This window comes from Oryx dammah, unplaced genomic scaffold (assembly GCF_014754425.2).
Source record: "Oryx dammah isolate SB20612 unplaced genomic scaffold, SCBI_Odam_1.1 HiC_scaffold_25, whole genome shotgun sequence".
NCBI lineage: Eukaryota > Metazoa > Chordata > Mammalia > Artiodactyla > Bovidae > Oryx > Oryx dammah.
Window position 1 is genome coordinate 68,790,383 of NW_024070209.1, and position 71,631 is coordinate 68,862,013.

General features: G+C 46.8%; 1 protein-coding gene across 1 annotated transcript; it reads right to left on the bottom strand.

Moving 5' to 3' along the window:
* Positions 1 to 31,324: 31,324 nt before the first annotated feature.
* On the bottom strand, positions 31,325 to 57,421 carry LBH (LBH regulator of WNT signaling pathway). The gene is made up of 3 exons (XM_040224148.1): positions 57,207 to 57,421; positions 54,587 to 54,689; positions 31,325 to 33,936 (listed from the first exon to the last, which is right to left on the bottom strand). The coding sequence occupies exons 1-3, from the start codon at positions 57,230 to 57,232 to the stop codon at positions 33,748 to 33,750; spliced, it is 318 nt and encodes a 105-aa protein (XP_040080082.1). The 5' UTR covers positions 57,233 to 57,421; the 3' UTR covers positions 31,325 to 33,747.
* Between the last annotated feature and the right edge of the window lie 14,210 nt (positions 57,422 to 71,631).

The window sequence follows — 71,631 nt, forward strand, 5'->3', positions numbered from 1 at the left end:
CTTGACTATATAAGTCCCTTTAACATCTGTTGTAAAGCTGTTTTGGTGGTTCTGAGTTCTCTTAACTTTTGCTTGTCTGAAAAGCTCTTTATTTCTCCATCAATTTTGAATGAGATCGTTGCTGGGTACAATAATCTTGGTTATATTTTTCCCTTTCAGTACTTTAAATATATCCTGCCATTCCCTTCTGGCCTGCAGACTTTCTGCTGAAAGATCAGCTGTTAAACATATGGGGTTTCCCTCGTATGTTACTTGTTGCTTCTCCCTTGGTGCTTTTAATATTCTTTTTGTGTGTGTGTTTAGTATTTGTTAGTTTGATTAGTATGTGTCTTGGTGTTTCTCCTTGGGTTTATCCTGTATGGGACTCTTTGTGCCTCTTGGACTTGATTGACTATTTCCTTTTCCATGTTGGGGAAATTTTCAACTATAATTTCTTCAAAAATTTTCTCATACCCTTTCTTTTTCTCTTCTTCTTCTGGGACCCCTATAATTCAAATGTTGGTGCATTTGACATGGTCCCAGAGATCTCTGAGACTATCCTCAGTTCTTTTCATTCTTTTTACTTTATTCTGCTCTTCAGAAATTATTTCCACCATTTTATCTTCCAGCTCCCTGATTCGTTCTTCTGCTTCAGATATTCTTCTATTGATTCCTTCCAGAGCATTTTTGATTTCAGTAATCCTGTTGTTTGTCTCTGTATTTTTATTCTTTAATTCTTCTAGGTCTTTGTTAATTGATTCTTGCATTTTCTCCATTTTGTTTTCAAAGGTTTTGATTACCTTTACTATCATTATTCTGAATTCTTTTTCAGGTAGTTTGCCTATTTCCTCTTCATTTATTTGGAGTTCTGTGTTTCTAATTTGTCCCTTCATTTGTGTAGTATTTCTCTGCCTTTTCATTTTTAAAAAAACTTATTGTGTTTGATATCTCCTTTTCCCAGGCTTCAAGATTGAATTATTTCTTCCTTTTGGTTTCTGCCCTCCTGTGGCTGGTCCAGTGGTTTGTGTAAGCTTCGTACAGGGTGAGATTTGTGCTGAGTTGTTTGTTTGTTTTTCCTCTGATGGGCAAGGCTAAGTGAGGTGGTAATCTTCTCTGCTGATGATTGGGTCTATATTTGTTTTGTTAGTTGTTTATATGAGGCATCCTGCACAGGGTGCTACTGGTGGTTGGGTGGTGCCTGGTCTTGTATTCAAGTGGTTTCCTCTGTGTGAGTTCTCACTATTTGATACTCCCTAGGGTTAGTTCTCTGGTAGTCTAGGGTCTTGGAGTCAGTGCTCCCACTCCAAAGGTTCAGGGCTTGATCTCTGGTCAGGAGCAAAGAGTCCACAAGTGGTTTGTTATGGCATTAAGTGAGGTTAAAACAAATACCCCAAAACAAGAAACCAAAGATGAACCCTAGACAAAGAATCCAAAGATGAACCCCAGACAAATGTCAGTTACAAAATCAGACAAATAATAATTAAAATAATTGAATATACACATATATATATACCCCCATAAGCAAAGTCAAAACAGTCCAACAAAAAAATAGTATAGTAGATTGACCCAGCAAACAAAGGAAATCAAAAATTATATTTACTAGTTAAGAACAAAACTAACTAAGGCACAAACTGGAAAACAAACCTAAAGCAAGATGCCAAGTGGGGAATAAAGCAATGAAACCAAAACTAACAAATATGTTGAGAGGAAAGGAAGGAAAGAAAAGAAAGCAGGAATAGATATGCAAAGTAAATAGAGGTAGATGAAGAAGATTTATATACATTAAAGATTAATATAAGGGGAAAAGAACAGTAGGAAAGGCAACCAAAGGGATAAATGTAGAAAAACTAAAACAGGTTTAAAAAATTTTAAAAAAGAAAAAAAAAGAGGAAAGAAAAAAAAGAAACCCCACAGAACTGCAGAAGAGGCAGAGGTTTATGACAACAATAAAAAATGTGACTGAGGGGGGCGGAAAAGCTCGAAACTTAATCAGATTTCATTGTACCAATAAAATCAACAACTACAACGGGGGTGGGGAAGGGAAAAAAAGAAAAGAAAAATCCAAAAGAATCTATAGAACAAGGGAAAACACAAGAATTATAAATGTTTTTCTTGAGTCACTGCTGTCAGAGTCCTTTCCCTCGCTGGGAATCACAGTCCACCTCACCTCCTTAGGATGCCCTCCAACACTGTGCTGATCTCTGGACCTGTTGTGAGGGCAGCTCAGATTCTAATCTGGTCCTGTTCCTGTGTGTTCTTGCCTCCAATGTCCACAGCTATCAGAACTACTGCATTTTCTTTTGTGGGAGCTCTCAATGTCCTTCTATATATTCCATAGACACAGAGTCTGCCTAGTTGATTGTATGGATTTAACCTGCTGCTTGTACAGTTGGTGGAAAGGTTTTGGGTCTTCTTCCTTAGCCACACTGCCCCTGGGTTTCAATTGTGGTTTTATTTCCACCTTTGCATGTGGGTCATCCACTGGGGTTTCCTCCTGAGGCTACCTTGGAGGACTTGGGTTTGTCCCTGTGAGGGCCAGGTGTGGAGATGGTGCAGCTGCTTGGGTTGCAGGGGTTCTGGAAGCACCAGTACTCAGGAGAGTTGGCGGCTAGGGCAGCAGGAAATACAGTGCTCTAGAAGGGTATGGCAACCAGTATTGGCCAATATGCTCCAGTATTCTTGCCTGGAGAACCCCTCTGACAGAGAAGCCTGGCAGCCCGCAGTCTACAGGGTTGCAAAGAGATGAACATGACCAGTGACCCTGTGTGTATAGACACAAGATTTTTCTTTTTGCCTGTGGCAGCTCTGCCCCAGAGAGAGTTGAGCGTAAAGGTGGAACAGCTGCTTGGCTTGTGGGGACCCTGGTGGAGCAAAGTGTGCAGGGACACGGACTGCCTCCACTCCAGGAGTTATGACCCTATCTTTTTTTGAGCCTCTTGTAGCTGGCGATCAGATGGCCTCTTTAGCCAGTCTTTCTCCATAGCTCCGCCCATTCAGGCACATAGAAGGGGGCCCCCCCTGGCTGGGGTCCTACTGGGTAGATCGGTGCCTCAGGCACTTAAAGGAGCACTCTGGGTGGGGTCCTACTCTGAAGTTCAGTGTGTCAGGCATTTGATGGGCCAGCCTCTCTATTGTTCAGCTGCTGATGCTGGCATGTGGGGAGAGAGAGGCTATGTTGATGGCTCCATCTCCTACACGTGACTCAGCAGTATCACCTTGCTTCCATGGCTGCCCAGCTTTCCTCCACAAGCAGGCATTTCCCACCACAATCTCCTCCCTCACGTCCCCTTGATCCATCTCTCTGCAGTCAACAGCAGCCCTCACCCTGGGATTGCTCCACAATCCCTAAATTCCAGCTCCTAGCCTCTGCGCCTGTTCAGGGTATGTATGGCTGCGGTAAGGACTGTCTGATTCTCATTCTATTTAGGCTGCCACAGATCAGCTGTTTGACCTCCAGCCTTAAATGCTTCTTCTCTGACTCAGACAATTGCCCTGATGTGGGAATCAGACCCCTGCTTCAATTCCCCCACCCATGAAGGGCAGTTCCAATCCTACTAACACTCCTGTTTTTCCCCTAGTTCCTTCGTCCTACCTAGTTTTGCGTGGTCCTATATATTCTTTTCCACTGGTCAGGTACTCCTGTCCATCCTCAGCTGGTGTTCTGAATGCACTTCTGGGTCTGAGGGTGTATTCCTGATGTATCCGTGGAGAGAGATGTACTCCACGTCCTCCTCCACCATCATGTTCTCTGCATTATTTCTTATTAATCAAGCTATTTTCTTTATACCATTGGGTGAAGAGTGTAAGCAAGTTGGGAGTTCTGGGCCATCCAAAGGGTAGAGATTTTCCCCAGATCCTGATGTGAGCGCAGGCCCAGTTGCATGCAGTTCTGCCTACTTTGTTCAAACAGAATTAGCCCTTCCTCCACCAAAGCTTGGCCATGCACACAAAGTCAGAATCTAAGATTCTGGAACTTCCTGCTGCGGTTGTGGGTGATAAATTTTGTGTCAACAGGAACCATCATGTTGGTGAGGGAAGCTTCCGTGATGCCTGTTGGTGATCACTGAGTAGAGTCAGGATGGGGAAGCAGAACAGCCAAAGCGCTGAGGGATGAAGCCAAGGCCAACGGGTCAGGATTGAACCAAGGAAGCTCTATCAGGTGCAAGCTAACTGGCAGTCCTATCTGAAGTCCTTCTTTTGGGGTCTTGGGTAACATGAGGGCTAAGATTATCCTGTTCTGGGGGGTAAAAAGCTCAGAACTCAGAGAAGCACCTCTGAAATGTTTGGTCATTTTAGGCAATGTTTTACCAGAATTGGATTTCAGGGTATCATACCAGAGGTGCCCACCTATAACCCTCTACACTTGACAAAGCATAGGAATATCCATGTTGGTGAATGATAGTGGGGCCCCAGAGAATCAGGGGGGTGCTGTCAGATAGCAGGATATATGGGTTAAGGATATGTGAGACTCTACAGCTAGGGCCTCATTTCTTGCCCTCCCCCCCTGTTTTTTCCAGAAAGGAGCAGACCACAGACCACCAGACTAGAAAGTGCCCCAGAGTCACCTGAGAAGCCTCACTCTCCCCAGACTAGCAGCACGACCACCAAACTGACCTGCTGTCTGAGCAGCTGTTTTCTCACTTCTAACCTCCTCCCACCTGTGAGAGTTATCTTGCTGTACATCTCAGCTCCCTCTTAACACAGAACAAAACCCAGGTTCTTCAGCCTGGAATTCTCCAGCAATCTATACTTTTTCCTTTGCATAAGGGATGTGCATTCACATCTGTTTAACCACTAGCCTGCCTGAGCCTGGGTACCCCATAAAGCAGAGCCCAAGGCACATGCTGATATCCTACCACTTTGGTAGAGGGTATGGTTCTTGGGAAGCAAGAAAAAGTGGAAAGAGTGGGGAGGTGGGAAGCCAGGGTAGCCAACATGTGCTTGCTCCTGAACTGGCCCCACTTAGACTGAATAGATAGATTGATTGCTGATATTATAGGTCCATCTGCTAGAGTCTGTATGAACCTCTGAGTTTCAGGATAGCCCATTCGTGGGGGAAGAAGGGGGGAATGTATCCACTGTCTCCTGTCTCCATTGGTCTAGGGTCTTACAAGATTGTGTCCACTGCAAGCTGGCCCAGCTGCTGCTGGGCTGGTCACCTTGGAAGCAGCTGGAGCATGACCGATGGCCAAGGGCCCCAGAAGCGGAGAGGCTCAGAAGGTCAAGGTGGTCCAAAGAAATGCCTCATGTACATTTCGGCCCTGCATTCACCACAGGCAGAGGGTTTTCAGAAGGCATGTGAGGAGACATAGGTTCTTAAATAGGACAATTTTTATTAAGTACTTTAGTCTGAAACATTAGAAATGCCCAATAAAAGTTAGCTAATCCTGCTAATATCATCCCCAATGTCAACCTTGCGCCAACTCTCTGCCCTGGAAAAGGTGCTTCTTGCCCATCCCCAGGCAAGGACTGGCGAACATCCACAAGGACTGTTCTTAACACCTGACAGGTGGTAAGGCATTGCCTGCCTGCATGTCATCTCTGTAGTGCAGGGAGTGGACCTGGTCAAGGGAAGAGAAAGAGGGCCTGAGGGCAGCCAGGGTGGGGCTGTGCTGGGAGGGGCCTCAGCAGCCTTTCCCCAGATGGTTGCCCCAGCCCTGCCCTGCTTCTGCTTCTCTCCACTTGGTCAGCAGAGGTGAACCAACACAGCAGTCCTCTAGCCCAGCAGCCCAGGGCCAGGCCTCACATACATACATGAGGAGTTCTGAGGGTGCGGAGGCCCTTCCTCAGGCTGAGGGCCTTGGAATAGAGGAAGCAGCTGCTGGAAAATACCAGAAACTCCCATTCTAGGGCAATTAGAGCCTGGTCATGAAGCATCTCTTCCTCGTTTCTCATCCTTGGTCCAGGATGGACCCTCCTTCTCTCCATCCTGGCCTTGGTCTCTACCTACAGCCCTAATCGGTCTGCTGGCTGTGAACAATTCAGTGTTCCAAGTCAGAGCCTAAAGCAGAGTCAGGCTCCCCCAGGAATACAGATCACCAATAATGGGATGAGGGTGGGGAAATGGGGCTGAGACTCTGTCTCCCCTTCCCACCCCCAGAGGCGGAAAGTCCTATGGCCTTCCCTATGCCAGAAGCCCACCCAGCAGCTTTCATTAGAGAACTGCTCCAGACCTGGAGAAGCCCAAGAGAAGAAACCCAAAAGTTCTGGCCAGAGCAATGCAACACAAGAACTTTACATATGACCAGCACCTATGTTGTAGAGCAATTCATATATGTGTTTACTACCTTAAAGTTACAATTAGGTAAAGTGATACCATTACATCATTGATTTGTTCATTCATCCAGCAAATGAATTTTCAACACCAGAAGACAGAGATGTGATCATGAGGTCTAGCTACAACAGGAAGAAGGTCCATAAGCAAAAATACTGTAAGAATGAAAAGACTATCAGTTTACAGAAGAGGAGGAAACTAATTCCTGCCAGAGGGAATCAGAAAGGAATTGTGGAGAAGGACTTTTCTAACGGGATCCTGAAGGATAAGTAGGAGTTTTCCAGGGGAAAAAAAACTGAGGAGGCTGTGAACTCGGTTGGTACATTCCATGCAGATGGAAAATATCAGGTTCCTTCAGGGGGAACTGAAGGAACATGAAGTTCTTTATTACCATTTTGTAAAATTTTATTAAAAACCTACTAGGTTCCAGGTAATTGGGTTAAATGCCAACAGAGCGGAAAATAACAAGACAGACAAGATCTTTTTCTCTTTCTAGTGGAAAAAAACAGAAATTAAACAAACAAAAACCACATAGATAACTACCTTTACAATTGTGCCAGTTCTGTGAAGGGGAAGAGAAAGGAGCTGTGGGAGCATAAATGGGGTAAAAGAGGAGAGGGGCCCATGTGATCTGGGAATTAAGAAAGGCCTTTCTGAGAAAGAGACAGTTAAGCTGATTCCTGTAGGATGAGTGGGGATTTGTCAGGTAAGGCCTTCCAGGAGGATGGAATGGCCTGGGTTTCAGTCCTGAAGTAGAAAGAGCATATGGTGCAGACTATCTGAAAGCTTTCAGAGTGGATAGAGCATGCCGGCTATAGGAGGCAGGCAGAATGAGATGAAGCAGGACCAGGAGGCTTGCACCATTATTTTAAGAGCAAGGGGACTGGCATGATGAGATCTGATGATGGAAAAGACCCTTCTCTGGCTGCTGTGTGGAAAACAGAGTGGAGCCATTGTGGATGTGGGGAGACCAATTAGACCAGTGACTCAGTCCTAGCTATGAGTTAGATTTAACTGGGAAGTTTTCAGTAAGGATGATTAGAGCCCACACCCGGATTTTTTTTTTTAAACTTCTTTTGGGATGAGGCTTGGGGATTAGTGATTTTTTTAAGTTCTGCAGGTTACTTTAATGTATGTCTAGGGTTAAGAATCATCAAGTTTTTGCTTTTGAAAGCTTTTTGTTTTTAAAAGCAAGAAAGAAGGGAAAAGAAAGGACATCATTCTGCTTTAGGTGATAGAAAATGGTGGTTGGCCTGATGGTGATGGAGATGGAGAGCAAACAATGAATCCTTTTAGGAGGCAGAATAGATAGTAGTAACTAAGAAGGCCCTGGGCTGCCCCAGAAGCTCAGCTAATAAAGAATCCGCCAGCAGTGCAGGAGACACTGGTTCGATCCCTGGGTTGGGAAGATCCCCTGGAGCAGGGCATGGCAACCCACTCCGGTATTCTTGCCTGGAGAATCCCCATGAAGAGAGGAGCCTGGCAGGCTATAGTCCATGTGGTCACAAAGAGGTGGACACGACTGAGCAGCTAAGCACAAGAAGGAATGCAGGATTTTTGGCTTGGGCAATTTGCTGAGGAATAAAACACATGAAAGTACCAATTGTAAGGCTCTTGACAGGAATTCAAGTTTGGACATCTTGAATATCAGGTACCTATGAGCCATCTATGTCAGTGGCAGATGGTTGAGTACATAGGCCTGAAACTCAGAGAAATCTGGGTTGGGGTATGAACTTGATTGTCACTGATGGCGAGATAGTATCTGAGATGTGTCTGGGATTTCCTAGCAAAAGGAAAGCGTGTGGGATGCAGGGAAAGAAGAGGGCCCGGGACTGGGCCTGAGGTTCCCCCAGCTCTGTAGGTTGAGGAGAGGAGAGAATTTGGCAAAAGCATCTATACATGAGAGGCTGGGGGCAGCCTTGAAGCCTAGAGGAATCAACATTTCAGTGTTACTGAAGGTCAAAAGGATTGAGGTATTAAAAATGTTTATTGGATTTAGCAACTTCTAGGTCCTTGATGACTTTAGAGAGAGATGTTTTGGTGCAGCAAGTAGGGCAAAGGCCAGACTGAAGTGAATGAAGGGAAGCAAATGGAGGGACACACCAAGAGTTTGGCTGTAGAAAGAAGAGAGGCAGGGGGTGGTCGCTGGAGGGGGTTATGGGATCAAGGGAATGTTTTTTTCAGATGGGGGAGAACAGAGTGACTTGAAATGCTGGAGAGGAGAGGGAGGGCTTGCAGATACAGGATAAAGATGGGATCCAGAGCCCTGAAGGAGGAACAGAGGTCACTCCATATCAGAAGAGGAGAGAGGGATGAGTGGTGGGGTGCTGAAGTGAAAAACTCTCCCTTTAGAGTGGACGGATAAGAGACTTCTCCTCTGATAGCTTTCATAGTCTGATGAAGTCATCTGCTGGGAGTCAGGGATGGGTGCATAATTGGAGGGAGTCTTTGAGGGTGTGTGGTAAAGGAGTTGGAAATTTGAAGAGAGTTGGGATAATTAGTGAGACTTCTCAGGTGGCTCTGTGGTAAAGAATCTGCCTACCAAGTAGGAGATGCAAGTGACAAGAGTTCTACCCCTGGGTCAGGAAGAGCCCCTGAAGTAGGAAATGGCAGCCTACTCCAGTATTCTTGCCTGGAAAATTCCATAGACAGAGGAGCGTGGTGGACTGCAGTCCATGAGGTCACAAATAGTTGACACGACTGAGTAAGTGAGCACGTACGCAAGGGGTGGTCAACAGTATTTGTTGTGGAGAGATGGTGACCGAGGTGGCCAGAGAAAGAAGAGAATGTGAGGCTGTATGACAGACCTGTAGAAATTCTGATCAAGTATTTATAATAGTGGACTTCCCTGCTGGTCTGGTGGTTTAGAATCTGCCTGCCAATGCAGGGGACATGGGTTCAGTCCCTTGGGATGATTTGACGTGCGGTGGGGCAACTAAGCCTGTGAAAGTCTGTGCACCCTAGAGCCAATGTTTTGCAACAAAAGAAGCCTGAACACCATAACTAGAAGGTAGCCTCCACTCACCACAACTAGAGAAAGCCTGCACGCAGCAATGAAATTTCAGTGCAGTGAAAAATAAACAAATAAAAGAAAAAAGAATTTACAGTAGTATTAAATTCTAGAGTGACTTCCTGAGATGTAGTGAGACTTAGTGAGGCTGTGTTATATTGATTATTCCTTGCTCTATAACAAGTTATTCCCAAACTTGTCGAAACAACAAATATGTATTGTCTCAGCTTGGGGTCAGGAATTTGAACACAGCTCAGCTGAGTGCCTCTGCTTCGGAGTCTGTCACCAGACTGCACTCAAGGTGGTGGCCAGGGATGGGGTCTCATATGAAGGCTCAAGTAGGGGAAGATTTGCTTCTAAGCTCACTCAGTGGCTATTGGCAGGATTCGGATGCTCACAGGCTATTGGGCTGAGGGCCTCAGCTCCTCACTGGCTTTCGGCCTGTGGCCTCCTTCAGTTCCTTGCCATGAGGGCTTCGCCACAGACCAGCTCACAGCCTGGCAGCCGGCCTCCCTCAGAGCAAGTGAGAGCGAGCGAGGGTGTGCAAGACGAAGCCACAGTCTTTTTGTGAACTCATATCCCATCGTTTTTGCCTTACTCATAGGGTAGAAGCAAATCACCAGGCTTAGCAACACTCAAGAGGAGGGACTGATGCAAAGATGGGGATACCAGGACATGAGGATGTTTGGGGTCCTCTCAGAGGCTGCCTACCCTATTGTTTGGAGCATACAGTATAGGAGAGAAGGCTGGGGAAGGGCTTTGGGCATGGGTGCCAAACTAAGGGATTGTATCAACAGTTTCATCCTATAGCCTATTTTGAGTCACAGGTGATTTTGAGGCAGGGGGAGAGGTGGGTAGGTCAGTTTTTCAAAGGCTTATTCTGGGGACAGTGTTGATGATTGCTCGGCTTGGGAGAGAGAAGAGATTTGAATAGAAGAGCCAGGAGATTATGGCGGTAGTCTTGAGAGGAGATGGTGACTTAAATTGAAGACTGAGAATGGTTATGGGGAGAAAAAACATGGGTTCAAGAGACAGCTGAGCAATTTTACAGGGTTTTCAGTGTGCCCTCCTGCTGGTGGCCCATGAGTCGAGCTGGGGTTCAGGTCTCAGATGCTGGGAAGAAGTGCTTTCTCTTTGTAACATGAGCATGGGTGAGGCTCTGAGAGGGTGAGTAGGGTGGTAGACGGGCCCAGTCATTCAGGGAGGGTGGGGACTTTCACAGAGCAAAAGGAGCTTTAGGAAAAATGCAGATCTTTGAGAAGCCAAAGGAGGTTGGCCTGATTCAGAGTAACCAAGTCAATAGGGAAACTTCAAGGGTTAGAGAAGGCGGAAACAGGAAGGAGAGAGCTGCCAGGTGGAACCCAGACTTGAGGCGGAGGCTCAGCCGCAGAGCTGAATGACTGGGCCAGGGGAGCCGGCTAAGTCACAGCCGGGCCTGAGAGGGTGGGGGTGTGGATACCGGGTCTGGGACAGGGCCACAGCCGCTCACATCAGACACGTGGCAGAACCCTTCCACACAGGTTCCATTGTAATCTCACAACAGTGAGGAGTGGCAGGCAGGGCAGGGATTAAACCTCCAAGGTAGAGGTGAAGAGACACTCAAGGAATTCAGCTGACTTGTTCTAGTTTATGGACCTCATCTGAGGCCCAGCTCGAGGGTGAAACTGGAGCAACTGAGTCCAGTCAGGGCTCCCCACTTCACGGCCACCTAAATTTAGCTGGTTGCCTTCACAGAAGGTACCATTCCTCCAGGGACACATATGGCGAAGGGCAGGGCAGATTCCAGGTGTGAAAAAGGAGCAGCTAGAAGGGAAAAATCTCAGAAGGTAGGCTCTAAAGCTCACTTAGGAGAAACAAAGGCTGGGGAGGCGTCATTAGGAGGATGTAGGGGTATCTGCTGGGTGGAGCAGATCATCCAAAGGTGGGGGTCAGTGAGCTCTTCCAGAGAGGGATGGGAATCAGGAGCCCAAAGCTGTGGGAACCCCAAAGGCAACGCTCTCCCTCTCTCCTAGCACCCAACCTCCTTGTCTCTCTGTCAGTTTGTCTGTCTTTTTCTCATGTCTTTCCCCTCTCCCGTCTCTGCACATCTGCTGAACTATCTCTTCACCAACTGCTTCTCTGCTTCTGTAGGGATGTGTGTCCACATGTGAGTGTGCATGTACAAACAGTACAGCCCCATGGCTTTAGAAGCCCACCACAGCTGCACCTGAGAACAGACTACTGAAAGAATCTCCCGGAAGACAGAATTCAGTAGGCTGAGGGAAAGCAAGCATGACTGCAGCTGTGACTCTTGGAAGATGGGGTCCCTTTGAGCTGGCACCTGAGAACTGGAATCCTCAGCAAGGGTGTAAAAGACTGATGCTGAGCAGAGGTGTCCACCTGCAGGGACACAGCAGGAACTCCCCTAGGTCAAGCACCCTCCAGCCTCAGGGCCTTTGCACTTGAAGTTGTTCTTTCCCAGAACGTACCTCCCAGATACTCCTGTGGCTTGTTCCCTCCTGCTCTTCAGGTCTTTACTAAAATGTAACCTCCATGAGAACTTCCCCAACCTCCCAGTCTAAAACTTAAAACTGTACTCCCAGCCCTGTTCACATTTCTTACCACTGGTTTCATTTTCCCCTTTACATTTCACTGTCAGGCCTACCATATGTTTTTGTTAGTTATTTGTTATTTATTGTCAGTTTTCTCTCCTATCTTGTAAGTTCCCTGAAGTCAGGGCTTTTTTTGATTGTTTTATTCACTTGTGCATTGCCAGTGCTTAAGTATACAATAGGTGCTTGATGAAGATTTGCTGAATGAACTAATTAATAAGTAAAATATATATCTTCCCAAATGGCCTCTCCCTGCAGAAGTGAATGTGAAATGACTGTGTCTTACGAAGTGGGGGCCAGTGGGGTCCCTGAATGGGTGAAAAAATAAGAAGGATTATGAAGCCAGAACATAGTCCCTTAGAAAGGAAATTGTTCCTTTTCTGGTCCTTGTGAGTTGGCAGAGTTAGCTAATCATTTGGGAATGAAGACAAAGAGACTTTCTAGGTAAAGTAAGAATGATTATAGATATGACAAGCTCTCTGAAATGAAATAAGGGGCCAGGGCTTATTGTTATTATTAGTGAGGGCTGCTATACAGTAGGGTTCACTGTAGTCTCCCCAGTAACTTCCCCATAGGCAAACACTAGTCTTTTGTCCCTAAAGCCGGCTTCCCTTGGCCTGACTCCTTCCCTTGGGCACATAATCCTGGCCCAAGACGTTGTTGTCCTGCATACCAGGAGGAACCATCCAGCCTGGTCAAGACCCAGGCAGGGCCAGGCCCAAGAGAGGCAAGCCTAGGGCAAAAAATTCAAGGAGGTGCCCACTCTGGGGCTTGTGACAGAGAAGGGTTCTTTCTGATAGGAACCTGAAAATGAGAGGCTCCTTAAATCTTTAATAGGATGTTCACTGTCAGGGCAGGAACAGAAGAGCAGAACAGAAGAACCATGACTTCTGGGGCCCAGGGCCATAGAACCTTTTGTCAATCCCTTCCTCCATTAAGAAATATATATGAAAGATTATAGTTCAAACTGTGTTGATATGTAAAGACAAATATAATCCAAGCTGGATGATATTCATTTTTTTCTTCTAACTTTAAAATAAACTAAAACATTTTAATGGCCCTTGAAAAGGTCCTGGGGCTTCCTAGGTGGCTAAGTGGTAAGGAATCTGCCTGCTAATTGCAGGAGACACAGGTTCGATCCCTGGGTCAGAAAGATCCCCTGGAGGAGGGCATGGCAACCCACTCCAGTATTCTTGCCTGGGAAATCCCATGGACAGAGGAGCCTGGCGGGCTACAGTTCATGAGATTGCAAAGAGTCAGCAATGACTTAGTGAATAAACAACAACAAAAAGGATCCTGAGTCCTAGGCAGTGTTCCTACTGTGTCTAATGGCTAAGTTGGCCCTGGCGAAGGGGGTCATGCAAACCTGAGAGCATGAGAGTCCTCCTAAATTTTGTGTCCTAGATACCTCCCTAGCCTCACTCTCGTCCCAAGCCTGGGTACAGGAATATTTACAGTCCCTACGTTAGCAACCCACATTGAGGGATTTCATTTCCTTCACTTCTCTGAGCTTCAGTATCCTCATGTTTAAAATGGTTATAATCAAGAATCACATATCCAATCTCAATAGAGACTATAGTAAAATCACCATATGATCCACCAATTCCACACCTAGGTATATGCCCCAAAGAATTGAAAGCAGGACTCAGATACTTTATACAACCCTGTTCATAGCATCATTATTCACACTAGCCCAAAGATGGAAACAACCCGAATGCCCACTGACAGATGACTAGATAGACAAAGCACAGTGTGTACATACAACGGGGAATTATTCAGCCATAAAAAGGAATGAAATAGGGATGAATGTGAAAATATAACGCTCAGTGACCTAAACCATCTCAAAAGGACAAATACTGTATAATTCCATTTATATAAAGTACCTAGAACAGGCAAATTAATAGAGAGAGAAGTTCAGAGATTCTGTTAGGGATGATGAAAACCTTCTGAAAATAGATGATAGTGATGATTACACAATATTGTGAATATAATGTCACTGAATCAGACACTTAAAAATAGTTAAAATGGTACATTTTACCAAAATACAAAAAAGAATACACGCAGAAGCACTTTACATGGGATAAAATGTTGTACAATGGTAAGAAATCATTGTTTACTGTTATCGATCATCATTACTGTATTGCTGTAGAGGAGGAGTGTTCCAAAGTTCACAGACAGATAGGCGGGCATAAAACTGCTTTGTAAACACAACCTTCTCCAACTAGGACCTGCAGCTCCCCACCCACGCAGCCTGCAGATTTAATGACCAAGTTGAAGAATGAATGGCCGATGGCCAGGATTCCTGAAGCACCAGGGGTGATAGAGCCAACACTTCGCTCCTGGAGTCCTGTTATTCTGTGTTTTCTGACAGCTTTCCCTGCAGGGGGCGAGGGAACTAAGGTAGGCTTGAGAGAGCTAAGACAATGCTGGTGTTGGCACTAGAGGGGACCAGTGAGGAACTAGGTGACCCACCAGGCCCCGACAGTGGGCACTCTGTGCTGAGGTCAGCCTGACCAATTTCCTGGTTTGGGAGGAACATCCTAACGTCTGCATAAGCTGAAAGGCATCTCTGGGGTGTTACGACCTGGGACAGGGACCCACAGGCCTCAGCGACAGAGGTAGTTCTCTTTATGTGAGCAGATGCTACTTGCCAAGATATGTGTGTGTGTATGTGTGTGTGTATGTGTGCGTGTGTGCACGTGTGTGTGTGCACGTGTGTGTGTGTGTGTTATTCAGTCATGTCTGATTCTTTGTGACCCTATGGACTGTAGCCTGCCAGGTTCCTCCATCCATGGGATGCTCCAGGCAGGAATACTGGAGTGGCTCGCCATTCTCTTCTCCAGGGGATCTTCCCCACCCAGGGATTGAACTTGGGTCTTCTGTGTGGCAGGCAGATTCATCACCGTCTGAGCCGCCAGGGAATGAAGTCTTACAAAACACACCTAAGAAGTGAGGTAGGTTGAGGTTTTCCCAGGATAGAGAACATTTCACAAATGAATTCCCCACAGAAAAGTCTGTGCAGTGTCCTTTTGGTTCCAGAGACACCCTGCCTCTCAGGGGAGCCAATGTATTCCCTGGAATTTGTCAGTATTTGTGGGGAGAAAGTCTATAGCTTCTATCAGATTCTCAAAGGAGTTCATGACCCCCCAAAATGTTTTTAAAGCCACTGTTCCTATTAATTTAAAATGTGATCTTAAGGATCAGTACTGAACTGACACCCACTTTTCAGAAGGGGGCAGGCAGATTTCTTCAGATGATCTGTGGGCCTGCACATTCCTGGCGACAGAAGAGGGCAACGCCCCAGTGGGGTCACTGCTCAGTCCTTCCCACCCTCTCCTCCCGAGTGAAGCCATTTGTTTGTAAACAAGCTTTACATCCATGAGCAAACACCGGCGCCAAGTGGTGGCCCAGCTCCTGCTGACTGCGATTCCTCCTCATTCCTCCCGGTACGCGTGTGTGTAAGCAACATACCCATGTCGTGTGTGTGTGTGTGTGTGACACACCCACGTCACCAGCAAACCCAGAGCCCTGAGCTCATAAAAGAATGACCCGCCAAGCCCCACTGATCCCTTCAATAGTCTAGTTTAAGACCCCAGAGTCTTAGGTGTCCTGTGAGGACTTCTGGCCAGACTGGCACGTCAGGCAAATGCCAGCTTGCAGGGCCCTGCACCTCCCTGCATTGGGAGGGGAGGCGGCCAGGAGAAGGGTCATAATGACTGGGTAATTTAAAGGCTCTGAAGAGTGACTCAGACATTCCAATGGGGCTTTTATTTTTCCTTTTGGTTGATGTGTGAAATGTAATTGTAGTCATTTTTTCCAATGAGTTGATAAACAGTGATTATCCATGGCAGCTTTTGAGTTGAGCCATTGTGAACCAGTTCCCATGCCAGCATTTTTCTCTCTCCCACCCCCAACCCCTAAGGTAAGCACCCTCCAAGCCTAAGGTCAGAGGTTTCTTGGTCCCAGGAATTTTAGCAAAGCTGTAGGCTGCAAATGGTCAGAGGCTGTCTGGGAAGGGTGGCCACAGCTGTAGGCTAGAAGCCTGTGAGCTCAGGCCTGATCCTCGGCCCCACCCACCCCTCCTTTGTACTTAAGATGAAGGCAGAACAGAGAAATGGCTTGTTCTGCATCAGAGAGACCGTCATCAGGAAAGGCAGGAGTGACACATAATATTTGGGGAGCACCTTCTGTGGCAGGAGCTGAACTAACCAACCCCTTCCACGTGGATCACTTCAAGTAATCTTCCAAACAGTAGAGGATTGTTCAAACCTAATGTGTGCTAAACACCACATGCTGTAGTTACCTGATCTTTACGATCATTACTGATTGATATTCTCTCCGTTCAATTTATAGATGTAGAAACTGAGGCATGGAGGATGAAGTAACATGGCCAGTTAGGGAGCAGAATTTGGGGTTTGAACCCAGATCTAACTATTAGGAAAATCCATCTCTCACCAACACACAGGCTGCCTCCCGTCAGAGAGCAGGGCTTGATGGACCACAGTAACCCCTATGACAGTGCCTAGCTATGACAGTGTAGTAGAGCCTCTCTGATAATTCAGGAAGAGTAGCAGATCATGGTTTTCTCCCCACCAACCACAGAGACAGAGGCTTCCAAGGAAGACCCGTTTTATTCACTAACCGGTCACTGGTTACCAGCCTGCCAGGCAGTGACCATGGACACAACTTGCTAGGGAGTCCTTGTGACTGTCACTGATGTGGGCTATCATCCATCCTCCTTCATGCAAGAGGAGGAAATGGCAACCCACTCTAGCATTCTTGCCTGGGAAATTCCATGAACAGAGGAGCCTGGCTTACAGTCCATGGTTACAAAGAGTCAGGCACAGCTGATCACGCACGCTTCACATTTCATAAGGTCATTCTAGTTGGACTGCTCTGGGCACCTCTCTTGATGAGAAGCCCTGGGATGTGGCAGTGGGGCCAGGCTGGGGTGGATGAGAGATGCAAGGGGCATTTGGAAAGGAAGTTTGGTGAAGGCTTGGCCGGCCAGGGAATCAAAAGTAAACAAGAGATCTGAAACAGAGATTAGAAAAATGATAGGACCTTTTTCTAATTGTTTGCATTAAAGACTGGGTATGGTTTGGACTCCCAAGGTAGATTTTTATTTAGATATGAAAGTTTAATACTCACAATTTTTAAAAGGGGCAGATAGGAAGGAGCAGGTTGTTTACTCAAAAAGAGCCTATTGATGCCTTTGCATTTAAACTGCCATTAATATGGCTTCTGAGTTATAGTTTCTCATCATTAAAATTGAGGCTATCATTTTTCAAAGTTAGTATGTTGGGGGTGGCAAGGGTGCCGGGGAGAGTTGAGGAGTCACTTTGCCACTAATTCCACTGAAGTTAATCATCTTTTTATCCTGGCTGCTTTTAAGATTTCCTTTATATATTAGGTATTCTAAATTTTAATTTGTGGTGTCTAGGTGTATATTCCTCTTCATCTTTTGTAGGGGGATTCAACAGCCTTTTCAAATGTGTAGATTATTGTATTTGATGACTTATGACAAATTCTCATTGTTCTCATCCGTTTTCCTTTTTTTGTTTATTTAAAATTTGATTTAAAATTTTTTTCTTCAAGTTTTATTGAAATAATTGATAAATATAGCACTGTATAAGTTTTAGGTAGGAAGCATAATGATTCAACTTATATGCTCATGAAATGATTACCACAATAAGCTTAGAAAGCGTCATTTCATATAAATAAGAAATTAGAAACAGAAAAATGTTTTCCTTGTCATGAGAACTCAGGTTTTACTCTCAGTGACTTTCACATATAACCTAGAGCAGCATTAGTTATATTTATCCTGGTGTGCATTACATCATTTGTATTTATAAGTGGAAGTTTATTTATTTTGACATCTTCACCCAATTTCCCCTCCCCTTACCCTGTGCTTCTGGTAATCACAAATCTTATCTCTTCTTTCCTGAGTTTGTTTTTGAAGTATACCTGACCTACAACACTACAATAGTTCCTGGTGCACAACTTAGTGATTTGATATTTCTATACATTTCAAAATGATGACTACAGGTAGCCTGGTTACCATCTGTCACCACAAAGATCTGATGTTATTATTGAGTATATTCCCCACTATATCTTTCATACCTGTGACTCACTTACATTGTAACTGGAAATTTGTGCCTCTTAATCTCCCTCACCTGTTTCTCTCCTCCCCCAGGCCCCACCCCTCTGGCAATCACCTGGTCGTCCTCTGTATCTACGACTCTGCTTGTTTCTATGCTTGTTTTTTAGGTTGCAGATATAAGTGAACTTATTTGTCTTTCTCTGACTTATTTCATTTGGCAAAATGTCTTCTAGGCTCATCCGTGTTGTTGCAAATGCCAGGACCTCATTCTTTCTTATTACTGATTAATATTCCATTGTATATATTGCTGGATCATATATGGTAGTTCTATTTTTAATTTTGTGAAGAATCTCCATAGTGTTTTTCATAGTGGATGCACCAGTCTGCAATCCACCAACAATGAATGAGGGTTCCCTTTCCTCTACATCCTTGCCAGTACTCCCTATTTGTTGTCTTTTGGATACTAGCCATTCTGACAGTTCTGAAATGATATCTCATGGTGGTTCTGATCTGCATTTCCCTGATGATGAGTGAGGCTGAACATCTTTTCATGTGCCGCTTGACCTTCTGTTGTCTTCTTTGGAGAGATGCTTATTCAGGTTCTGTGCCCATTTTTTAAAATCTTTTTTTTAATGTGGGTTGTATGAGTTATTTGTATATCTTGGATATTAGCCCCTTTTCAGACATATCACTGGCAAATATCTTCTCCCATTCAGTAGGCTGCCCTTTTGTTTTGTTGATACTTTCCTTCACTGTGTAAAATCTTTTTAGTTTGATGAGGTCCCATTAGTTTATTTTGCTTTTGTTTCTTTTTTCTGAGGAGACAGATGCAAAAAAAAAAAAAATATTGCTAAAACCAGTATCAAAGAGTGTACTGCCTATGTCTTCTTCTAGGAGTTTTATGGTTTCAGGTCTTACATTTAAATCTTTAATCCATTTTGAGTTTGTTTTTGCATACAGTGTTTTACTGTGGTCCTCTTTGGGTTGATCTTGTTTGTAACTCTCTACTTCCTGAACCTGGATGTCTGTTTCCTTTTCTAGGTTAGGTAAGTTTTCAGCTATTGCATCTTCAAATAAGTTCTCTGTTCCCTTTTCTCTCTCTTCTCCTTCCGAAACAACTACCATGTGAATGTTAGCATGCTTAATATTGTCCCAGAGGTCTCTTAAACTATCCTCATTTTAAAAATTATTTTTTTCTGTTCAGTTTGGGTAATTTCCAATATTCTATCATCCAGTTTGTTGATTTATTCCTCTGTTACGTCTAATTCACTGTTGATTCCTTTGGGTGTGTTTATTTCAGTTGTTGTATTCTTCATCTTTGGCTCTTCTTTACATTTTCTGACGCTTTGTTAAACTTCTCACTGTGTTCATTCATTCTTCTGCTGAGTTTTTTGAGCATCTTCATGATCATTACCTTGAACTCTTTACTGGGTAGATTGCTTTTCTCCACTTTGCTTCTTCTGGGTTTTTATCATGTTTCTCAAAGATGTTTGGAACATATTTCTTCATCATCTCATGTTGCTTAATTTGCTGTTTCTATCTCTATATATTAGGTAAGCCAGTCATGTTTTCCAATCTTGGAGAAGTGATCTTATGAAGGAGACATCCTCTGGGACCCAGCAATACACTCTCCTCTGGTCACCAGACCCACACACTCTGGCAAGGCCCTCTGTGTGGGCCGCATGGGCCCTTCTGTTGTATTGGGCTGACTGCTGTGGGCGTGCTGTTAGGCGTGGCTGACCTCTGGTCTGGTTGGTTGCCAGGCCCTGCCTGGTGTGGAGGCTGCTAGCCAATGATGGCAGGTCCTGGCATAGCTGGCTGCACAGCCTGTGGAGTCACCAGTGGGTGACCAGGTCCTGGGTTAGCTGGCTGCGAGGCCCTGGCAGTCCTAGGGCTAGTCCTGGCCCACTGGTGGGTGAGGCTGAGTCCTTAGCCCTCTGGTGGGTGGTCCTATGACAGCAGGTCTGCTGGTGGGTGGGGCTATGCTTCTGCACATCTATCTGTTTGGCCTAGAGTTTCCCAGGACTGGGGATGACCAACTCGTGGCCAGGGCCACATCCCAGTGCTAATAATCTAGAAGAAGGATTCCACAATGGTGCCCACAGTAAAATGATGTCCCTCCAAATGGCTACCACCAGTGTCTCTGTCCTCAGGGTAAGTTCCAGGTTCCCCGTGCCTCTCTAGGAGGCTCTCTGAAATCAACCAATGGGTCTGACGCATGCTCCTTTCAAATTATTGCCTCTTCCCTGGGAGCCAGAGCACGTGAGATTTTGTGTGTGCTCTTGAAGAACGGAATGTATATTTCCCACAGCCCTCTGAGTCTCCTGAAAGTAAGCTCCCCTGGCTTTCAAAACAAATGTTCTGAAGTCTTGTCTTCCTTGTATAGGAGGCCTGGGCGGGGATCCCAGTATGGGACTTGGACCCCTTGCTCCTTGGAGGTAACTTCAAGGCAATTGTAATTATCCTCCCATTTGTGAGTCGTCTATCCAGGAGTGTGGGTCTTGACCATACCACATCTCCATCCTCCTACTCATCTTGTGGTTCCTTCTTCATATCTTTAATTTTAGAACATATTTTCTGCTAGTGCTCATCTATAGTTACTCTGTAAGTAGTTGAATTTTGGGAAGAGGAGGAGGTGAGCTCAGGGTCTTTGTACCCTACCATCTTGGCTACTCCCTTCTTATCCATTTTCTTGTTGAATATTGTGTCCCTTTTGTTTTCCTTCTCATCACCTTCATAAGCTCTAGTTGGATGTATATAAGATATTATGTCTCTGTTCTCTAGGCTTCTACTCCATGTTTTCATGTTATTAGCCTCTTTATTGCTCTATCCTCAGATTTATTGGGGGACAGTGTTTGGCACATGGAAAGCACGTGATAAATCATTGTACTCTTTCCTGGTCGAGGTGGATAAACATGTAATTATTAGGGTGTGGGCAGTAGGTGAGCCTTATATTTAAAAGGCAAACTGAAAAATGCACGACTGCAAAGTGTACTTGTATGAAGATAAAATGGGATACAGAATGGTCCTCTAAATCTTTGCTACTCAGGCATAGTTCCTGGACTGTAACATCAACCATACCCTGCATCTTGTTAGAAAGGCAGAATCTCAGGCCTTACCTCTAACAAAAGCCCCAGAAGACTCACATGCATTGTAAATTTTGAGAAGCTCAGTTGCTTTACAAACTTGCCTGAGTGTCAAAATTATAAACTACTAGCACCCAGGTCTCACTCCCAGAGACACTGATTTCATTGATCTGGGCACTGAGTCTTTTCTAACATGCAGCCAGCATTAGGAACCAGCACTCTGCATCCCTGGGGTTTCGGGTGCTTGGTGCATCTGGGCAGGGGCTGAAATGGAGGAAACAGGTTGCCTGCTCAGCTTTCTCAGACAAAATCCCCTTGCCACAGAAGGAGTTGCCCTGGCTTTTGCCCAAAGGAGGATGCAGGGTTTAAAGGAAGGAGATTTGGGTACTAATTTCAACTCTGCCTCCCCAATAGGCTGTATCCCTGAGTCCAGTCACTGCTGGCCAAAAGAAGGCCAAGTAAGTGACCTGTCCCTCTGAGTCCTGGTGTCATATCTGGAAAAGGAGGCTATTTATTCCCTCCAGCCAGATGGTGTAAAGTTTTCCCCTATATTTTCTGTCCTTCCTGCTTTATGGTCCTGCTGAAGAAGGCTTCTCCCAGCTGGTCTGGCAACACTGGGACCTGAAGCAGCTTCAGGCAGAGCAGGTGTGCTTCTGAGGGGTGCAGAGAGTGTGATTTCATTTATAGGAAGGTTGTGGGGGTCAGAAGAGTGGTTACCCTTTGGAGGAGTAACTGACAACAAATCGGCACTCGGAAGACTTCTGGGGAGGGATGGTATTCTATATCTAGATCTGGGTGGTGGTTTTATGGGTGTATAAACCTTCACTGAGCTATTCACCTGGGAACTGAAGACTTTATGTAAATTATATCTCAGTTGAAAACAAAGAGCCAGAAGTGCTCAGCAGGCTTGCAGGGAAATAAAAAGTTCAAATCACTTGATGGCTAGAGGCTGGGAAGACTGGCTTGGGAGCTAAAGCAGAGATTGGGTAGATGGGGTGAGGGTGAGTATGGACAGAGGAGATGCTTAGGAGAATAAGCTAACCCAAATTTCAGGCAGTTGAATTTGTTCTAGGTAAGAAGGGTGGGGTTTGGCTTCCAAGTAGGGTGAACAACAGTACTGGTTTGCCCCAAACTCCTGGTTTTGGCCCTGAAAGTTTTGTATTCCAGGAAACATCTCAGGCCAGGGCAGTAGGGACGCTACATCACCCTGCTTCTGGGCCCTGGGCTGAGCTGGCAGGGAAATGGAGCATGTCAAGGGTGCCCAGGAGGGTTAGGTAGATGGGTTCTCTCCTCTTGGGCCAGAGGTGGCCATCACTCCGGAGTCTGATGTGAGGTAGTGGCCACCTACTTCATGGCTGCCCTACACATGGCTTCTGTCCAATCGCTGCTGTCATGGTACCCATCAAGCTAGTCTGCAGTGACTTATTTGCTGTGAGTCTTTCTCTTGGCTTTGCACCCTTGTGGGTTATGGATGAGGCTCCCTTGCCTATCCAAGTTCAATTCTCTCTCTGCTCAGGGCTCTAGTACCAGCCCCTAAGGGGGTTCCTCGCTGGCTACCTGAAGAAATTTTAATCCTCTTTTCAGAATAATGCTATAAATGCATAAAATGCAAAGAGTTGCACATGAAATCAATTGTGCTGACATACAGATATGCACTTGTGACGAAGTCATAAATGTCCTTTATTAATGCTTTACTTACCAAAATGCAGCAGCAGGTTTGACTTTGAGGTAGCTATGACTACAAATGGTAAATCCTGATCCTTGCAACAAGTCTACCGTGAAAATGAAAATACCGGTGATTTCTGTTGGTGACAGTCAACAGTGCTGCTGACACTCCTGTGGTTTGTTGCCAACATCTCTAATAGCAGGACATGCTAAATTTTTACTTAATTGTTGTTGTTCAGTCGTAAACAGTGTCTGACTCCTTTGCAACCCAGTAGACTGTACCCCGCCATGTTCCTCTGTCCATGGAATTTTCCAGGCAAGAACACTAGAGTGGGTTGCCATTTCCTTCCCCAGGGGATCTTCCTGGACCAGGTATCAAACTCACATCTCCTGCATTAGCAGGCAGATTCTTTCCCATTGAACCATCAGGGAAGCCCTTCACTTAGTAGTCAATGAAAATATAGATGTTCTTTTTGTCCCCTCCAAATTCAGATGCCCCCCTGAATTCTACCATGTGCCCAGGTTCCAAAAGTGCTGTGTAAGCAAATGAAAGATCTGAAGTAAGTATGGTAAACTTATTGCAGAGTGCAGTGCCCGTATAACATTGTTATCCTTGGGGGATGTGGGTTCTTCTGGGATGGGCAGGAGAGGATGAGAAACAGACTAAAAGCAGATGATTAGCCAGCAAACAATGAGGCCAGAAGCCAACAGGGGTGCCCAGTCTCCGTGTTTCAGAGCTGGCTGCTGATCCTCACCAGGTTTTGATGCAGTAAAACAGCATTTGGCCTGACCCTCACCCCCCTCCTTCCATTTCCCAATGTGTAGGAAACTAACCACTGGCCAAGCGCAAGCACTGAGGGGAACAGGAAGCCTGTCTCTTCAGCCTAGAGAGAGGACTTTTGGGGCATAGGAGGAGGTGCGCCAGGGTCAGGCCCCACCTATAGCCAAGGGAGAGAGCTGCAGGGAAGGTCTCCGTCCTCACCCCCACCTGCATCCAGAGACAAACTTCAGGTAAGCCCTCCTGGGCTGGGGCCCTCTTGAAAGATGAAAGTCTCCCTGGGAGAGGTGGGGCATTGAGATATCAAGACCTCAGCATGAGTGATTTTTTATATCACCCTGCATAAGAGTGCAGGGGAGCAGAGACCCTGGGGGCAAGGGGCCCCATTCCTGGCACCAGCCCAAATGACCTCCAATTGGAAAACTGCCCTCTAATTAGCAATCAGGAAATGAAGGTATAGCACAGCGCCAAGGAGCACGACCCCGGCTGTAGCCTGGTGACATTCCAGCCCTTGAGACAGCATGCCCCTGCCCTCGTACCGCAGGGCTGCAGACTCTGTGGGTTATTTTTATCTAAGGGCGCTATTGTTGGTTGTGTGGTAGCTGCTGTGGTGGGTCCCAGCAGCGGTGAGCTTGCAGCCAGGATTTCCTGTGCAGCTTCCTTCTCCTCCTCCCTCATGCAAGGGGCCCTCCTTCCAGTGCTCAGGAGACAATCTGAGGGCTGCCTGGAGCCTAACCCTGGCCTTGGAGGAGGCCAAGGGCATCGTGGCCTTCTCTGGCTTCTCCCGGCAACACTGGGCCACCCCGGCCCTTCCCTTGGGTGCCTCAGCCCCATTTCCTCTGCAGAGAAGGGTATAAAAGGCACTGTTTCTAGCTGCCTCTCTTCTACCCCACAACTCTAAAAGGTAAAAGCACTGCTTTCTAGAAAGCCAGATTCACTCAATGACTCTAACTATTTTAATGGCAACCTACAGCAAGAAGAAAAATTTCTCATGATCCAGTACACACATCCACACCCATGTAGGAATGAAACAAAAGTTTCAGGAAATAACACAATCTTCCTACTGTCTGCCGCACTCTGATTTTTTTTTTTCTTTCCTGTTTTATTTTAGTCTTTTTTGTTTTCTTTCTTTTAAAAATTTCTTGTTGCAACTCACAGATAAATCAATTTCACAACCCAATAATGATTCATGATTCTGTTGTGAAAATACTGTGCCAAATACATCTTCTGGAGCTATTTCTCTTTTCTGATTGAAGGAAGGGCATGCACTCGAGTTTATAGAGGGCTTCTGAACTAGGCACTGCCCGGTGTTGAAATTAAATTCATTTTCTAGAAAAGGAAGCTGAGACTCTGACAGGCTGAGTAGCTTGTGCACAGAATCAGCCAAAGTGGGATCATTTATCCCATGGAAATTGCCAAAAGTTTTAGATCAGGTTTGTTTTTGTTTTTCTTCTCTTCTCTTGAGAGCCAGCTCTTACACATTCACCAGCACATCACTGATTCTAACCCCGCTCTTTCAGACCTCAGCTTCTGACCTCAGCTTCCTCATCTGTAAAATAACATTAAAAATGTCTACTTCATGGGAAAAATATATTGAGTACCTTCTGGTAAGTATGAGGGACAATGACTGGAAGGAAACAAAAATGCAAATCATCCTGTCACTTGCCACTGGATGGGATTTGAAAGATGAAGTCCCCAACCTCTGCTGTCTTCTACATTGCTAATGGTAGTTGATACAGGAAAAAAAAAATCTCTATATAAAAACCCACATTTTAAAAAGCTGTTGTGAGAATTAGAAGTGATGGTAAACCTAGAGCCCAGTGCTCTACAAACGGTAGCCAATATTAGAAAAGAGTGAATTCATGTTTTCCTGATTGGAAATGGCAAAGGAAGTAGTGCAAACAAATTGCATTTCAAGCAGGACCTTCTTTGCAGATAAATGGGGAAAGGGGAGTGTTGTAATGAATATTCTGATACGCAGGCTATAATGACCAACATGAAAAGTGAAAGTCGCTCAGTCCTGTCCGACTCTTTGCCACCCCATGAACTGTAACCTGCAAGGGTCCTCTGTCCATGGAATTCTGCAGGCCCGAATACTGGAGTGGGTAGCCTTTCCCTTCTCCAGGGCATCTCCCCAACCCAGGGATCGAACCCAGGTCTCCCACATTGCAGGCGGATTCTTTACCATCTGAGCCACCAGGGAAGCATCCACATATCAATCATTAATTTTTATTCTTTCTAGAAATTTGAAAATTAGTGGAAACATTTCAATCACTAATTTTCAAATTCTAGAATCAGCACTTTACAGCCTCAGATTTACCCAGTCCAGAGCAGTGGTGCCCCCTCCAGCTGACAGACACCTCTGCCTGGAGACAGCATGGGCTCCAGTGCTGGACAGTGGACTTGGCCTGCTTAGAACCCCTCCTGCCCTCCTGCCACCCTGTTCTCTGAGGCCACGCAGGAAAAGTCTGTCTCAGCAGTCCCCAACCTTTTCGGCACTGGGGACCGACTTCATGGAAGACAATTTTCCCATGGACTAGAGTTATGGAGGGGAGGGATGGTTTCAGGATGATTCAAGTGCTTTACTTTTATTGTGCACTTTATTTCTAATCTAACGTGGCTGCTGATCTGGCTCCTGTGGTATCAGCCTGTGGCCCAGAGGTTGGGGACCTCAGGTATATATCATCATCACCACCACCATATTATAACGATGGCTGTTTTGGTTTCTTACTGTGGCTCAAAACAAATTATGACAAGTTTAGTGGCTTAACCTGAATTTATTATCTTACCGTTTTGGAAGTCGAAAGTCCAAAGTAGGTATCACTGGGCTACAATCACCATTTGATAGGGCTGTCAGCCTTCTGGGGGCTTCAGGAATTGTTTCCTTGCCTTTTCCAACTTCTACAGAGAGGTACGTTTACTCCTTGAGGCGCCTTCTGCCATCTTCAAACCTCTCTTTAACTCCCACACTAGCTCATCTGCTTTCCCCCACCCCTTATAAAGACCCGTGTGATTAGATTGGGCTCACAGGGGTAATCCAGGCTCTAGAAAGTCAGTCAGCTGATTAGCAACATTAATTTCACCTGCAACTTTAATTCCCACTCACAGTGTAACATCACAGAGTCACAGGTTCCTGAGATTAGGATTGGACAATTTTGGGGAGTCGGGGGAGGGTATTATTCTGCCTTCTGCAATGATTAACATTTGAGAACTTACTTTGTGCCTGGTACAGTTCTAAGCTTGTTACTACTTGTAACAGTGCATTTAAGCCTCACCTCAACTCTGTGAGGTAGGTACCCACTTTACAGAGGAGGAAAGTGAGGCCCAGAGAAGGAAAGTAACTTGCCTAAGGTCACACAAATAGTAAAAGGCAGGGGCCTGAGCTCAGTGCCTATTCTCTTAGCCATAACCACTTTTCAGTAACTGGAGGACAGATGTACAAACAGACTTCTGCCTAGTTTAATCCTCCTTTGATGATCCAGAAACCCCTTCAGGCTGTGACACTACCTCAGGTCCATCAATCCTGACTGCCATTTGCACCGGTGAGACATCTTTGAATGGGCTGAGCAGTGGATTTCTAGGGGCTGGGATGCCTGATGAGCCTGCTTCCTTCCCCAGTGGGCTTCTCACAATGGGTGATAGTGATTCTAAACTCCACTCTGTGGTATCTGACCTCAGCAACTTCACTTTTCCTCTGCTCTAGCCCTGCTGGCTTCACAGACATTTCTCCAAAAAAGTCAAGTCAATGCCTCTACTGCAGGGTCTTTGCACTTGCTGTCACCCACGTATTCAATCTTGCTCCATTTCACACAAAACCATCACTTCCAACAGGTCTCTGCCCAAGGTTCTCCTATTTAAAAAGGAGCCAGACATCAGGCCTAGCTTGATGGGAGATGTCTCCCTCTCCCCTCTCCAATATTTTGGTGGACAGAGGCTTTAATGTTCCCTTCATCTCCCTGCTTTCTACCCCCTCATAGTGATAGATAAAAGGGGCAAACTAAGGGAGGAAATTTTTTTCTGTTTAAATTTGCTTTGAAAAAGAAAGCAACTCTGAATTATAAAAAAAAATATTAAAATGCATTTATCTTCGTACATCAAGGCTGTATATTGTCACCCTGCTTATTTAACTTATATGCAGAGTACATCATGAGAAACACTGGGCTGGAAGAGGCACAAGCTGGAATCAAGATTGCCGGGAGAAATATCAATAACCTCAGATATGCAGATGACACCACCCTTATGGCAGAAAGTGAAGAGGAACTAAAAAGCCTCTTGATGAAAGTAAAAGAGGAGAGTGAAAAAGTTGGCTTAAAGCTCAACATTCAGAAAACGAAGATCATGGCATCCGGTCCCATCACTCCATGGGAAATAGATGAAGAAACAGCAGAAACAATGTCAGACTATTTTGGGGTATCAAAATCACTGCAGATGGTGACTGCAGCCATGAAATTAAAAGACACTTACTCCTTGGAAGAAAAGTTATGACCAACCTAGATAGCATATTCAAAAGCAGAGGCATTACTTTGCCGACTAAGGTCCGTCTAGTCAAGGCTATGGTTTTTCCAGCAGTCATGTATGGATGTGAGAGTTGGACTGTAAAGAAGGCTGAGCTCCAAAGAATGGATGCTTTTGAACTGTGGTGTTGGAGAAGACTCTTGAGAGTCCCTTGGACTGCAAGGAGATCCAACCAGTCCATTCTGAAGGAGATCAACCCTGGGATTTCTTTGGAAGGAATGATGCTAAAGCTGAAACTCCAGTACTTTGGCCACCTCATGGAAAGAGTTGACTCATTGGAAAAGACTCTGATGCTGGGAGGGATTGGGGGCAGGAGGAGAAGGGGACGACAGAGGATGAGATGGCTGGATGGCATCACGGACTCAATGAATGCAAGTCTGAGTGAACTCTGGGAGTTGGTGATGGACATGGAGGCCTGGCGTGCTGCAGTTCATGGGGTTGCAAAGAGTCGGACATGACTGAGCAACTGAACTGAACTGAAGATCAATTAATCTCGTCACCAATCAATTAATTTCAGCATTTGTGGATAGAGAGTTGTCTTCACCTTGAAGCTCTTCTTGACTCTTGGTGTGCACACAGGACTCAGTGTGAAAGCAGGGGAAAGGCAGAGGCTAGTTCCTTAGGTACCCCATCTTTCAAGGGGAAGAGAGGTAAAACCTTGACTTGTGGAGTGCCTACTGAGTGTTCAACCTTCACATCCCTGCACAAGAGGTACTAGAAAAGAAACCTGAAGATCTTGGACATTAAGAATCTAGCCCCAGATAACATATGGACTGAGCAGGATGGGAATACAAGTCATCCCGAATAACACAGCCAAGTTCACCAGTTGCCACCAATGTTCCTCCTTTAGGGAGAGAGGAGGTGACCTGCAGTGGAGTGGGGCAGCATTGAAGCCACTGACCAACCGTGAAAAACAATTTTTTTTCCTAAATGAGTAATTATTCTATTTAGAAAGTCACATGGAGACAATAGGAGGCAGAAGTAAAGACTCATGTCTCCATCTTCAGGGGATATTTGCATGAGGATATACAATTTTTCTAGCACCAACTGTTGAAAAGATCATCCTTTCTTCACTGGGTTGCCTTGGCCCCTTTGTCAAAAATCAATTGAACATGGGTAAACCTATGGTTGATTCTTGATGTTTGGTAGAAACCAACGCAATACCATAAAGCAATTATCCTTCAATTAAAAATAAATTTTTTAAATGTTACAACTACTTAAAAAAAATCAATTGACCATTTATGTTTGGGTCCATTTATAGACTCTAGTCTGTTTCATGGACCTATTGTCTATCGATGCCAATACTAAATGTTTTGAATACTTTAACTTTGTAATAGAGTTTAAAGTTGAGATTTGGGTTCTCTAAGTTTGCTCCTTGTTGTTTTGGCTATTCTAGATCCTTTGCATTTTCACATGAATTTTAGGATCAGATTGTCAATTTCTGAAAAAAAAAAAAAAAAAAGCTTGTTGTTATTTTGTGTTGAATCTACAGGTCAATTTGGAGAGAACTGACATCTTAACAACATTGTGTGTTTAGGCCCATGAATATGATATATCTCTCTGATTAAGTGTGAGTGCTAGTTGCTCAGTCGTGTCTGACTCTTTGTGACCTCATGAACTGTAGCCTACCAGGTTCCTCTGATTATGTAGGTTTTTATTATTTTTGTATTATTGTATTATTTTACTTTTCTCACTAGTGTTTCATAGTTGTTATTAAACGGGTTTTGTACCCCTTTTGTCAGATTTCTCTCTAAGTAGTTTTTTATGCTAATATAAGTAGTATTTTAAATTTTCATTTCCAGTTATTCATTGCTGGTGTATGGAAATATACTCTATTTTTGTACATTGATCTTAGATCCTGCAACCATGCTGAACTCATAGGTCAGCTCTAGTAGATCTTTTGGGTAGATTTCATAGGATTTTTCTACAGAAATGATGTCATCTGTGAATAGAGAGAATTTTCTGTGGGGCTACGTTTAGGAGGCTGTGTCCTAATAAACTCCATCCTCAACTGTTGGGGAGACACAGAGGGACAATCCAAGATGAGGATGCTCAAGACTTATCATCAGGGCAGCAGATCCATAGAGCAAATGGCCTGACAGACTAATGTTAAAATGGATCAATCTTCCATTAATATCAATTCTCAGCACAGATCACTTGATTATCTATACTCTCCATGGTTAAGAGCCCAGATATGGGCTGAGTAAAGGCAAAAATATCCAGCCCCAGGTTCAAAGTGTCCAAAACCCTTTTCCACAAAGCACCACCATCTCTCACTCTAATCTCCACGTAGCCCCCTTCCTGGTCTCTGGGCCTTCCATCTTGCCCCCTCCAATTCCATCTCCACTGAGCCAGATTGTGTAAAAATGTAAATGGTACTATCCTAGGCCCTGCTCTTAAAATTAAAGCCCAAACTCCTCACCCAGGTCTGAGAAGCCCTTCTTGCACTATTTCCTCCTCCCCTATCCCTCCAGTCAAGCTCATCTCAAACCTTCTCTGCTGGAAGCACTCTCTCCAAGCACCTCACCTGCTCCTTGTCACTTCTTTGGACACCTCTTGTGACCCTTCCAACAGACACTCACTCTGTTTTTCCTGCCTTGCACTCACCACATTTGTCCTTTAATTTCATACTAAAGCAGTGCAGAGGAGCTGGGACACTGCTATTTTGTTTACCCAGCCTCTTAACAATGCCTGATAAGTCCTAGGCACTCAATCAATGGTTTGAATGATTCCTGGAATTTTCTTGAGCTACATACACACTCATTCATCCACTCTCAGTCTTTGTGAAAAACTTCGCAATATATTGGGGGTGTTTCTTTTCCTGGGTCGGGAAGATCCCCTGGAGAAGGGAATGGCCACCCACTCCAGTATTCTTGCCTGGAAAATCCCATGGACAGAGGAGCCTGGTGAGCTACAGTCCATGGGGTCACAAAGAGTTGGAAATGACTGAGTGACTAACACTTGCTCTTCTCTTAGAAAGGTGGTTTAAAACCACAGCTGTGTGTTAAAATCTCCTCCAGGTGATTCTAAAAAATCCTAATGCCTGAACTTCACCCCAGACCATTCAAATCCAAGTCTGTGGGGGGTAGGATGCAGGTATTTATAACTTTGTAGAGCTCTGCTGGTGACTCTGATGTGCATCTAGAGTTAGAACCACTAGTGTAGAAGAAAAAAGCTGTTTTCATTCAACCAGCTGATAAAAACCATGAATGGGTTCATCCCAGAAGGGCCAACAGGTTGCTGAACTCAACCTCCTGCGAGAGTAGCTCCTACGCTTTGTCGGTTCCAACAGAGCAGCAAGAAAAAAAGAAACCAGACCAGAGTGGAAAGCATTTTCAAACTTTATTTACAACTGTCACAGTGACAAAAAGTAGTTTGAAAAAAAAAATGCTAGTTTCTCCCTGAGCCTCAAAAAAGAACAGATAGAAGTTACAGGAGGTTCATCTTACAACAGGCATTTTTACTGAAATACTAGGGTTGGGTTTTTTTCCCCCAATAGGATCAGTTAGAAATACACACAAGTTACTTTAAAAAAAAAAAAAGAGGAGGCCAGACAGGAGCTCAGCCACTTGTTCAAGAGCAGCTGGGTCCCCACAGCAGGCTCACCGCTGAGGGTTCTGACTTAAGCTCTCAGCCCCTGGCCTGCTCAGACTCCATGTGGTCATACAAAGGGATCTAGCGACCAGCAAAAAATAATAAACCACCCCCATAAACACACATATACACGAAGCAGATTTGTTATGCAGTTTACAAGCACGTTCCCATCACACGGCAAGACTGGGACAGATGATACAGGGGAGCATGAGACAGGGACACAGAAACACGGGATTTTCAAAGGCAAGACCCCATCCACGGAGGGAGGCATGGGATGAGAACTGCAGCTGTGAGCGGGGAGAGGAATGGGGAAAGGCTCCCTGCGGCTGAAACAGGAGGAGAGGGAGAACGAGAGAGAGAGAGAGAGAGAGAGAGAGAGAGAGATGCTCCCTCGTAGGGCCGGCTGCAGGCCTCTCCCACTTGCCCGAGGAGCTGGAAGAAGTTATTGCCATCGGTGTATGCAACATGAACAGACAACACAGAGGATGGGGGCGGAGGGGCGAGGGGATGAGCATCGGCTGCCCAGAACCAAGTCCTGCTGATACTAGTTAGCCACACTGGTCCTCCCGCCCCAGCGTTCCCCAGAGCCACACTAACCTTGAGGTATTAAGTACAAGTCTACACGCATGTCCCAACCAAAAGGGCTCAGCCTGGATGGCCTGGGGCCCTGAGGGGACGAGGTGGGTGCCTCAGTTGGCTGCGTTCAGCCCCAGGGAGGGACCTGAACTCACTTCTTGGCTGCACAGTCCTGCTCTGAGATAGAGATGTGTGAAGGGTTTCATCCTGCAATCTCTGCAGCTCCAGATGGTTTTTAACTATAAGAAGCTCTAAGTCCAGGGTAGCTTTCTCTGCAACTGTAGCCCTCGCAGGGGTCAAGTGGGAAGGGATGCAGCTCCCTCCCCACGTCACCCACCCTCTGCATCCGGGAACACTAGGGATGAAGCCCAGGATCTCATGACACCCTTGAGTTTCAAATTCCATCCCTGGACTGCCTGTCACCGCCATTCACAGCTCCCAGGCTCTGCCAGCTCTCAGGACCTGCCTTAATGCTCACTTCCCAATGAGAAACAGAGAAAGTCTCCCCTGCTGACCACTCAGCCCCCACCGGGAAAAGAAGCCAAAATCCCACGTGGGAGTGGGTACTGCGGCTGGTCAGGCTGGCTCGAACCCACACAGGGCTAGCAGCCACCCAAATGGCTGCACTGGGGCTGGGAGGCTGGGGGTCAGGAGGAGGAAGGGCCAGCCCCGGGGGGAGGCCCCGCCACGCTGTGCCTCCACCCAGAGGGAGAGCGAGTCTGGGGAGAGCAGCGGGGGATGGACCTCGGTGTCCAAGCATCTATCTCGGTCCTCCAACAAGGGCGGGAAAGGCCCTCACTATTTCCAAAAGGGCTAGGGTCGGGGGCAAAGAGGATAAATCAGGGGAACGCTCAAAAGTGCAGCCTCTTAAAAAACCTCCAGATCACAGCAGGCATGTGCACCTGCCAGGGCCCGAGGGGAGGGTCTGCAGAAGGAACCAGAAGACTTTTCTCTTTCCCGGCATTACCTCTGGCTGGCTCTGCAGGAAGCCAGGCTCCACGGCTCTCCTTCACCTGCCTCCCATTACAGACCAACACACCCGAAATAAAAACAAAGGCGGGCAGTGGGCAAAACTAGAGAGAGAGATGAAGACTTCGTGAGGTGATGTCTCGGTAGCCAGTGTGTGCTGCTGGGTCCATCCTTCCTGGCTGCACTTCTCTGCTCAATGTTTTCTCTCAAATGTGTATTTTCTCTTTCATCTCCTGTTTGTTTTTCTTGCCCCAGACGCCCTCCCCCGGAGCCCACTGGAGTCCCAGGGCTGCCCCCAGCCCGCCTGAGTTCAGATAATGATCTCCAAGACGCCCGCCTCCCCGCACCCCACCCCTGCTCTAAGAAGCTTCCTTTCTCAAAGGCCTGGCACATAGTTGCAGAGGGCTCCGCTGCCCAACATCTCAAAAAAGGAAAAGAAAAGAAAAGAAAACCAACTCAGTGATTTGCAGGTGCAGAACGGAAGCCATCATCTGACGTGTGCAGAACTGCAGTGGCTCACACACGCTCTCCGTCCATGGTAGTGGGAAAGAACACAGTTCAGGTACAGAGGCTGTCTGGTGTGACCCCGAGGGAGCCGGCGTGGACTCTACTGCTCCTTGTTTTCACTCGCTGTCTCTTCACAGTTGTCCTGCGCGTCCTCCTGGACCAAGAACTCCTCGGGGGGCCACCGGAGCTCTCCACTCTCCACCTCCCCCTCTGTGGGCTCCACCACGATGGACGGCAGACGGTCCTTCAGTTTGCAGCAGCGGTCAAAGTCTGACGGGTCAGGGAAGATCTGAAATAAAAGCAGAGAACCCAGTCACGTTCACGTGCAGGACTGAGCCCCCACTGTACACCAGGGACCATTCTATGCCCTGGGGAGCATCAGGCAGGGGGCAGGGAGCAAACTCCAGGGCAACAGAGGAAATCAGCCCTCAGCCGACTAATCCTGAGGCTGAAGGCTTTCGTGGCAGTGCTACCAAATTGGTGTTTGTCCTTTTTGGTTTTGTTTTCAGATAAAAGAACTCGAGATCATGTCCTCCACAGTAAGTCACATCTCCAATTGTGGCAAGCATTTTAACTACAAGTACAATGCATACAACAGGTGCCACAACTGCAAATTCCTCCCAGGATAATTATCAGCACTTGATGTGAGCAAGATACCAGGTATTTTATGTAGGTCATTTGCACCCAACACAGTCATGTTGAAACATAGGTGCTGCTAATGCCACTCAGGAGATACCTGGAGAAGGAGGGTGCCCAAACCATTCAGCCTAGAAATGTGCAGTGGTAGAATGGGATTCAAACCCAAGTCTGTTTGACTCCCAAGTCCATGCCCAATACCACCTGCCCCCTAAGGAGACAGGTTCTAATCTCACTACAGCTGTGAAGTTGAAGTCAAATCAGAGTTGAATGCATGGTCCCAGACACGGGCACATGGGAATGCAATCCCAGGCTCCTTTTCCACCTGTGAGCACCAGGGAACAACCCCTGGCTCCTTGACAGCAAGGAGATCAAACCAGTCAGTCCTAAAGGAAATCAACCCTGAATATTCATTGGAAGGACTGACGCTGAAGCTGAAGCTCCAATACTTTGGCCTCCTGATGTAAAGAACTGACTCATTGGAAAAGACCCAGATGCTGGGAGAGATTAAAAGCAGGAGGAGGGAGTGACAGTGGACGAGATGGTTGGGTGGCATCGCTGACTCAATGGACTTGAGTTTGAGCAAGCTCCAGAAGATAGTGAAGGACAGGGAAGCCTGGCATGCTGCAGTCCGTGGGACAAAGAGTTGGACAAGGCTGAGCGACGGAACAACACCCACCCTGACAATTCTATACCTGAAAGAGTCTACTTCTCTTTCCAAAGTCCTGTCCACAAGGTTCCTTTTTCTAAGCCTACTGTGTGTCTTGCCCAGAGCCAGGGGAAACCCTAAACTAGGCTATAAAATCCAGGCTCTGTGGCTTCCCTTTGAGCACGCTGCCCTGTGACTACAGATGACCCAATTCTTTGCCCAGCAGCTTAAGTGCTTAATCCCAAGGGCTGCTGGTCCCCTGCCACACACAGCCCTCGGGCACACACCAGAGAGCTGGAGAGAAGAGACTGTCTGGGCTCCTGGGGCTTACAGAATCACACAGCACCTATAAGTTCATCTCTTCCCAACCTGTCCTTATAATAGATACAGAAACTGAGGCAGAGGGGTCAGGAGACTTGCGTAGGGTCACACAGCTTGTTCATGGCAAAAGAAAGGAAAGTGAAACAAGGAGCGGGTAGAGACACATTTGAAGAGAACCTGGGGGCTCCCCGTGCCTTGCTCTGTTCCTTGGAGGTACTAAAAGGGCTCTCCTAGAACCTCAGGCCTGCCCAGCTTCTGGGGTGTGATGAGGGTGCCTAGTCTTACTGCACCTGACCTCATGAAGTGTGGTCCCCTGACCATGTCAAGGGGCCACGTGGGGCTTCTGGAATCATGGGCCTCAACACAACTTCCCCAATCCCTGCAGACGAGTGATTATTAACCATTTATCCAATAAAGCCCTATTGCTGGGGATTAAGTCTTAAGCCAGCTGCACAACCAGGCATCATTAAAGATTTAACGAGGCTTATAAAAAGTATCCTAATGGCAGCCAGGAGGAAAACAAGGAAGGGAGGGGCTAGGCTGGGGGTGGTGGTGAAGGGAGGCATGGGGAAAGATGACCCCCACTACCACAGGCTTCCTCTTCCCGAGGCAGCCAGCCCTGCAGGTCTGCCCCTGGACTGGGCTGTGCACTGGACTCCAGTGCCGAGCAGGGAGAAGGTCACGGGGCTTACTTGGGCCCTTCCTCACTTCTCTCATGTGGAGCTGGAGCCCCTCCCTGCGAGGGGGAACCAGATGCCCTTCCAAGCACAAGCCTTGGGCGTGAGTGAGGGGAACCCCACAAGTGGAAAGTATGCTACGGTTTACAAAGCTCTTTCAGGCATCACCTGCCTTAGGCCTTACTGCCACCACACCACATACCAGGACTCTGAGGGCTACAAGGAAGAGCCAGGATTCAAACCAGATCTGCTGTTTTCAGCACCTACATCTTCTGAACGATGAATGGATGCCACTGAGCCAACATGCCCATTTCCTGGAAAGCTGAGCAGGGATGGTGGGTAAGACCTGGGCTTTAATGGCCCGTCTGGCAGTTCAGGCCCCAAGATGACCATCTTGGGCAGACAGGTCCAGAAGATGAACTTCAAGTCTGGACAGTTGGTCTACATCTTCAAGGACAGAGCTGCAAAATATCAGGAGGGGATGGACACCAGGCCCAGGATGGCCCTGGACCCCTGCCTCTACCCTCTGACCTCAAGCCTGGGGCTGTACCTGTGCTGCGACTCCCTGGCTGAGAGAGGTGGTGACTGGCTTCCAATTACAGTCGCCCATGCTGAGGAAAAGCCGAAGGGATGCGCAGCAGTAAGGCTAGCAAAAGGAAGAGGGGGACAACGAGGAAAGGGCATGTGATGGGGAGCAGGGGACTTCGTTCTGAGCTGGGAGGGGGTCTCTCATTAAAAGTAGGGAAAACGTGAAGATAAGGATGGTGCTGCTGCTGATGGAAGATACGGCAGGCACATTTGCTGAGCAGAATCGCAGATCACAATAATCCTCTGAAGTACGCAGTGGTGTGATCACTATTTATAGATGAGAAAACTGAAGCACACAGAGGGCAACTGACTCACTCAAGGCCGCAGAGCTAGAAGTGGCTGAACAGGGACCCAAACTCAGACCCACAGGACTTCAAAAGAGGCGCCCATTTGATAACACAAAGGGTCATGCCACAGACCCCAGGTTCTCACTATGTCCTTGACATCACTTGTCCAACCCTACCTAACCAAGACCTCTCAACCACCTGGGCCTGAGTTTCTCCATTTAAGAAGGGAAGTGGCCTCTGGTCTTACTAGATGGATACGAATCCTGGGCAAATACAAAGATGATAAAATGCTTTGAGGACATATGTTAAATTCAAATTGGAATGTCCTCTTTGGAGCAGTTTCAACAGGACTATGGTAAGTATTCAACCTCCAAGCAAGAGGTAGCAATACTAACACAATAATTAAAATAACTCCAAACAATTTCATACCAGGAGCCGCACAATTAAGTCTTTTAAGTCCCTGGGGGAAGTCTGAGCATTGAACTTCTGATACTGCTTAGTTGCCAGAGAACTTTGCTCCCTGAATTGCTCAGAGCAGGCGCCATGGAAAAAAAAAAAAAATTTATAACAAAGCCTGTTAATTACTTTTAAAAAATCACTATAATAATCTAACCTTCCCATCAGAGATTATATTTTATTATCAGATAATACCAATTTATGTCTCTGAAAATTGTAGCTCTCTCCAAAGACAAACAGGACGCACCCAGAACCAAACAGCTTCTCATTTCCTTACATCCAGACAGAAAGCCTTGCAAAGCATAGCTGAGTATTTTGCCAGTACAATCTTATCTCTGACAGCTGCCTAAGAGGCTGACCCCAAGGAGGTCAAGATTTTTCCACTAAGTCATGCTTTTTAATCATCTAGGCAGCAGAAAAATGAGAGGTTGCAACGGCAATTTGATGGGGTGGGGAAGGCAGTGGAAAAAAGGACTCAAGTCAGACTTGCCAAGCACATGACAGGTAGGGCTGGGGCGGCAGGCCAGGCCAGCAAGCTGTTTGCCTGCAGGAACTGGCAAGGGATAAACCAATTGCCCCTGTTCCAGAAAGAAAAGGCTTCTGGCTAAACCTCTTACCCCAAAGCGCCCCTTCTTCCTGGACTGGGGAAGGGAGAAAACTCCTTTTCTCTTCTCTCTGCAGCAAAGGCTGCCCTCCAAGAAGTCCGGAAAGGACTATGGGGAGGCTCTGAGAGGTACTTCCCACCCTCACCCTCCAGGCGGACAGGTCAAGATGCATCCCTCACAGCTGGAATTCTCTCAGCCCTGCCCCTTGCTCTGTCCACCAAGACTGCACTCTACAACCAGCTGTCCCCTTGGCTGCCAAGGCCAATGGCTTGGATGAAACTAAGAGACACCAAGTTCCCTTCTTTGCACACGAAGTCTTGGTGATCACATGCACCAAGAACATCCCAGGCCCCACCTGTCTCACTGTGGAGGAACAGCAGGTATTCCAAACTTGATAATGGTGAATTTCATAAGGGACATTTCTTCAAAGGCATCCTTTGCCGGGTCACCTCCAATCCCAACAGGCTCTGACATTTTGGGAACTCCAATGAGTTCACTCGAAAGGTCAGAGAAGCTTTAGGACCTTCAAGGAACAAACGATCTGCGAGCTGTAGTTTGGATGCTGGAATTTCTGCCTGTGTCTATCGGAGCTGCCCAATAGAACAGTATTTGGAATATGTTTCCCACAATAATGGAAATGTCTTCTACTAGCACTGTCCAATGGCACCAGCCACGTGTGGCTCTTAAGCACTTGAATTGAGGCTAAGTTTAAAATTTTTCCTTTAATTTTTATTAATATAAACATATGAAATATGTAAAGTCAAGTAAATATAAATTGTTACACAAGTAAATGGTTAAATATGAGGACAGTGGAAATAGGACTGTCCGGGAAAGCTCAGGATGTTTGGCTGATGGGGCTGACATGGGCTGCCTCAGAGCAGGGAAATCTGGGGTTGAAGGTGAGCTCCTAGAGATGAGGAATGTCAGCAGACTTTTGTTGAAAGTATAAAAGTTGCTGGTCAGATGGCTCCCATTTCACCCACGCAAGGGAACTGAAAGGTAATATCCAAGTTCCAAAGGCCTGAAATTTGGAGGCCTAGCTATCAACTGTCTGCCTCTAAGCCAGGTGACCTAAACCTGGCTGCCTCTGGGGTGGGAGAGGAGAGAGATGCCTGGCACCTAGGATGGAAAATGTGAGTGATTCTGGTTGGGGCAGCTTCCCCTCCCCTCTGCCACCCCACCATGTACACTCATCCCTCAGCCATCACCCCGACAAACAACCACAACCCGAGCTGGCCACAAACAGGGCGGAGGGCTTGCTAATAAGGGAAAGTGGACACCAGCAAGTAGAGGAGATGAAAGGTGGTTAACTAGACACAAAGGGGTAATTACCAGTTCTGCAAGCTGAGATCCAGGGAGCTTGGCCATCCGGTTCCTCTTTGCTGGAGAGGAATAGAAGGAAGAGGCATGTTGGGGTGGGAAGGGGAGGAGGGGAGGTGGGATAGAGTCTGAGATGAATAACCAGGTGGCTCTCCAAGGCCCTGAGCATCCAAAACCACACAGTGAGCCTCTTCCCTCCCTGAAGGGGGAAAAAAAAATCAACCTCAAACCTGCAATGGAAAATTTCCACTCTCGCAGGTAGACCAGGAGTCTGAAAGATCTGGCTAGTCCCTGGGTCTTATTATCTCTATAACTGGGGTCAAGTCATTTTAATTTCCCTGAGCCTCAGCTGCCTCCCAAGTAAAATGAGGAAGGAGTTCCCACTCTTACTGTATTGTTGGAAGGATTACATGATGCTTCAGATTGAGTGTCAGCATGGTACCCAATAGGCTCAAAGTTGTGGAGGCCCACCCCCCTCCTTTCCTCATTTATAAATTGGGATTAATGCTCATTCCCATCTTACAGGGCTTTGGAGAGAACTAAATACAGGTATGTGTGAACATGTTCTGTAAATTTAAAATTCCTAATGATGGTTCTTATTAGGTAAAGCTGGGGTCCTCAGGGAACATTTAGCTTGAGGGACTGGAAAGTCTGTGGCTGTGGCTTGGGACAGAAGGAAATCAGCAGCACTCCTGGGCTTGTGCTCACAAATTCTAGGCCAGGTTCTTTGGAGAAATGGTTGTGACTTCATCACTTCCTCCCCAGTGCCTCTCTTCTCCCGGGGCGTGAGTTAGGCCAGCTGGAATGAAAGCCACTGCCTGGTCCAGATCCTGGCCTTTCAGTGGAACCTCCTGCAGCTAGAAGTCTCCCGTTTATGCATCCTTCTCTCGCTCCCCCAGCCTACTCCCAGGTCCTGCTGCCCAGGTTTCTTATTTTTCCTGGAGAACAACAATGGATTGGCCTTGTGTGTTTATTCCTCCCTAGGAGGGGCTGGTTTATAACAATGGGCAGATCTCTACCAGCATCCTGCTCTGCCAAAGGCTAAGTGAATGAGAGGCAGCTAATTAAAAAAAAAAAAAAGTACAACTTGCTTTCTCACCACTTGCAGTTTACTGACTTTTCAGAGTGAAATGTGGCCAGTTAAGAACAGAAAGAATTAGAGCTTAGGGGCACAGTGGCCACTGATGGATGCAGGGGACAAGGAAGAACAATCTCCCATCTCCACTGGGATGCCAGTGACCTCATTCTCCACCCTTGAGACTCACCTCACTCGAATCTCCCCTGGACAGGGTTATGGAATATCCACCTCACCCTCTCCTACCCTCCCCTGGTGTCTCTAATCCTAAAGGAGACTTGAGTAGAGATTTGGGGCTTCAGAACAACTATTGGATCTCCTTCCTTTGGATTAAAGATGCTTAAGCCCCTAGCCTTGAAACTTAAAAGAAAAGGAAATCCTCTGGATAAACACCATCTTTCATAAACATCTCTCCAACACACACCCATCCTGCAAGTCAAGAGTTCCAAATTCCAATTAATTAGCACTAATTGCTGCTGATAATTCTGGGTCCAGTGAGCTGATGGGGCTTTTGGAATATTAAAGAATGTCTCTCAAAGTTCTCCAGGGTGGTAAGAAAACACTGCAGCTATCTGGCATAGGATAATTTCACATACCCACATCCTATTGTGTATATCATTATTGCCCTTTGAAAAGAAGACAAGCTTCTCAGTCATCTCAGGGTTTGGGGAATTGCCTCTCTCTCTCCCATTTGTTCTACCCAAGTGTCCCACAGCCACACACTCCTTTTCTCAGAAAGCCCAGACTGATACGGCTGCTGTCTCCAACCATTTCCTCACTCTTTGTTTTAGAGACAAAAATCTTGAATATTTGGCCTGGTCCCATAGCCTTCCCATTCTTGTCTGGGGCTCTGCTACTACATGGCTTCCAAACTCATCATGGATGGAAACAACTTTCAGGTCTCCAAGGACTTGCTTACAGCCCCGCTCCAGGGCCTCTGCTTGGCCTTCAGTTATCACCACCTTTGCAGCACACTATGAGGCTGGCCTACTTCAGGACTCACACTCTCTCCTTATTCTCATGATCTTGCTCGGGTTTGCCTGACCTGTCTAACATCACCTTCCCTGTGCCTTCTCTGGACTCAGTATCCCCTTAGGTTTTTCTCTGGACTCAAGGCAGCTTTCTGGCTTCAACTGCCCGTCTTAGACTGAGGATTCCCCAATCCACGGCTATCCATCTCTTTCCACCATCTGTGAAAAGTGTCCACTTGGACGACACCCGTCACCTCCCACTCACCTTTTCCCAAAGTGAGGTCATCAGCTAATGTATGTCTTTAAGAGTTTTCTGCCCCCTCCCAAACAGGAAGCTTGATAGTAGGTCCAATAAAAGAGATCTGGAGATTTTAGTTGATCATAACTACAGTGTTGATGCAAAAACATTGAAAGAAACAGGGCTATGTTCCTAGAGGTCTGCTCCTCTCATGGAGCTCATCCACACCAGCTGCACTGAGATGCCCTGCTGCGGTCCTCTGATCTCTGTTCAGGCTAGAGCAGTGATTCTCAAAGCTCAATTCTCAGGTCCTTTTAGGGAGAGTGTCCATGCAGTTAAAATACTTTCTTCATAATACTAAGATGTTATTTGCTTTTTTTCTCATGTTGATACCTGCACTAATGGTATGAAAAACAATAGTGGGTGAAATTCCTGGTGCGGGTGGCTCCAATGTTAAATAATCTGCCTGCAATGTGGAGACCTGGGTTCGATCCCTGGGTCAAGAAGATCCCTTGGAGAAGGAAATGGTTATCCACTCCAGTATTCTAAGCCCGTAGAATTCCTTGGACAGAGGAGCCTGGCGGGCTATAAGTCCATGGAGTTGCAAAGAGTTGGACACAACTGAGTGACTAACACTAATACGATGCAAGAATTATTGATGGCAGTAGCAGCAAACTGGTAGTTAATGTATTCTTCACCGCCCCCCACTCACAATGAAAACAAAATTCTCCGTGTCCTTGATGAAGCAGTAAAGATTAACTTTTATTAAACACTGATTCTTTAAGTACATGTTTTTTAATACACTATGCAAAGTTGCTGCTGCTGCTGCTAAGTCGCTTCAGTGTCACCAACTCTGTGTGACCCCATAGATGGCAGCCCACCAGGCTCCCCCGTCCCTGGGATTCTCCAGGCAAGAACACTGGAGTGGGTTGTCATTTCCTTCTCCAATGCATGAAAGTGAAAAGTGAAAGTGAAGTCACTCAGTCATGTCCGACTCTTCATGACCCCAGGGACTGCAGCCTACCAGGCTCCTCCGTCCGTGGGATCCTCCAGGCAAGAGCACTGGAGTCGGGTGCCATTGCAAAATTGGAATACAATATTTCTGGTGCATGTCAGAGCACAACAGTTGTCTCACAGAAAAACACTTATGGGATTGAGTTGCAAGCTGAACTAGCTACTTTTTTCCATGGAACACCATTTCAGTTGAAAGAATTATTGACCAACAAACCATGGTATTCAGACTTGGATATTTGGCAGACATAAGACTGGTATTTCAAAGAAAATGTCTGATGATGTTTGTTACCAATGGTAAAAACTGAGGTCTCAAGCAAAAATTAGAATTTTGGAAAACTTGTATCAGCCATCATAAGCTTGACAGTTTCCTACCACTTGAAGAATTTCTGTTGAGACCAGTGGAGATACTAACTAATGTGATTTTTTTTTTATATTATGTAACAAAATGTATTAACATTTGGAAGATCTGCATAACTTGGTGAACCTATATTTTCCAAATGATCAGTACATCAGGTTGTGAAACCAAGCATGGGTAAAAGAGTCATTCAAAGTGCAAGATAGGCTAATGAATTTTATGTAAAAGTACAGAAAGTTCACTGGTAAGGTTTCAGATTCCACATTACCACTAACCTTCAAGAAACTACCACTTATTCAGTTTTGCCAAAATATCAAAGAAAAACATATGAAAAGGCTATTAAAATATTTCTTCCTTTTGTAAGTACATATCTGCATAGGCCAGATTTCTTTCATTGACTTCAATCAACACATATCAAATCACAATAAATTGAAGGCTCTAGCTGTTTTCTGTTAAGCCAGATATCAAACAGATTTGCAAAAAAAAAAATGTGAACACTTTTCTTTGTTTTAGAAAATATATTTACTTTTATTAAAATCATTAGTTATATTAATTAATGGTTTTAATTGTTATTTTAAAGGAGTTAATAAATAATAAAAAATTTTAAACACTCTCTTAATGTCAAAAGATATAACCTACATAAACAAATGTATCTCTGGGGGTCCTAAATAATTTTTAGGAATGTAAAAGAGACTAGGATTAAAAAGTTTGAAAGCCAATGGCCTAGAGAAAAGAATACCTTCATAAAGATGACTGTATAAGTCAAGGTTGAAGGATAATAAGTTTTAAAACTGGAAAAGACTTGAGGGGAACATAAAAGGTACCTTCAAATAATTGAAAGGCTGACATGAAGTCTAAGAGAGAGAAGATTTTCTTTAACTCCAGGGGCCAACTAAGATTAGGATGGAGGATTTCACCTCATTATATAACATTTTAACAAAAAATGATAGAATCAACTCTCTCCATGACACATGGGGGAAGGCAAGGCCCAAAGAGATGCTGGGAATCACCTGAGATGACGTAGACAGTAGCAAAGCCAAGCTTAGAAACCAGTTGTCCAGATTCATAGTCTAAAACCCTGCTGTGCTGAGAGGTTCTGAGCTCCATATCACTAACAGTGTCCAAAGAACACATAGGTGACCCAATGTCATGCTACTGGCATTTGAGTGCATCCCCACATCTGACAGAGACTGGTCCAAGTCTCAAAGGTGGTCCAGTCTCCCCCACCCCATCAGAGATGCTACAGTACCACAGTTTTGATCCCAAAGAGAATATCTATATCCACGATCTCCAAATGTGGTATATACTTTGAAAGAATTTTGAAAAATTGTCTCCTTTCACACCTTTTAAAACTGACACCTAAAACTTTTGCTATATTATAAACACCACCATTTTAAAATAAAACTTTTATGCTACTCTTTTAAATGTTTTCTCAATGGCTTGCCTCGTGGGCTGCCGTCTATGGGGTCACATAGAGTCAGACACGACTGAAGCAACTTAGCAGCAGCAGCAACAATTTGATAGCAACCATCACCTATTTAAAAAAACCTCATGAACAAGCTGTTAAGTCAAATCATATTCCTTTCTCTACTTGAAAATGTATGTCCATTCTACTGCTCCATAGAAGTTTATCTTAATATATTTTCCTGTTTGAAAGTTTTTAGTCATTAGCTTTTTCATACTTCTCAGGAATAGTATGTCTTTATTGCATATAAAGTGACTTTTAATGTTTTTGTGTCCTGTGACCTTAAGGTTTTTAAAAAAACAAAATTTTGGATTGTCTTATTGCAGCTAATAGTATATAAGTGATCAATAAACATACCACAAATAATTATTAAAGACAAAGGCAATTTTTCATTGGTTTCCTATAGACAAGTGGGACTTATGAAGCTTTTTAGACAGTAACATTTTTAAATGGTCCATTTGTTGATGCCCTGAAAGTTTCTACATGCTGGGGAAGCACCTTAAAAGATTCAAGTTGGTGAGAAGCAGGTCCTCTTACAAAGAGGATGGAGGGCAATCTTGACCAGAAGGGTAGGAAAAGAGAACTGGTGAGATCTGCCTTCAGGAAACACAGTTTTAGAAAGCAACAGAGGGAAGCCAAAGGTGTGCAAACTGATTTTCCCCAAATGCTCTCTGCTGTCACATCCCTTGGAAAGTTTCTGTGAACCCCAGGGCCAGCTGTCCTCTGGTTTTAAAACTTTGCTGAAACAAGACGTGGTGTATACACAGAACATTTATTAATAAGTAATTTGGCATTAAAACCTCCAATATTAGGGTGCCAAGGAAAACAGCCAAAAATATTTCTGATATGGCTTTAACTGCTGTATCCAAGGGGCCAAATGAAACACACACACACACACACACAGACACACAGAAATCATAATTTAGTATTAACTGATCTTTAAGAATGCTTGCATCTAAGAGTATATCTTCAACTCTGGAAGAAAGCAGTTCCCTCATGGTGACAACAGTGACACCCGCCACAGAAGCCAGGTACCACCTCTGTTACTCTTTCCTGTCCACACACACACTGTGGCTCAATTATATTTTTTCTTTACTTGCTTGTCTAAAACATATTAAAAAAAAAAAAGAAAACTAGTATTACTTATTATAGATGGTAACCATAATCACTTTCAAAGTGTGTCTGTATAACACTTACATTAACTTTGCAAACCACCAGGCATCCGGGGGCCCTACTGGAATGCTGGCCTAGGCTATTTACCTGTTGCAAAGAACCAGGAGTCTTGCAGTGCTGTTGGATGGAATGCCCTTGAATGCTGGCCCAAGACTTCTATTATGTTCAGATCGACTTCTAAGAGCCCAGTGTATCCTTGATTCCAGGGAAGCTATATTTCTTTTTTTTTTTTACTTTTATATAATATGGCTGCTTAACAATGTTGTGACAGTTTCAGGTAGAGAGCAAATGGACTCAGCCACACACATACATGTATCCATTCTCCCCCAAACTCCTCTCCCATCCAGGCGGCCACATAATGTTGAGCAGAGTAGGGGAAGCAATATTTCTAAACCATGACCATTCCATGACCCAGACCTGAAACCCCCGGAAAACCCAGAGGGTTCAGGGGACTAAATGTGGATCTGTTCAACCTTCGTTGGTCTCCAAGCCAAAGCAACTTCCCCCATCTTCCTCAAGGTCGCACAGTGCTCCAACGTCCTTAACAAAGGAGAGAGATAGGGGAATCGCCAACTCACATACATTCATAATCCATAAAGTGTGTCAACATATCTACTATAGGACAAGAATGTCGCTGGCTATTTTACAATGCTGGCTAAATGGTGTCCAAACAGCATTAACTGCTATCATCTCTGCTCAAAATAAGCAATTAATAAACTAGAGGAAGATGTACTGCTGCCGCTGCTGCTAAGTCACTGCAGTCGTGTCCAACTCTGTGCGACCCCAGAGACGGCAGCCCACCAGGCTCCCCCATCCCTGGGAGTCTCCAGGCAAGAACACTAGAGTGGGTTGCCATTTCCTTCTCCAATGCATGACAGTGAAAAGTGAAAGTGAAGTTGCTCAGTCGTGTGTCCAAATCCTAGCGACCCCATGGGCTGCAGCCTACCAGGCTCCTCAGTCCATGGGATTTGCCAGGCAAGAGTACTGGAGTGGGGTGGCATTGCCTTCTCCAAGGAAGATGTACAGCATCTCTCAAACACTTTAAAATAATTGAACACCTTTCTGACTCTCTCCACAAAGCCCCTCCATCATCCTACCTGTATAGATTTTATACCCCCAGAGATTCTATGTGCTAAAGCTTTCAATGCTGGGAGCTGGGATTTTATGATAAACTCTTTTGTTTTCTGTTTTTAAGGTAATATATAATCAAGAAACTTAATGATGTTGAATCTCTTTGATTCAGTAATTCTATTTCCAGGAATTTCTGGAAACGAATCAGACTTGTGCAGAGCTTTGTGTAAAATGATGTTCAAAGCAGTGTTCTCTGTAAGAACAAAATATGCCACAACCTAAACATTCAGTAGTAAGTGGTACATAACACAATGAAATGCCATTTTACAAAGAAAACCAAATGACAGGAACATAGTCACAATATCATATGAAATGAAAAAAGACTCACTAGATTTACTTTAGCACACACAGTATTTCCTCAATTTTATTTTTAACAAAAATAAATATAAAACTAGAAGTAAACAGATCAAAATGTTTCAGTGATAGGAATGTGGGCATTTAAAATTTCCTTTGTACTTCTCAATATTTCTCTAAATTTCTAGAAGGAATTAGTATCACCTTTATAAATTATAACACACACACAGACACTGTTACACCTTTTGACTCAGAAATTCTACTTCTAAGACCCTATTCAAAGAAATAATATAAACTCCAAATATAGATTTATATCTAAAATTATATATAAATTATATTATTTATAAAATAAAAATGTATACAATCTAAAAAACTAAACAATTAGAGAATGGTAAAAAAATCATATTGTAACTTTATGATAAAATATCACACAGTTATTAAAATGCTGGCTTTGAGGCATTTTTACGATAAGTTATGATAATGTGATATTGATGACTTACATACCATTAAGTGAAAAAGCAGAACACAATTCAATATCTTGAGCACATAAAAATACAAATGCCGTGGAAAAGAAAGGAAAAGATGCTAAAATGTTAACAGTTGCAATTTATGCATGGTCAGATTATTGTGACTTGGAAAAGAAAACTTTAAAGAAGAAAATAAAAATTCCACAGGGGGCATGTGTTACTTTAAAAATTTGAAAAGTAAGCATAAGAATAATAAAATATATACCCAGTGAAAATGTGAAATTACTCAAAAAGGGGGGAAGGAAAAGAAAGTTTTCCTATAGTTATAGAATTATGATCTAAAAAAACTGCTATTAACATTCTGCCATCTGCCATTTTGGTCATAAGTGAGTGTGTAAGTGTGCTCACGTGTGTGAGAGTTCATGTAAGTGGAGGCGAATGTGTGTGTACGTGTGTGTGCAGTCGTGTAGGCATCTCAGGCTCAGTCCCCGGGAATCAGCGGCTAAGCCTGGTGCTACCCACACACACTCGCCTGCTGAAAAATTAGAGCTGACACATAGGGCTGTGTCTGGAGAAAATGTTTAGCAATTTGGGAAAATCAAGGATTCCTCTCAAATCCAGAGATGTCTCAAGCTCTACACAGAAGATGAATTCAAGGCACACTAATTAATTCTGCCTGGGAACCACCTTCAGGTTCAAGTTAGGAGAAAGTCAGACCTAGAGACACCCCCCAACACACACACTGGACTGAGGTTTTGACTGCTCTCCTTGCTCAGGGCAATTCTCCTGATGGTGAGAGATCTGGAACCTTCCTTCCTATTGGCTCCAATACAATCCCTGGCTGAGTTATAGAGTGTCACTTCAGCTAAATGTTTGAGTGTTTCTTCTATACAGTTTATGTAAAAGGAGCTTCTTACAGTGCAAGGCAGTTAATTCTAGCAGAGAGGGGGCTGAGGGAGCTCCCAAACTTCCTTTTAGGTCAAAACAGTCAAGTCAATTTGCAACTTTTGGGAAATTTTAATTCTTTTTCTAAGACAGGTCTGTGCAACAAAGGGCTCTCCTTCAGTCAAGGAGTGAGGAGTAGACACCAGATTTTGATTGACTGATAAAGATCCTCCTGAGCTGGGCTCAGGGACAAGGGAAGGCAAGTGGCGAGATGAGAGATGGCTGAGGGGACCCCATGGCTATGAGACTGCAAAGGAGTGAAGCACGGGAAGCTCTGATCCCTGTGTGAATGAGGGCCTGTCTTCATCCTGAGAGGATTATTTCAGGACTTGGGCCTAAGAGATCATTTCAGGACATTCACTAGACACCCAGGAATAGCTCTTGGCTCCAGTCACAAGATTCGCCACCCAAACTCATCCCTTTTCCTCATGGTACAATCCTCCTCTCTATCCAACCTGGGAGACTAGGTCAGCATAGAGAAAAATGCTGATCTTATGAGAACCCACGTCATGGGGTGGCCCAGGTGGAGAGAGAATTCTCAGCTCAGGAAAGGGAGAGAAGAAGGGGCCAATCAATCACACAGCATCCAGTAAACAACGATTTGCCAGACTCTGCGCCCAGCTCTGTGGGAACAAAGAGCCGTCTAAGGCACAGACCCTGGGCCTGGAGAGTGATGGACACACCACTGCTTAAGAGGCCTCAGGCCTAACACAGGCCCTTTGAGAGAAGGCCGGGTTGTATGGCTCCAGTGTGTGTCACGTTGGCTGGGGAAGTGAAGCAAGCTTGTTCTCTCCCTGGCGGTGCTACAGACTCACTGTTGTGACCACGGTGTGTGCGTTGTGGGGGGAGCCCCCGTGGGAATAAGTCCAGCCCTCTGCAGGCTCTCACCCAGGGGCATTCCAAAACAGTGAATGCCGTGTGTGTGTGTGTGTGTGTGTGTGTGTGTGTCAAGGCCCTGGGCATGGAAGGAAGGTGCTGGATCCCCCACACAAAGTAGACATAACCTGAACACTGACGTGACCTGGGCGCTGGCTCAGAAAGAGGCAGCACGTGCAGACGCAGCCCCAGTGCTGCTCAAAGAAACAGACTCCCTCTGCTTCTGAACCTTGTGGCTCTAGCTGCCTTGTTCTGCCTCATATTCTTATGAATTGTACCAAGCAGGGAGTGGAGTGGACGGGGTAGGGATAGGAGAGAGAAAACATGCTGGGATTCCAGGAATATGTCATGTTCATGGCTGGACGTCTTTTGCCAAGCGCTTTGGAATTTTAGCTTTATGTCCCTCCAGGGACAACTGAGGCTTTTAAAGTCTGATGTGAAAGATGATTTCCTGGTGACCAGGGGACTTCTGTGTGCCTGCTCAGCCAGGGCTCCCAAACTCCTGAGAACCACGTGGGGGGTACTGCAGCTGGGGGTAACCAATGAGACAGTGGCGCCAGGAGGAGGAGACAAAGAGGGCTGATGACACGCCTGGAGTGGCTTTGTGAGCAGGGGCTTGAGGGAAAGAGAGCAGAGACACATGCAGGAACCCCAGCCTGTCACAGATTTCCACACCTGCACTTACACAGGAGGGAACAGGAGAGCCAGGCTCGGGGGTCTCATCAAGAAAGGCTCAGTAGACAGGTGAGTGACGAGCAAGCGTTTCTGAGCTACTGTCTGATTGTAGAGGTTCAGCTGAGCCTGCTCTTTGAGACAGGAGTTGCTGCTTCTGATGAACAGTGAGGAGGGGGAGGAAAGGGAGTTGGCAAAATGCTGGCCTTGGAGGTGGAAGAGACAGAGAAAGTCTGTCCCAGGAGGGGCCAGGTCTCAGCCAGCCCGGTGCTTCAGACCTGTCCTAATGCAGAGCTGAAAGAGAGGCTCAGACTGCAAGAAGCAAATGACAGGACTGTGGCAGGAAAAGGTCACCCACCACTGTCCCCCCTCCTTGTCCTACAAAAGCCAGGACATCCCTCCCTCCTGTCTCGGGAAATGCAGGGGAAGATGCAGGAAAGCTTTCAGCGCTGAGGATCAAAGGGAAAGCCCAGAACCCGAGGCACTGCGGTGCATACAGAATTAGTGCTCCAGTTCACGGCGCATCCTCCCTGGCTTCCCTGAGAAGGAGGGGAGTCCGCTGCTCCTCTCCCTGGTGGGTGGACGTCAGACAGTAGGAGCAGGGAGCCAAGAACAGCAGGAGGAACACGGGCGGCCAGGGAAGGATGGGGTGATGATCAGAGGGGAATTTCAAGAGCCTAGGAAGGGTAAAAGTTATCAGATCTTGGTCCAGTTGCTTGAGAGGGGGCAGATTTAAATGAAGACTGAAGAGCCAAATCTCTGTCTAGAACTCAGCAAGGGGGATTAAAAACTGCAGAAGCCTCAGCAAGCTGTGCTGGGGAAGCTGGGCGGCCAGGCCGAAATGCACAACTTTGGGTTGCAGCAACATCCATGACCAGAGGAGAACGCCCAGGACCCTGCCCTATTCAGGGCCCAGACCAACTCAGGCACAGCACAGAAGAAGATCCGGTCAGAGAGGCATTCCAAAATGTCACAATCAGTGGGGTTGCAGGGAGCCTGCAAGGCAGCCACTGACCTGCTTCCCTGAATTAGAGAAAGTAGGAAGCCATTAGGCAAACATCCCTATCCATCTATCCATCGAGCCAGAGAACAAAAAGCTGACAGATGCAGGGTGGGGAGGGAGCTGCAGCCCAGCAGGGACAGAACCCCATCCTCCTTCTGAAGACCCTCCCACTCAGCCCCCTGTGTGCTGGCCACCACTTACAGCCCTGCCCAAAATGTACTCCTTTCTATTAACTGTTCATTCACCCACCTGGGAGGGTGTCATAATTCATGCCCAGTGAGACAGCAGATATGGACTGCACATATTGAATTGACTCTCTAAGTAAATGTTAAGATAAAACAGGGTACTGGCTCTGTCAATTTTTATACGTGCTCATAAAACAGCACTAACTCCCCAAGCACAAGAGATAGGGCTTCCCCAGATCTCTTAGGGGATAAAAAGACATCTGTTTGAGCCTGTGTAGGGGATGCAGGTTTGATCCCTGGATGGGGAGGGTCCCCTGGAGGAAGAAACAACAAACCCACTTCGGTATTTTTGCCTGGAGAATCCACATGCCCAGAAGAGCCTGGTGGGCTACAGTCCATGGGGTCGCAAAGTGTCAGGTATGACTGAGCAGAGAGAGATTCGAGGCTGAGGAGGCCCTTTAAAAATTCTAAAGCAAAAGTGCAGGTGAGCAGCTTTAGAATCAAGAGACTCAACTTTACTGAAACTACCACCATTCACTTAGCACCTGCTTTGTCAAGGCCCCAAGCCAGCAGGCACCTCAGTTTGGGGATGGCTACTGGAAGGGTGATGGGTGATAGGCACAAAGAGGGAATAAGGCATCCTCTGGCCTTGGAGACCTGGGCAGGGAGAAGGTTAGGCAGGACCACGGCAGCATCATTTAAGCTCAAATGCCACAGGCACTGGAGAAGAAAGATGTCACATCTGGGGCAGAGAAATCAGCAAAGCTTCGTTCTGGGGAGGTCTGGAAGGTGGGGGGAACAACTGACAAATTCCAGTGTGCCTATTTATTTTACGACCTTATTTCAAGGTCAAACCACAAGTCTGAGATTCTGTTTCAACTGCTAAGTCGAGATTGATGTCTCCATCCCACTTTTAGTTCCTGGGAAAAGCAGGTCGCAGTAAAAGCCATGTACTATTATTACCCTCAGGAAGAATGCCAAGAACAGAGCTCAAAGCTCTGCTGCCCCCAGATCCAAGCCCAGCCTGAGCATGTACAATGGACAGACCTCGGCCAGTCCCCAGAGCTCTGGTGGGAATGTGTTTAATTGGATGGCAGTGGCTTTGAGTGAGCCCAGAGAATACTGGTTATGTGACAATTGTCAGACCAACTTGCTGCAGAGCCCTGACCCTGGCCCAAACAGGGGCAAGCCAAAGGTTTGCCTACAAAATTAGAGATGGAAGTGTCCTCTCAAAGTCCTAATTTTCTTTCAAGGCCCCAGTCTGACTTTCTCCTCCCAAGCCTTCTCACTGCCACACATCCCCAGACTGACCATAGCTTCCCAACTGCTCCACCAGATGGCCTGTATTCCAGTTTTGTGCATGTTGGTCTCCCCCGTGAGCCCTGGACCCTCCTCACAATGCCCAGCATAGCATGTTACATACAGCAAGTGTCCAATAAATGCTGACTGGTAGAAGAGAACCACCACTCCCCTCTCTCTTCTCGAGGAAGACCTTTCTGAAATCTTGTGATGGACTGCACTGGAGTTCAAGGTAAGATATTTTGGAACTGGGCAGTAGTCTGCTTCAAGGTAGCAGGAACAGATCTCCTGAAAGGCTGTGAAAACTGGGCCCTCAGTCTAGCACCGCAAGGGAAGATCTGAGGGCCCTTTGCTTAGGCAGCATCGCATTATCTCAGGAGCCCAGAGGCAATTTTTTTTTCCTCCAGCCCGCAGCAGCCCTAGTTGAGCTGTCCTCAGCCAGCACCACAGCACCTTCCTCTGTCATTACTTACTCTATCCCTCAGATTCAACAGAGTAACCTGAAGGTCAAGAAAACTGCCCTGTAGGACCTGGCCCTTTATCCTGGGATGTATTCAAAAGGAGAATATAGAAAGCACACATAAAACATACCGACGACTGTGTCTGGAAAGGTTCTGTGATGGAAATCTGAAACCCAGAATGAAACAAACAAACAAAAAAAAAACCCTCACCTGTAACCACAAAGAGATTCAGTCTGATTCAGTGACTTGGAAACTGGTATCCAAAAACACCCCAGCCAGTGGGTCAGGAAACTTCTGCCCTCCCACAGGCTGTGGGGCCTGCAGTTGTCTCTCTCAGACCCTCTGAGGGTGGAAGATAGAAAAACAACCAGGAAAGGGTATTTCCACCCCCCAACCCTGAACCCCCTCCAAGCTACCTGAAGACTTCTTTCCAGCCAACAGAAGAGGCTTGCCCATATCGACACACAACAAAGGGGGCCTTCTTGAACCTCCCAAGTGTGTCTGAGGAGACTCCTGCTGTCACCCGCCAAATTACCTAAGCCAACCTCAGCTTTCATCTCAGCTCTCTTTGATCACCCTCCCTCCATCACACCCACCCAGCTTTCTGTTTTCTCTTTCTTCACAAAAACAAACCTAGAATGGTTCTAAGGAGTGACTAGCCAGAGCAAAGTCTCAATTCTAGCCAAGAAACAACCCTAAGGCACAGACATATGACGCACCAGAAGAGCAAGGCTTTGGAATTTAAGACCCAAGTCATCCACTCAGTCTGAGCCTGTTTCCTCATCTGTGAAACAGAACAATAATTCCCACCTCAGAGCTATAGTCAAGACTGAACAAGCACTGTTTGTAAAGTGCATGGCCCATAGCAGCGTTCAGCTAGTATCTGCTGAATGAGCCCACTGCACCCCATTCATTTTCCCCATTCAGGCATGCCACAGTTTCCAAGATCTTCCCTTAAAAACAGACTCTTTCCTTCCCCATATGTAATGACCTAGGCACTCTCCTCAGAAATCTGAAAACAGTTCACTGCTCTGAAGGTATCTGAAGGTCTCTGCAGTGGGCCAGGCGCAGTGGAAAGCATATGGTAGGCCAGAAAAGAGCACGGGCCTGAGAATCTGAAGGCATTACTCAGACCACTCTTTCGGTCTTTATATATTCTGGATCCACCACACAGGATAATCTCTGTGCTGGATGCTGGCAATCACATCCTTGAGAGAGCTACCCTTTGGGGAAAGGTCTCTTCAACTCTAAGTAGTTTGAACACTAACCGTGTTGGAATCAGTTGATCAACCATAAGCCAGAGGAAGAGAGCAGCATTTAACACAGCAATTCCTCCACCAGACCATCCTTCTTCATAAGATGGCCCTCACAGCAATGTTACTACTGCCCAAGGCTTCCCTGGGGAGGGAAGTTCTGGTCTGAACTGACTGCACAAATCACCTTCCCCTTTGCCACCATAAAGGGAAGAGTTCACAGCAGCCAGGATGACTAATTAAGAACTGGCTCACGCTTTCTGAACACTTACTGTGTCCCAGGTACTGTGACTGCCTTACCCATGTTATTTCATCATGTTGAATCTTCACAATTCTATGAGGTAAGAATGACTGTTGTCCCATTTTACAGATGAAGAAATTGAGGCTTATTGGCATTCGGGAACTTTCTCAAGGGCACATAGATCTTACTAACAGCACTGGGATACAGAACCAAGTCTACCACCAGCCCCAGCAAAAGCCACTAGGCTCTAAGAAGCCAGAAGGGAACCTGTACTGAACTCACCTGGTAAGAAAGGCCATCTTTTCGGGGGTTGAGGCCAATTTCTTCCATGGATGGGGTGTTCATCATCACTTCAGTCATCTTGGCCGATCTCAGATAGTCAGGGCTGCCAAGAAACCCAGAACAAAAGTCAACAAACATACACACTTTCACATTCCTCCTCTTGTGCCTTCTGCTGTTAAATCAGGAAACTGTCTGGAAGGAGGATGAGAGGTGTTCAAAACAGATCTCACAGAAAAACAAGCTCATACCCTGAGGAAGCGCCTTACAAGCCCAGAGCATCAGGGCTCTCAAAAAAGCCCATTGTCTGAAAACCACTCTGGCAAACCTCCTCTTTCCTCCTCTCCTATACTAGTCCCCACTGGCACAAAATGACTCTGAATTTTCTTTTCAGTGACAGAACTAGAAAAAACCCCAAAACAGTAAGTAGCGGAGGCCGTCTGTCTATATTAAAACCAATTCAACCCATCCCTATTGAAAATGAATATTGCTATTATATAATGATAGTAGGCCAACCTCAGGGAAACCAAGCCCAGTACTGCTGCCTTCCTAAATTTCTATGTCTCTCTAGTGTTCCTTTTTGCAAAATGTCCCACATAGAGCCCCAAGGGGTCAGCTTTCCCCAGGCTTCACATCTGCCATCCAAGCCCTTTCTCTAGCCCTTGCCACAGCAGCTGAAAGCTCACAGCTTGAAAAACATCCCCTGGATTAAAAGCCTTAAGGATGCCCGGACTCTGATTGCAAAGGAAATTTCCAGAGGGGCCAAGTTGGCCCACCAATGGCTGACATGTGAAAGTGCTTTGTACTCTGTAAGCAGGATACAAGCGTTCCATTATCCTCACACAAGCCATGGGCACGTACAGGGTCCCGAATGTGTAATGCCAACGTACTCGCTACACAACACTCAACATTTTCACCATCATGCCTTTATACATGGTTAAAAATAAAAAGTAGGGTAGGCTTTAGAAAGACCACAGCTAAGGAAACAGGGGTACCAAACTCGTTTTCATTTTACAGTTTCTACATAGCGTAGAAATGGCACTGGATTTGGAAACAAAAACAATAGGTTCTGGTCCAAGGTAAGCCACTCAAGTGCTGTGTGATTCTGAACAAGTCATACACCCTCTCTGAGCCACAGGTGCCCTGTTAGTTACCATGATACTAATGCAGAGCTCACAGTTTCACAGTTATGCTCACAGTGCTCCAGAGGGTGGGGGGTGGAGCACTACAAACCATGAAATGCTAATCAACTGTAAAGAGAGACCCAACCTTAATCTCTCAGGGGACAATAACCCTGATGGGCCTCGACACACATCTTGGTGAGTTTTGAGTGGTCAGGTGAACACAGCCTCCAACGGCCTTGCCAGTCTCACCCATATGGTACCTGGAGGTAGGAGGGAAGGGGTCCTCCGCAGGAGGGCACAGCAAGCCTCAGGGGTTGAGGGGGTTTTCACTCTCTTTTGAGAATGCAGTCTCTTTTCTAAACAAGCAGGCTGGGTTGAGCGAGGGGAGACTAAGAGGATGCTAGGCTTCCGGGCAAGTCTGAGGTCAGGGACTAGGACTCCAAAGTCAGTTTCCTAGGAAGGTTCGGGAAAGGCTATTGCCCACCCGACTCTCGCCGGGCTCTCAGCCTGATGTCCCAGCGTTCACTCCTCTCTCGGCGCCGGGCCGAAAAGTTGAAGCAAGAAGCATGAACTTTCCGGTTTCTGAGCTGAGCAGGACTGCGCGGAGCTGGAGCGTGCGGGGCCGGGCTCTCTGCGCCCGCACCTGAGAGCGCGCTCCGGGCCGCCAGCGCTCGCCCCCTGACCGCTCTTCCTCTTCTCAGCGCAGGAAGGAAGCAGCAGCCGGCACGCAAGTCCCAGCGGCCAGGGGCTAGCTCTTCAACCAGCCGGGCGCCTAGGACGCATCCCTCCCAGCCCCGATCTCAGGTTTGGTGCAAACCTCCGCCTTCCGCTGCCCGGCCCGGGCTCCTCCAGGCGAGCCCGGAGGAGCGGGGAGGGCGGCTCCTCCCCAGCCTCGGCCCCCAGAAAGGAGCGTCGGGTTAAGGGGCTGTGGAGAGGAAAGGGATCGAGAGATGTAGCAAGTGATTGTGCGGCTGCTTGTGGCTTCAGTCGAGTTCTGTGTGGAGAGGGCGTTTTCCCCACCCCTCGGAGCTCTGCAAACGCGGCCGCTGCACCAGCTCAGCCTGGCGGCCGCGGGCCTCGACGCCAAGACTTGCATGCAAACAAAAAGGAAAAGGGGAGGGGCCGGGAAGAGCTGGAGCCCCCTGCGCCAGGCCGGGCGCAGCCCTCCGCAGAGAGGGGGGTTTTATTAGTCGGGTTCAGCCCTGACCTCTTGGTTCTTCTTCCACCCCACCACGACCGTACACACACCCTCCCAGCCGTCACTTAAGTGAAGGCTGCGAGTTCACTTCCTTTGTCTGGATGCTGTCAGCAGCAGCACCACCACCCCCACCTAGGCAACCTTGACGTTGACTCCTGCACGGGCTTGGGCGGCTGGTTAGTGCCCGGTGCCCGCATGCCGCCCGCTGCCCTCCCAACCCAGCCGGTACGAGCAGGCGCCCCGGGGCCCAGCAGCCACGGCCGCGAGACGGATGCCCGCCGAGAGTGCAGAATATACTCACCAGTGAATGGGGAAATAAACAGACATGAAGTCCTAGGGTAGCCTGACCCACGCCCTTGTGATTTAAACACGGTCACTGCGTCCCGGGTAAGGATGTCAGGGGCGCAGAGAGGGGCGCCAGGCTGCCGGGCGCGGGCACTGGGCGTTCGCTGGTCCGCCTCCGGGAGACAGCCCCACTACCAGCGATGTCGGCAGCGCAGACGAGCTCGCGGCCCCACAAAGAGCCCGGGAAGCGGTATTTATAGGAGCGGGGGCGGGGCTCGGCTCCAGGAGGCCACGCCCTCCCTCTCCCACTCCTGGAATAACGTCACCAAAATCATGAATGGCTTCAGCGCTCGCAGCTCCGGCTGGCGGCGGCTGGGGGGCGCGCTCGGCTCCGCTCCCCGAGGGCCGTGGTTTGCTGCAGCTTTCTAGCCCGGCCCCCACCCCCCCACTCACACACGCAAACACGCGCGTGGACATGGGCACGCGCACACCCGCACGCACGCACTAGGACCTGAGTTCAATGTCAACGCCACTACCCGCTTACAATCCTGCAGGCGTCCGCGCCCCTCTCCCTGCACACACCCCAGGGACTTCTGGGCTGAGGACTGTGGCGTGAGGAAGGCGCCGGGGCCCGCTCTGGACACGACCGCTCCGCGGCCGCCCTGCCCTGGGGGAGGGCGCCATCCCTCAACCAGCGCCCTCTTTTGCACCCACGCGCCGTCCCCAGCCTACACCTGGGGTTTACCCCCGCTCCCCCAGATTAGGCCTTTCCCTGGCATCCTCGCCCGCAGCACCTGGATCGCTGAGCCCGAGGCGAGGCGCGTCTCTTTTGTCCCCCAGGAAGCTGCGTGGAAATGAGAGCACAACTCCAAAAGAGGCGGTGGGAAGGTGGGAGGGTACGCGGAGCTGGGGCGACCGCGGCGGGTCACGTTAGCTTGCAAGGGGCTGGTCTGCAGCGCTGGGAGCCGTGGAGGGTTTGATCTGGGTGAGAAAAGATGTGGTGTCGTCGTAGGGTTTTTTTCCACTGGACACATTCACACTCGGCCGGCGGCGGGGAACTGGGGGTGCTGCAGAACGCGCCGCACAAGAACACACCACCCACCAGCCTGGGCTCGCAGATCTGCTCCAAGGAGAAGAAACAAAAGAGCTTCAGCCGAACCCTCCCACCCTGCCCAGGAGTTGCGGTGCCGCCGCCGGGAGTCTCTAGGGCTCTCAGGCTGCAGAGCAGCCCCCATAGCAGGGGTGGAGTCTGCCCCTCTGTGGCTGGAGTGCGTTGCTTCACACCTCTGCCTCAAAGACTCCTGTAAAATAGCTTCATAACCCTGACTTAAGTGTACAGAGGATGTCTGTGGGGCGGTAGGGGGAGGTGGGGGAGGAAGGTATCCCAAACTAGGTAAAATGAAGTGTGTGTTGAACTCAGCTCTTTGAAAGATAGTGAATGTATTGGGTCCATATGTTTGTGCTTAAAAGTAGAAACATCAGGTTTATCTCGGGTAAAGGATAGGATTAATGGTGAGGTTTTGACAGTGGCAGTGTCCATGAGGGGGCCCTCATAATTTGATCAACCCTCTCAAGCCAACCCAAATAAAAATAATCGATAAGAATGTACAAGAATAATTACATGAAAACCAATTTTGCTCTTTTTAGTCATTCATATATATAATCTGAATAAAAACAAAGGACTTCTGTGAAAATGTGCCTCCAGGCCAGATCCCTAGTTGCTCTTCCCAACCAAAGAAATTCAGGAGCTTCTCACCAACTTGTCCTCCACTCCTACCCCACAAGATCTATCAGAAATTGATTTCAGCTGCCAAGTACCACCTTCATTCTGCTCCTTTGACGGTAGTATCCTGCTGAGGGTGATGATGCTTCTGTGGACAGGTGTCATGGGGGTGGGTGGGGGTCAGATTCCAAGTGTGCGCTTACTGCCGACAGGGGGCGCTGTTTATGCCTTGTCTGCAAGGTAGGGAAGCTTCTCAAAGGATGCCTGTGAGTGTGACGTGTCATCTACCCCACCCAAATAGAAGCCAGTGATTGGAGACCTGGTTTCCAGCCTGGACTTTCTGGGCACCTAAACAAGAGCTCCGGAGCCAGGGCCTGGGTGCTCTCTGCCATCTCTCCTCAGTAACAATCCGTGGCAAGGCCTGGCATGAAGGGCTGTCTTACCACTTATACAACCAACAGCCCTGTGTTGAATCTTTGTCATTATTGCTTTATGAAACTCTCAAAACTCAGAAAGCTACCCCCCCCACACACACACACTTATACACTCCTTAGTGTCAAAATGGCTTCATTTAGAGAAGAGGATGGGAAGTAAGGCCCCCACCAGCAGATATCTGGCCTATCTGGTCTCTGGAAAATTTTCCTACATTGGAGAACATTGAGGTAATTATCTTATGCTCCTCTTGGGGAAATTTTGTATTAATACCAGTTTTAGCTAAATTTCATCCATTTCTTAGGATGGAGTTGAAAGTAATCTTTGGGTTGGGACCCCAAATCTATACTTTCTGTTTCTCCTCTGGGTCCTTGTGACATATTCATTCATTTGAAAATATGGGAAGCAGGGGGGCTAAACTTTGATACAAGTATAACAGCTACGCGTGCATGCATGTGCATGCTAAGTCACTTCTGTCAGTCTCTGACTCTTTGCAACCTTATAGACTGTAGCCCGTCAGGCTTCTCTGTCCATAGGATTCTCCAGGCAAGAATACTGCAGTGGGTTGCCGTGTCCTCCTGCAGAGCATCTTTCTGACCCAGGGATCAAACCAGCATCTCTAATGTCTCCTGCATTGGCAGTTGCGTTCTTTACCATTAGCGCTAACTGGGAAGCCCATAACAGCTATACTGTTTCTCAATTAGAATACTCTATATAGTACCTTGCAGGTTTTCAAAGCTTTTCCATGATCTCAACTCTCAAAAGAACATATCAATAGAAAGATTACCACAGCACAACTTTGCAAATATTCCAACTGAATCTGAAACAAATGAAGGGGTTTTCCAAGGATTACACAGCCACTCAGCTACACTGCTGTGGGTAGAGACATAGGTTATTTTAACTTGCAGGCTGACCATTTCTTCCCAATATCCCATGTGATAGGTTTCTATCGCCTTTGAATAAATGAAGAAACAGGAACACAAATGCACGAAGTTACGTAGAGGCCCAAAACTTTAGAGCTGAAACGGACTTTCCAAATCACCGAGTCCAGTCTCCTCATTTTACAGGTAAGAAGACATCGAAGATTAAGTGGCATGTCCTAGGTTGTCAGGCTGTTAAGGGGGTATAGATGGAAACTGAACGCAGGCCTTCAGACTGCTGGTCAAATGTTCTTTCCACTACAACCCCACACCTTGCATTGCACTTGCCAGGAAGTCAGCAGCAGAAATCAAACACATAATCTGGTCTCTCAAAACCCTCTCAGTCCACCACCAACATTTACCAAGCATTTACTATGTGTAGAACAGGGAATTAAATACCCTTCCGTATTCCCCCTTCTCCTGTCTTTATCCCCAGGAACTAGAGAGTTGAATTGCAATTATGCTTCGATAAAGCATAATCAGAACTGCCTTGCTTTCCAACATTACATCAATCCAGTTTCCCAGCTCTTTCTCCTCTTGCCTAAAATAAGAATTGAAAAAAAAAGAATAAAAGTACTTAGCTTTATTTCTCATTAGAGCTATCTCAGGCAGCACTGTGCCAGGTATGCAGGACACGTGGCTGATTATTCATCGAGGAGAAAAAGTCTCCATCCACATTCATTTAGCAAAATACTTCCACACATTATCTCCCTCTAGCTTTGCCAAAAGGCAGTATTGCTTGTCATTTGCTAGAAATGGTGGAGCTGGTCCTTACTGGTGCAGTTAGAAGGGACTTCACAATGTGAGCATGCTGCTGCTGCTGCTAAGTCACTTCGCATGCTGAGGTACACTCATCTGTTAAAACCCTTATTTTTCATAAACAGCTTGAAGACAGTGGCACTACTGCTTCATTTTACAGCTAAAAAAAGAGAGGGTCTGAAAGGTTAAGTAGCATGACTCTCAAATGGCTCAACTAAAATTTGACTTTGGGGCTTGTTGGTTCTAAAGCCTATGTTTTCCCCACAATACGATGTATATTCTGGCCTGTGTGGTTTTATTTGTTTTAACTACTAATCTATAAACTGAATACAAAAGTGTTCCAATAGCAAAGATCAGGACTACTTTGTGTCCATCCAGTGGGCTACAGCTGGCAGAATAAACAAATTTCCTACCCTGGGGATCCAGGAACTTCTCAAGATATCCGTCAAAGGCTTGGGGCTTAAAAAAAAAGTGAGTGGGAGATGGGGAGTTTCTAGCCTTTTTCAGTGAAACTCATTTGAGTGTATAAGAAATCTGAAAGGCAAGAATGTGTGTGGGTTGATGTGAGGATGAAATGAGATAATGTTATGAAAACACTTGGTGAGTTGGAAAGCCCTGAGCAGACGCGCAGCTTGTTTTTAAGGTGTGGGGCGGGTGGAGGAAAGGGGTGTTCAGCAGACATGATTGCATACGCTTCATTTTCTCACTTAGTTCAACCACAGACTGCCCCATTTTCCCCTGGAGCCCCTTGACTGAAATTTCCAGCTTTGGGGGCGGTGGGGGAGGGCAGACATCAGAGGCAAGCGGAGAAGCTCTGCCTGGTGGGCATTGCTGTGGCCCCAGCAGCACAGCAGCTCGCCTCAACACCCCCTGGAGTTTTTGGTGCCTCCCAGCAAGCATTCAGCTGGGTTCTGGGCACACGATGAATGAGCAGGCCTGAGAGTGTGGACACACTTTCCCACCTCACCCACTAGGGACTTAGCAGCCCACCATGCAGAGCAACCCTAACCCAGCAGACAGCACCCTCTAGCCTTCCTCTGACTTTGCTGTAAGTCCTCAGCACGTTGTGTGAACTCTCGGTCTCAGGCTCTTAAAGCAATAAAGCAGGCAATAGCGTCTCTTTTTGGCTCTCAGGGTGCTAATAAGGCCGAGAGAAATTGCTTCTATAAATGCTCAAGAGGGAAGTGCTTTGCATCCTCCCCTCAGAGCTCTGCAGTATAAAGCCCGTGGATGCTCTTGCCGTGTGCCATCGTGAGAGGAGCCTTCATTGTTCTGCCCAGATTGATCTCACCGCCCCCCCCACCCCACCCAGAGAAGCCTGGGGTCTGGCAGTCCGTGAACTCTTGCCTTCCTAAATATCAAAGACATTCAACCCTGTCTTATTCTTTATTTCTATCAAGGGGCCTTTGAACGAACCAAAGGGATTTTTCAGAGAAAGAAAACTCTATGGAATCTTTAGGGTCCAGGCTCTTAAAAGAAAACACTGAAATTGGAACCAGTTCAAGGCTCTTATGTCCAATTAAGGAAATAGTCACATTCCTGTCCCGGCTCTGGCCCTAGCTTGCTTTCTCTCTTCCCCCATCTAGACAGGAATGCATTTTAACAGCCAGAAAAGAGGTTACTATCACCAGGACGCAGATCACAGATCATATAGCTGAGGGCTCCTCGGGGTGGGCTCCGGTAGGCTGATACCTCCCTCAAATCAGACAAAGAGCACGCACCACAGAACAACCCAGATTCCCTTCATACCACCCTACACTCCACCCCCCACCCCTCACTGTTTCACCCACAACTCTGGACCCCAGAAACTCCGTGGTACCTGAGGGGTTAGGAAAAAAAGAGGAAAACACTTACAATGGTTTCTTGTGAAGAAAAGCGCTTTCAGTTTTCTTTTCGAATATACAGGATGTCAGCTAGCTTCCTCCAGGGGCAGCGGCGTCCCTGTTGATTTCACACCCACTGCTCCTCCTTGGAGGAACAAGCAGTGAATTATGCACAAGGAGTAGCTCCTTCGGAAGGCCCCTGCCAGCTCCGTAACCCGAGCTAACACCAGAACGCTGGAGTCTCTGGTGTGCTTCACACCCACATGGTGCCCAGTCTCGGGATCAGATAGCTGGGTCCATATTACACCTTCCTGACCTTTCAACAGTTCTACCAACAGGTAGAATTAGGAGGTAATAAGCACTTACTATGTGCCAGATGGTGGAGTTCGAAGGAATTAACTTCCGGAGATCTTCAGGTCTCTCCCACCTCCATCACCCTTGAAAACCATCCCAAATAGACACACAAACTACATGATAACAAGGGATCTGACAGGCCAACACAGCTCTAAGACAGATCACTAAATTGCTTTCAGTTCAGTTCAGTCCCTCAGTCGTGTCTGACTCTGCAACCGCATGGACTGCAGCACACCAGGCTTCCCTGTCCATCACCAACTCCTGCAGCTTCCTCAAACTTGTGTCCATTGAATCAGTGATGTCATCCAACCATCTCATCCTCTGTCACCCCCTTCTCCTCCTGCCTTCAATCTTTCCCAGCATCAGGGTCTTTTCCAATGAGTCTGTTCTTTGCATCAGGTGGCCAAAGTACTGGGGCTTCAGATTCAGCATCAGTCTTTCCAATGAATATTCAGGATTGGTTTCCTTGCGGTCCAAGGGACTCTCAAGAGTCTTCTCCAACACATTTCAAAAGCATCAATTCTAAATTGCTTTAGTGATCCTCTAAACAACGATACAACTCAATAAAAACAGCACACAAGCTACGCAAGTACAGTTTGCATATAAGACCCCTAGCCTCTACCCTTCCTACCAGATTTTCTGTCCCTGAGTTCCTTATATAAAGAAATCAGGGGCTGCCTCTGGTGCTTGGCATGGTGTCTGTCCCTGGGGAGATGGGGCGAGGCCAACACCTTCTAGAACCATCTGATAGGGTGATAGAGATGTGAGCATGGGGGGTTGTTGTGATTGCTCTTGTCTTGGGAAGATGGGTGCTGACCACCAGAACATAAGCTCTATAAGGGTAAGGATTGAGTCTGTTTCATTTCCTGCTGTACCTTCACCACCTGGAAAGGTACCTGGCACATAGTAGGCACTCAAGAAATAGTGGTTGAATGATCGACTGAATGTTATCTGGAGAAGCTAAAGGGAAAGGATGCTACTGAGTCAGATACGACTGAGTGACTGAACTGAACTGAACTGAGCTGGCCTCAGAAGTGAAGTCACTCAGTCGTGTCCGACTCTTTGCGACCCCATAGACTGTCCATGGGATTTCCCAGGCAAGAGTACTGGAGTGAATTGCCATTTCCAGGATGGGGAAAAGTCAGAGAAGGGAAATCCTAGCAAAAGAATGGCATAAGCAAAGACAAGGGGTGAGAAAGTGGCAGCATGTGCTGGGAACCAGGAATGAGCCAAAGAATCGAAATCTTGGGAAGGGGCATCTGAGGCCCCTGGGACCCCAAGTCTGCATGCTAATCGGATGCTTATATGTTAGGAAAGGGCCGTGTGCTCTGCAGAGTGGACTGTGCCTGGAATTTCTGGCAGAAAAACAGTCTATCACTTCTGCTAGCCAAACCAGTCCGGTTTTCCTCACCTCTCTGTTATTTGAGTTAATATCAGCATTTCTCCTCCAGCTGGGTGGGGCCTATGTAGAAGTGTTAAGTAGGTCAGATTGAGTTTATGTGAAATTGGGTCTTCTGAGACTTCCCCTTACATCTCCTCTTGTTTCTCACCTTTTTATGACCCGCCTCGGGCACCCACTGATCTTAAGAAACCCATGCTCCCTCCTTCATAACAGCCTCCAAACTCCAAAACCATCTTTTTATTTTCCATTGAAATGTCTGCCCTTCACCTCCTAATCTCAGGCAGCTTCCAGGCAAGCAAGCTTGATCTGCCAAATAAGTTCACACTATTGTGAGAATGACATGCTCGAAGTACCTCCAGGGTCTCTGTCTAATAGTGTCATTTCAGGCGGGCTGAGTGAGGGAGAAGGAAGATCTCTGTGGGCTTGAATGCTGGATGATGGTTGCCGGTTGAAGGCTGGGAACAGAGAAGGAAGTGCACCCCTCAGAAAGTCTGGGCGGGTTCAACCACAGGCACATATGGAAAATGATTTCCATAGTCAGCCACAGCCCTTCTGGAAGGATCTGATGGGAATTCTAGTCCCCAGCTCTAACCTGCCGACAGCATAGTAGCAGATTAACACCAGCGAGGAGGGGTCAACAAAATGTCTGGGCAGATCATTTTCCTCCTTCCTTTTTACTAAGAAGGGATGGAACTTCAGACCAAAGGGAATTTCTCCAAGTGGACCCCAGGCACCCAGTGCCTCTAGGTCAGGCCCAGGCCAGGCCAAGCAGCTCAGGTGTGCACCAGGATAGAGGTGGCCCTGACGTCACTGCTGAAATCCTGCACGAGCCTGAGCAAAGCCGATGACAGATCGGGATGATGAGAAAAACAAGTGCCCTTTCACCTGCTTGCTGAGGCCCCGGGGTAGGGGGGTGGGGTGGGGGCAGAGGCTTCTGTGAAGGTTTCTAAGCCTAGCCAGCAGACAGTGTGGCACGTGAGCTCAGGCAAAGCAGGGAACAGCGCTGCTCACCAGCTACTGAGTACAGTGGGCAGCTGGCCTCCATGACCCCAGTCCTGACATGTGACGCCTGAACTCCTGCAGGAGTCTTGCCTTGCATCTCCATTTGCCCTCTGAATAAGCACCTGGCTGTCTTGTTGCTTGTTACCCTGGCCTTCTCTGAGGAAAGGAAAACCAGAAAGGGGGAAAGAGATCCTTCGGAGGCTATTTTCTAAGTTTAATGCTCTTGGTGTTACTGTTGAGGGCAGCTGGAGCATGAGGTGTGTTTGTCCTTCTGGAGGGTGTGGGAGGGTGTGGGAGTGTGTGGGAGTGTGTGGGAGTGTGTGGGAGTGTGTGGGAGTGGGGTTCCCTACCCCTAGCCACGTGCTCTTTTTTTATTTAGGAGTAGGTGGAGAGCCCAGCAGTGAAAGCCCTGATCCACTTCACATCCCTTTCCTCACTAGATGGGTCCCCTCCACACCTACTCCCCAGGGTTATTCTCACATTATTGCCTCCATCTGCGGGACCCTAATCTTCCACAGTAATTACTAATTTCCTCATTTAAAAAGCAGAGAACATAAAAACTAATGAATTACACACCAGATATGATGTTGTCTGACATTCTTAACAAGAGAACAAATAGGTCTCTTCACTAGTCTGGCCTCAGTTTGCCCCTCTGTAAAATAGGCCTGATATTCGCCGTCATCAGCTCCTCACACGTAAAGGTACAGTAATGGCAGACATGGACTTCCCTGATGGCTCAGTGATAAAGAATCCACCTGGTGTGCAGGAGAAACAGGAGATGTGGGTTCAATCCCTGGGTCAGGAAGACCCCCTGGAAGAGGGCATGGCGACCCGCTCCAGTGTTCTTGCCTGGAGAATCCAATGGATAGAGGAGCCTGACAGGTCCATGGGGTTGCAAAGCATCGGAAACGACTGAAGCAACTGAGCATGCATGCAGGGGCTGACACTCAGCTTCCTTGGCAGTGTGGTGTTAAATTAGCCTCTACCGGATCTGCTTAAAGATGAACAGGAAAAAGAAGGAAAAGTAAAACCTGCATCAATTATTTCATTCTGTTGCTTGTTAACAGGAAAACATAGTAAAGGCAGCAACCCTTTCTTATTTCCCGAGACAGAAAGGCCAAGCCAGTTGTCTTAGAAGAGAATGATGCCAAATATAATTGTTGATAACCCGTCTCTCCTTCTTCCCAGCACATTTCATGGAATATTTGCCCTGGTCTCACACTTGCCAGTGCTTTGGCTAGAAGCGCATGGTATATGAACTGCTGCATTTCCATCAAAGCCCAGGGAGGTTCCACTGGCCTTCACTGGCAGGCAAATGGCTTCCCACCTTCACAGCCAGCCTGCCCTTTAGCACACAGGGACATGGGCAGATGAAAGCTATTTATTCAACAAAGAACATTAAGAAATACCCTGGTATCGAATGCCAGCAAGTCACCCAGCTCTTCTTTTGTTCTTGGGACCTCCACATGTCCACACAGGCACAGACACATAGGTGCCAGGGGCACCTCGGCCGTTGAACAAGTGCTCTGTTTTCTGGGTCTAAGGTAGGGAAATAACGCTGACCTCAGTCCAAATAGAAACAGAAACTTCTTATCCAATTCATGTTGTTTAACCACTTTGTTTGTGTCTGAGTCTTTGTCACAGGCAGCAACAAATACCTCCCAGTGACTTCAGGGGAAACAGGTGTGAAGGATCAGTGTGACTCTGCTCTCTCTAATGTTCTCTCCCTTCTGTAGAGCGATGATGGGGAGCAGCCGGGGCTGTCTTCTTGACAGGAGCCCGCATGGGGATAACCATCCAACAGTAAGAAAGGGGGCGCAAGTTGGAGAAAGGGAGGTCAGAAGGAGATCTGGTGTGATGGTCCAAGAGGGAGGTTGTGTCCATGGGAGATGCAGATGACAAGGTGAGAGGCCATGCAAAGATGAAGGCTTTAGAACTCAGTGATTGTTTGGAGGTAGGAGCAGAAGGCAGAGGGATTTGGAAGAGTCTTGGAGTCCTTGAGCTTGCATGACTGGAAAACTGTTACCATCTGCTGGAAAAGCAAAGCCCAGAAGGGGCTGGTGTGGGGGAGAAGAGAGTCATGTTGGTTTTTAGATGGGTGGGGTGTCCATGTGATGACTGCCTGTTGAGATGCAGCTGTGGCTGCAAGTGCTGTCATACCATCAACGCTAGCTATTTCTCTCCCTCTGGTCCTTGGTGACTAAGGCTTCTGTTCTGAAGGTCAAGTGCCTGGCAAGTCCCTATGCTGTGAGTGCTTTGAACGTTTTTCTGATTAGGTTCTTCAGAGACAGCTGTGGAGAGAGGGCTTAGGACCAACACTGATGAAAGGAGGGGGAAGAAGTCGACTTGGGCTAAGAAAGAAGTCTAACACTGATGCAGCCTCAACAAATCTCAGCCAAGCCTATGGGGAGCTTTGGGGCAAATATTACCTGTTAGAGTATCCTGTGCTGTGCTGCGCTTAGTCACTTCAGTCCCGTCCGACTCTTTGTGACCTCATGGACTGCAGTCTTCCAGGCTCCTCTGTCCATGGGATTCTCCAGACAAGAAATCTGGATCGGGTTGCCATGCCCTCCTCCAGAGGATCTTTTTGACCCAGGGATCGAATCAGCATCTCTTGCTTCTTGTGCATTGCAGGCGGATTCTTTACCTACTGAGACATCAGGGAAGCCCTTAGAGTGTCCTACACTGGGACAAAACTTACCTGGGCCTTTTGCCTCCTGCATCTGCAGTGTGAGTTGTCCTGAGGAGGGCCTGATCTTGGGAGAGGAGGCTTGGGGCTGACCTTGAAGGAGTCAGCAGCTGGCGAGAGTCTGCTCACCCCACTTGCAGCAGCTGGCAGCAGGTCCTTTCCTGAAGGCGATCCAGGTGGCACATTTCCACTTCCACCACAGACCCCAAAGCTAGCAGCCCTGATTTCTGACTGTTCTTCAATCTGCCATGCATCGCACAGAACAGCGGCTGGGGGAATCCTCCGGGAAGGGACAGATTAGATGCCAGCCCACCTTCTCCGTCTTGCTGGCAGCAGAGCTAAGGCCCAGAGAAAGGAGCTGACTTCCCTCAGTTCTGACAGTCAGCATGAACTCAGGACCAGCCCTGGCCCTCGGCTCCTCAGCCTGTGCTTGCTAGGAAAAGAGACTGCTCCGTGCCTAGCGAGCCATGGGGGCAGACCACTCCCAGTTCAGGGAAGGGCTCCATCGCCTTCACTGTCTGCAGATTTGCCGGGAGTGCTAAGAACTCACACACCAAGGCATTGAGTGAGGTGGGCAGGAGACCTGGAGGACAGACAGAATTCATTTTCCCAGACAGTCAGGCCTGGGGAGTGCTTAGAAAGCACACTGTCAGATTCCCAGAGCAGTTCTTTGACTCTGATTTTTATCCTGGGACTAAGCCAGCTCTGAAGGGGTCACTCTGGAATCTTTCACAGTTGCTCTCAGTGGATTAGGCACTGCCACAGCCATCAGCCCACACTGGCCGCAGTAGAGGAAACATCCCCAGGAAACAGCCTGTGGGATTCCCCATAGAGCTGGTGTTGAGGACACTGTCTATGACATTCTGTGTCTTGATTCTCCATCCTGAAGCCCCATGGGGGAGCCTCAACACCAGGAGCAGCCACTGCTTCATTTTTACAGCGTAGGTATAGTAAATGCTGTCGGTGTTTTTCTTTTTTGCTTTGTAGGTTAGGATGTCACAGCTGGATTTAAGATACCTTAGTCCTGTGCATGGGACCTTAAAACATCTGTTATGTTATTGACCACATTAGACTTAATACTCTTTTACCTTTTATTTTCCCTTCCTCTCATAGTCCCCACTGCTTTTTTTTTTTTTTTTCCTATTTTGTTCTATTTTATATGGTTTCTGAAAACTCCTTCAAATATAATTTCTTTCTGGGATGATATAATATGTAAATAGCCAAATTAAGTATGAATTTTTCAGTTCAGTCTCTCAGTCGTGTCCAACTCCTTGTGACCCCATGAACTGCAGCATGCCAGCTTCCCTGTCCATCACCAACTCCCAGAGATTACTCAAACTCATGTCCATCAAGTCCATGATGCCATCCAACCATCTCATCCTCTGTTGTCCCTTTCTCCTCCTGCCTTCAATCTTTCCCAACATCAGGGTCTTTTCCAATGAGTCAGTTCTTTACATCAGGTGGCCAAAGTATTGGAGCTTCAGCTTCAGCATCAGTCCTTCCAATGAATATTCAGGACTTATTTCCTTTATAATGGACTGGTTTGATCTCCTTGCAGTCCAAGGGACTCTCAAGAGTCTTCTCTAACACCACAGTTCAAAAGCATCAATTCTTTGACACTCAGCATTTTTTATAGTCCAACTCTCAAATCCATACATGACTACTGGAAAAGTCATAGCTTTGACTAGATGGACCTTTGTCAGCCAAGTAATGTCTCTGCTTTTTAATATGCTGTCTAGGTTGGTCATAACTTCTTCCAAGGAGCAAGCATCTTTTAATTTCATGGCTGCAGTCACCATCTGCAGTGATTTTGGAGCCCAAAAAGATTATGTTTCTCACTGTTTCCATTGTTTCCCATCTATTTGCCATGAAGTGATGGAACTAGATGTCATGATCTTAGTTTTTTAATGTTGAGTTTTAAGCCAACTTTTTCACTCTCCTCTTTCACTTTTATCAACAGGCTCTTTAGTTCTTCTTTGCTTTCTGCTGTAAGGGTGGTGTCATCTGCATATCTGAGGTTATTGATATTTCTCCTAGCAATCTTGATTCCAGCTTATGCTTCTTCCAGTCCAGCATTTCACATGATGTACTCTGCATAGAAGTTAAATAAGCAGGGTGACAATATACAGCCTTGACATATTCCTTTCCCAATTTGAAGCCAGTCTGTTGTTCCATGTCCAGTTCTAACTGTTGCTTCTTGACCTGCATACAGATTTCTCAGGAGGCAGGTTGGGTGGTCTGGTATTCCCATCTCTTTAAGAATTTTCCTCAGCTTGTTGTGATCCACAGAGTCAAAGGCTTTGGCCTAGTCAATAAAGCAGAAGTAGATATTTTTCTGGAACTCTCTTGCTTTTTTGATTATCCAACAGATGTTGGCAATTTGATTTCTGGTTCCTCTGCCTTTTCCAAATCCAGCTTGAACATCTGGAAGCTCACGGTTCATGTATTGTTGAAGCCTGGCTTTGGAGAATTTTGAGCATTACTTTGGTAGGTTATGAAATGAGTGCAACTGTGTGGTAGTATGAGCATTCTTTGGTGTTCCCTTTCTTTGGGATTGGAATGAAAACTGACCTTTTCCAGTCCTGTGGCCACTGCTGAGTTTTCCAAATTTGCTGGCAGATTGTGCAGCACTTTCACAGCATCATCCTATAGGATTTGAAACAGCTCAACTGGAATTCCATCACCTCCACTAGCTTTGCTCATAGTTTGGAGGGCTTCAGTTTGTCTTGGGACTTGTTTCTTGGAGTATTTTCTTCTGTGATGGAGTTATAATAGCCTCCCAGAGGGCCTGAACCTGGCCTTCCCCACCCTGCAGTACAAATCGCGGTTGCCTCTTAGAACCACTGTGGGTGAGGTTCAGATACTAATGGAGTCCTACAACAGTCCGGTTTCCTGAATGGTCACAGAATATAGGTCTTCCAAGGGTCTGGGAGAGAGTTTCATGTTTTTCCTACTTTACCTGTGTGTGGTGGGGACGAGTCAGACTGCCTTGCTTCTTGAGATGCAGACGGGATGCAAGTGCCTACCAGGAAGCTGTCTAGATTTTGCAAGGGCACATCACAGTTCTTCGAGGTATTTAAATATCTCCAGGTGGGTCAGTCAGTTATAATTGCCTTCACTCTGGTGTTTCCACAAGCTGGGGCATTTTTTTTCCCCTCCTGCAGTCCTGAATGGCCCTTAAGAGGCATTCTTTCCAAGCTGACACATCAAAGCGTCTCCTCCTGGTATTAAGAATCTCAAACCGCATGTCCTAGGGGCGAACACATCAGCACCAGAGGGATCTGAAATCCAGACATGTCCACCTTTCTGAGCAACTGTCTCTACTGAGACCAGGGAT

Bases quoted from the DNA above. Each gene is read 5' to 3' on its own strand.
- LBH (XM_040224148.1), bottom strand. From the start codon at position 57,232: ATGTCTGTTTATTTCCCCATTCACTG. The intron at 54,690-57,206 runs GTGAGTATATTC...GTTTCTTGGCAG, and splicing joins GTTTATTTCCCCATTCACTG to CCCTGACTATCTGAGATCGG. The intron at 33,937-54,586 runs GTGAGTTCAGTA...CTTTTATTTCAG, and splicing joins AAGATGGCCTTTCTTACCAG to ATCTTCCCTGACCCGTCAGA.